The 72,089-nt window shown below is 43.5% G+C and overlaps 1 protein-coding gene across 2 annotated transcripts; it reads left to right on the top strand.

Annotated features, from left to right (window-relative positions):
• The first annotated feature begins 17,087 nt into the window (after window positions 1-17,087).
• LOC120018406 (galaxin-like) lies at window positions 17,088-70,248 on the top strand. 2 transcript variants are annotated; one of them, XM_038961586.1, is made up of 13 exons: window positions 17,106-17,165; window positions 17,262-17,294; window positions 18,399-18,456; window positions 41,716-41,858; window positions 42,074-42,208; window positions 42,524-42,756; window positions 51,118-51,149; window positions 51,581-51,696; window positions 57,455-57,555; window positions 58,311-58,540; window positions 68,688-69,016; window positions 69,109-69,165; window positions 69,397-70,248. In XM_038961586.1, the coding sequence occupies exons 1-13, from the start codon at window positions 17,126-17,128 to the stop codon at window positions 69,729-69,731; spliced, it is 1,842 nt and encodes a 613-aa protein (XP_038817514.1). In that variant the 5' UTR covers window positions 17,106-17,125; the 3' UTR covers window positions 69,732-70,248. The 2 variants fall into 2 exon arrangements, with proteins under 2 accessions (XP_038817515.1, XP_038817514.1); XM_038961587.1 differs by lacking the exon at window positions 41,716-41,858 and having other exon boundaries at window positions 17,088-17,165.
• The last annotated feature ends 1,841 nt before the right edge of the window (window positions 70,249-72,089 follow it).

The following is a 72,089-nucleotide window of genomic DNA, read 5'->3' as shown; positions in this document are numbered from 1 at the left end:
CAAAACGCAGTCCACTCTGTTTGTTACAGATTCTAGTTTTGGAAACAGAAAACGGAGATCAAATTGATCAGAAGATTAGCAGAATGACGCCCAAAATCCGTCTCACTCCGCCTTCTCCCACTGCCGGCCAGTGGGTTCCCTCTCATCACCATTTGGTAGTTAAGTGGAAACGCCAACCTGATGCTTCACTTCAATATCCGGCTCATTGTTCTATCTGTGAACGTACCTTTTGACCAATTTCAAAGATAATCTGCTAACTCTGAGTTGGTATTAAATACGAGTGACTTCCCTTAGCGAGCTGCGGACCCAAAAAAACGATATTGTTTTGCTCTACAGCATTGTACTCGGACTCTGCTTACAAGACCAAGCATGCTGGCTACCTAGCGAATGTGACAACACAAACAACTACAGCAGAGCAAACACAAACGGCCTAGCGCTACTGAGTGCAGCTATAGAACTCTACAGTACCATTCGTGGACAGGGACACGCTTTGTGCAGCCACATAGAAATACATGGTTTAAACCATGACAGAGAGGTGGGGGTGTTTGTTTCAATTGGAAGCTTTTATTTTCCTATTTACCACTGCATTTTACACAAATAGGAGAATGGTTAAATTAGTGTCATTTAGGGGAGCTAATCTCTTATTCAGGGGAGCTGAGCCCCCTCTGCCTCCCCCGTAATTCACACAACGCCACGATGGTGTAATGAGAAGAGCTTTAACTTGGTCAACGTAAGGGCTGGTTGTAAACTGATTCGCGCCAATTGGATGTATCCATTGCAGAACTAAACAAATATGAATGAGTTTATTCTTTTCTGTGGCATAAATCGTTTGCTGTATGTTATATTTGGTTATGAATATGCTGATTTCAGATATTATGACTAATGACTAATTGGTCAATATGTAAACCATTGCAGTAGTCTAGTCTATTAGCAGTGGCGGTTCTAGCTTGTATGGCTCCCGGGGCGAACCTTCAGCGTCATTCTGCACTAACTGTCATTTTTATTCAGACATTTGGAACAGCACAAATAAATAATCATAACATTTTAAAACAATATAAATATAAAAATATATACAAAAAATAAAAATCAGACTCATAAATATCAAAGAAGTTGTAGCAAAGACAAATCGAAACAAATTTGTGTTGATTTGGCACTCGAGCATCAATACATTACCCATCCCCCAACACTGTCAACCAAGAGTCAAGACTAAACCAATTCACCTTGGTGGTGTGCAGACTGGTTTTATATTATTCTTAACAATTTTGCACAAACCAGAAACAAATGAAACAATATGTCTGTGAAACTATATATTCACAGTTAATACTGAATGAATTGTGGTTTATTTGGTAGCATTTCGTAGTGTGACTGATTTTACTAATTGCATTAGTACTGTACAAAGTTAGAGGTGTGCTATTTGATAGACTCCCGCACTCCCCCTACCTCGGGCTTCCAGTGGGGAGGCCCGAGGTCAACCTACCCCCGCCACCCTGTGGCGAGACCTGAGGTCAACCTACCCCCGCCCCCCTCCCCATCTCGTACTTCTGAGTGGGACACCTTCCCAGGCAGTAGCCTGCCTAGCTCACAAACTAGAATCATGGCGCCCACTCTGACAAGGTTAATTGACCCACAGTCCCACACGGTGACATGATATCATTGACGTGACGTGCAAATGAGAGATAGAAAACCGATCGCGCAAATGTCACCATTCCAAATGTTTTGGTGCGGGCGCCCTGTGCCACCCCCGGCAAGATGCCTGGGCGGCTGCCCATGTCACCTTGACCTCAATCCGCCACTGTCTATTAGACTACTGTTATTGAGAGGAAACGATGAGAAAATGTAAAAGAAGAAATCAGTGTTGCCTATATGCAGATAAACCATGCCGGATATTTTGTAGCCAGTGTCCCTCCAGTTAGGAGATATCGTACAAGTCATGGTAGTCCGACATGTATGACATCCCCTCCGGGAAGCCTGCATCCGTGTTGCCCCATTTCTCTGTCTTTGGTGGTGCTCAAACCCATGTTCCTGTGACACAGGGTTTCCACTGTGGCATCAGCACACAAGCATCTACCCACCGGGTTTGGCAAGAACATGGGCAACAGTGGGCATCGTAGAGGTCTGCCATGGCACAGGCAGCTACACAGATGGATCAGCTGACTCAGGATCCAGTTCAGGCCCTGTTTATGATGACAAAGAGGGCATTGAAGAGGTTGTAGGTACAGTATACCCCCAGGAGCACGAGGAAGCAGTAGGTGGCACCTGGTAGGTGGCTAACTGCTTCCCCCCCACTGGGGGCTCTTCCCCTCCATTGGGGGCTCCTCCGTAGGACTCTTCCTGGCTGTTTACCAGGTCCCCCGAAGCCCACCGTACTGAAGGCCACAAAGCAGAATTACAGGGACTCGATGTAGCTCCAGCCCTCCATGGCTGAGTAGGGAGTGGAAGCACCACACGCCAACACCAGAGTAGCAGCAAAAAGTACGAGAGTGATGGAATACACAGAAGGCCTCCACCCCTCTTTCCCACCATCCTAGTCTCTTTCCTCGTCTCCAACTTCACCCTCTGTTATTATGTCAGGCCACTTTGATAAGACTTTGACTTAATCTCCGGAATCACACTATTCCAATCAGCCATGTAGAGGCAAACAAAAGATATGTGGTGCTCAAAACATGACATTTTCGTACATTACGCTTCGTACATCATACAGGAAGAAGCTGTGTGGTCCACTGGCAATGTGTCCAAGGAGTCGACCATCTCCCACAACAAGAGCCTGGAAGGAAACATATGAAAGATGCATGTCTCCGTTAGGGAACGCCTACTTTGTGAAGTTCTCCCCTAAATTGTTTCTGCCACGAGTTGTTTCCATTCCCATTCTGTTTTCTTTAATCGTTATAATACCACTCATGCACTATTTTTGGACCACTTCAGAATTCAGTCAGTTTCAAGTTATTTTTTTGTCGCCGGTGTCAACTGATTATTTTGATATACAACAATTTCATTGTGGTTTCTGAGGCTCCGCTAAAATATTGTTTTGAGGCAGGGGATCCGGTAACCGGGGTGCATATCCTATTGCTTTCTCCAATCACCTAAAATCAGTGATTACCTTACGGAAGAGAGGAGGGAAGGATGCGTTTTTGAACAAACCCCCTTGAGACACCATCACATCAGTTCCTTCCATTATAATCGCACAACATCATTGCCCGACCTCACTAATGCTCTTGTGGCTAACAGGAAGCAAGTCCCCACAGAAATGTTTCAACATCTAGTAGAAATCTTCCCAGAAGAGTGGAAGCTGTTATGGCAGCAAAGGGAGGACCAACTCCATATGAATGACCATGATTTTGGAATGAGATGTTCGACAAGCACGTGTCCACATACTCTTGGTCATGGAATGTATGCTGTGCTCAAAACATGTTATTATCTCTGTGTAGGTCATAAAGAGCATAAATCTGCTCAGCTGTGATGATCTCTCTGACATCGTCAGTGTGATTTACAATAGTATGTTTGGCTTTCTTTGAGACACTTTCGGTCAGAGCTTTGTACATCATACAGCAAGAGGTTATGTGGTTCACTTGAGGACGGTGTGGCTAACTGGGAAGGTATTCAATGAGCCAGACCATCTCCCACAGCAAGAGCCTGGATGGAAGCATATGAAAGATGCTTATCCTATTGCTTTCTTCAATCACCTACAGATCAGTGATTACCTTACGGAAGAGAGGGGGGAACAATGCATTTTTGAACAAACCCCCTTGAGACACCATCACATCAGTTCCTTCCATTATTTTCCGCATATTTTCAGGAACACTCAAATTATAAGACTATAATGTGTTTGGTAGAGTCGCGCAAAATATGTATGTTGTCCATGCCCAGTGAGGCTCTCCATGGTGCTGTTGAAGAGACATGGCGCTCCACCAACACTCCGTCAAAGCCATCTAACATAAATCATGTAGCCTATACGGTTAAAAGAGTATGTAGCCTCTGTAGTTTTTTCTGCAGCCTACAGGGCGACCAAATTTATGACAACATCATGAGCCAGGCACTTTTAGCATCATGCGTGTTTCTGATCAAATAGCCTAAATGGCGCAAATCCTGTCTTGGAGCTCAACGAACAATTCCTTCGACCTCATGGCTTGGTTTTTGCTCTGAGATGCACTGTCAAAAGTGGGACCTTATATAGACAAGTGTGTGCCTTTCCAAATCATGTCCAATTAATTGAATTTACCACAGGTGGACGCCAATCAAGTTGTAGAAACATCTCACGGATGATCAATGGAATCTGGATGCACCTGAGCTCAATTTCGAGTCTCATAGCAAAGGGTTTGAAATTATTTCTGTTTTTATTTGTAATACATTTTCAAACATTTCTAAAACCTGTTTTCGCTTTGTCACTATGGGGTGTTGTGTGTCGATTATTGAGGGAAAAAAATGTATTCAATGCATTTCAGAATAAGGCAGTAAGGTAAGAAAATGTTGAAAAAGTCAAGGGGTCTGAATACTTTTCCAATGCGCTGTTTCCCCACCCATCTACCCATAAGCCCCACCCTCCACACCAGTCACCTCCTCATCACTCCTGTCACTTTCACAGAGCTGCAGGAGCGTATCAAGAAACTGAAGATCAAGGCACCAGGGGAGGACACCAGCAAAAGTTCCTTGGGGTCACATTCCAAGAAAATATCCATGAATCCCTAAAGAGTGACTGGAGAACGAGGGAAGTAAGTGCCTGAACCACCTTAGGGTACTCTGCAGAAGAAAAGGAGGAGCCACGGCCGGGACAGTCATCAGATTGTGTCAGAGCTACATCCGGCCACTCTTTGAGTATGCCTTGGGAAACGTGGGGAGGTCTCACGTCAGAAAACTTCAGACCATTGCCATGAAGATGGTATACAAACTCCTCACGTAAACAAACACACACTGCATACATTAACTTTCAGATCTGAGAACTGAAGAGGAGAGGGATGGCTGTTCTGGGGCGCAGGTTTACCCTCAGGTTGGTGGACAATCCATCTCTGAAGCCCATGATTCAGGAGGGACAAGCTGACCCGCCAAGGTTTTTTAATCCAGCACCCCTCTCTCTGTGCTACCTAAATAGTGAGCATTTTTATCACTTCTAAACCACTTTCAAACCCATTTCAGAGTGGATATCTCATGCGTTTTATTGTGATTGTAGCCACTCTTATTCCTGCCGATATTTTAACACGTGGTTTTTAACCCCTAGACCTACTTTAAACCACTTTTAAACTCACCTGTCCAGGATGGTGGGTCCCTGCAATAGAAGCTGACATTTTAACAACCTAAACCACAGTTTTACTTCACTGCAAGTTGATTTTTTCTTTCATATAACTCTTATTAACGCTAGAGGCTGACATTATACACATTTTTACTATCCAAACCCATTTCAAACCACCTATGGACGCAGATACTCCCAGCTTTTAAGAACGTTTTACATTTGAAAAATAAAAATACATATAATCCTCTTTTTAAAATATCTATACTTACCTGCAGTGGCCTTTTAACCTCTCTGGGGTCGCGGGACGCTAGCGTCCCACTTGACAAGCACCCCCAACCCCCCCCCCACTGATTAGCATCGCTAGCATAGCGTCACAATTAAATAGTAGCATCTAAATATCATTAAATCACAAGTCCAAGACACCAAATGAAAGATACAGATCTTGTGAATAAAGCCACCATTTCAGATTTTTAAAATGTTTTACAGGGAAGACAAAATATGTAAATCTATTAGCTAACCACGTTAGCAAAAGACACCACTTTTCTAACTCCATCAGTTTCTTACTCCATCAGGTGCTATCACCAATTCGGCCAAATAAAGATATTGATAGCCACTAACCAAGAAAAAACCTCATCAGATGACAGTCTGATAACATATTTATTGTATAGGATAGGTTTTGTTAGAAAAATGTGCATATTTCAGGTAGAAATCATAGTTTACAATTGCACCCACCATCACAACTCGATTAGAATAAATACAGAGAGCAACGTGTATTACCTAATTACTAATCATAAAACATTTCTTAAAAATACACAGCTCACAGCAATGGAAAGACACAGATCTTGTGAATTCAGACAATATTTCAGATGTTCTAAGTGTTTTACAGCGAAAACACAATAAATCGTTATATTAGCATACCACATGTGCAAACGTTACCCGAGCATTGATTCAAGCCAAAGAGAGCGATAACGTAATCATCGCCAAAATATATTAATTTTTTCACGAACCTTCTCAGAATTCTTCCGATGACACTCCTGTAACATCATATTACAACATACATATAGAGTTTGTTCGAAAATGTGCATATTTAGCCACAAAAAACCGTGGTTATACAATGACAATACTAGCAAAACTAGCCTGAAAATGTCGGGCGCCATTTTGGACAGTGATCTGGCGTAATGAATAACTAATCGTAAACTTTACTAAAAAATATAGGGTGGACAGCAATCGAAAGACAAATTAGTTCTTAATGCAATCGCTGAATTACATTTCTAAAATTATCCTTACTGTGCAATACAGGGTTCGCCAAGCGAAGCTATACCAAAAAAAATGGCGGAATATGCGTTTAAAATTTTTCGACAGAACAACGATTTATCATCTTAAATATTTCTTATTTTGAGGTGATCTTCCATCAGAATCTTGGGCAATGTATCCTTTCTTGGGTCTAATCTTCTTTTGGTCGAAAGATGTCCTCTTGTCCGTCGAAATGCCCACTAACGTTCGACCGGGACCCCGAAACGTGCCCGGCGCTTCAAAGTGCATCACAAAGCAATGCCTCAAAATCGCACTAAACGGATATAAATTGCTATAAAACGGTTTAAATTAACTACCTTATGATGTTTTTAACACCTATAACGAGTAAAAACATGACCGGCGATATATTACTGGCTAAACAACAGCTTGGAAAGAGAGCAGGTCCGACGTCCATCGTGCGTCAGGCGCAGGGAGCAAAAGAACGGTACATCCGGTCTTTGGCCTTTTATACAGGCCCTGATTGCGCAATCGACTCCATTCAAATTGTCACCACTTACTGACATCTAGAGGAAGGCGTGGGCAGTGTTTGTATCCTCATAGCATTTACAGGACATTAAAACTGACCTGGGACCAGAGGCCAAGATTTCTGAAATCTCACTCCATATCAGGAAAAGTGCTGTAGAATGAGTTCTGTTCCACTCAGAGACATAATTCAAACGGCTATAGAAACTAGAGAGTGTTTTCTATCCAATAATAACAATAATATGCATATTGTACGAGCAAGAATTGAGTACTAGGCAGTTTAATCTGTAGAGCAAATTATGCTAATGCGAAACAGCACCCCCTATATCCCCAAATCATTCATAGGCCTACTTACCCAAAGTGGCCTTTTAACATGCATACCTACCTAATGACTTACCTGAATATTTACCTGAGATCCAGACCACAATGTAGACGGTATGTTGCTGCAGAAGACATGCGCATATGTGATAAGGTGCGTCTCGGTGAGAGGTGTAGGAGGCGCAGGAGAGCAGGGATTTCTGAGAAGCGTGTTTAATATATAATTATATATACATAGTCCACCAATACAAAATTGGCACAGACGAAAATCCAAAACTACGCTCTCGAAGGAACAGAAACTCGTGCAAACACACGGAGGAACAACCACAGTTCCGACACTACATACAAGTTCCTAAATAGTGAAAACAATACAGAAACTCGTGCCAAACGCACGGAGGAACAAACTCAGTTCCGAAAATAAACTAAACGTGCGTAATAACGAAAACAAGAAACATCAAAGATAATCGAGGGCAAAATACACACAAGCTTAATCCCGCACGAAATAAGGCAGGTAACAGGTGCCCTATATACACACAGAAATAAACGCAATTGAAACCAGGTGTGAAAAGGAACACAGACAAAACAACCAGAAAAGGAAAAAGGGATCGGTGGCGGCTAGTAAACCGGCGACGTCGAGCGCCGCATGAACAGGGAGAGGAGTTACCTTCGGTAGAAGTCATGACAGTACCCCCCTCCTGACGCGCGGCTCCCGCAGCGCGACAACGCCGGCCTCGAGGACGACCCGGAGGACGAGGCGCAGGGCGATCCGGATGGAGGCGGTGAAACTCCCTTAGCATAGGTGGATCCAGTACGTCCTCCACCGGCACCCAGCATCTCTCCTCCGGACCGTACCCCTCCCAGTCCACGAGGTACTGAAGACCCCCAACCCGACGCCTCAAGTCCAGTATGGACCGAACTGCATACGCCGGCGCCCCCCCGATGTCCAGGGGGGGCGGAGGGATCTCCCGCACCTCATCTTCTTGAAGCTGACCAGCCACCACCGGCCTGAGGAGAGACACATGAAACGAGGGGTTAATACGGTAATAAGGGGGGAGCTGTAACCGATAACACACCTCGTTTATTCTCCTCAGGACTTTGAATGGCCCCACAAACCGCGGACCCAGCTTCCGGCAGGGCAGGTGGAGGGGCAGGTTTCGGGTCGAGAGCCAGACCCGGTACACACCGGGGCCTCGCTGCGGTGGCGGTCGGCACTGGCCTTCTGCCGCCCTTCGGCCCGTTTAAGGTACCCGTGGGCGGCCTCACAGGTTTCCCTTGAGCGTCTCACCCAATCGTCCACCACAGGAGCCTCGGTCTGGCTCTGATGCCATGGTACCAGGACCGGCTGATAGCCCAACACACATTGGAAAGGCGACAGGTTCGTAGATGAGTGGCGGAGTGAGTTCTGGGCCATCTCTGCCCAGGGGATGTACTTCGCCCACTCCCCTGGCCGGTCCTGGCAATACGACCGCAGAAACCTACCCACATCCTGGTTCACTCTTTCCACCTGCCCATTACTCTCGGGGTGAAACCCAGAGGTAAGGCTGACCGAGACCCCCAAACGTTCCATGAACGCCTTCCACACCCTGGACGTGAACTGGGGACCCCGATCAGAAACAATATCCTCAGGCACCCCGTAGTGCCGGAAGACGTGAGTAAACAGGGCCTCCGCCGTCTGTAGGGCTGTAGGGAGACCGGGCAAAGGGAGGAGACGACAGGACTTAGAAAACCGATCCACAACGACCAGGATCGTGGTGTTGCCCTGTGATGGTGGCAGATCGGTCAAGAAGTCAACCGACAGGTGTGACCAAGGCCGCTGTGGAACGGGAAGGGGTTGTAACTTCCCTCTGGGCAGGTGCCTAGGAGCCTTGCACTGAGCGCACACTGAGCAGGAGGACACATAAACCCTCACGTCCTTGGCTAAAGTGGACCACCAGTACTTCCCACTAAGACATCGCACCGTCCTACCGATCCCCGGGTGACCAGAGGAGGGGGACGTGTGAGCCCACCAAATTAGCCTGTCTCTAACCTCCAGCGGAACGTACACCCGTCCCGCTGGACACTGTGGTGGAGTAGGCTCAACACGCGATGCTCGCTCAATGTCTGCGTCCACCTCCCACCTCACAGGTGCCACTAGACAAGAAGCCGGGAGGATGGGCGCAGGATCGATGGCCCGCTCCTCCGTATCATATAGTCGGGACAGTGCGTCTGCCTTAGTGTTCTGGGAGCCTGGTCTATAGGAGATGGTAAACCTAAATCGGGTGAAAAACATGGCCCACCTTGCCTGACGAGGGTTCATTCTCCTCGCTGCCCGAATGTACACTAGATTACGGTGGTCAGTCCAGATGAGAAAAGGGTGTTGGGCCCCCTCAAGCCAATGTCTCCACACCTTCAGGGCTCTGACAACAGCCAGCAGCTCCCGATCCCCCACGTCATAGTTTCGCTCCGCCGGGCTGAGCTTCCGAGAAAAGAAAGCACAGGGGCGGAGCTTCAGTGGCGTACCCGAGCGCTGGGAGAGCACGGCTCCAACCCCAGCCTCGGATGCGTCCACCTCCACTATGAATGCCAAAGAGGGGTCCGGATGCGCCAGCACGGGAGCCGAGGTAAAAAGAGCCTTCAGGCGACCAAAAGCCCTGTCCGCCTCAGCCGACCACCCCAGACGCGCCGGTCCCCCTTCAGCAGTGACGTAATGGGAGCAGCCACCTGCCCAAAACCCCGGATAAACCTCCGGTAGTAGTTGGCAAACCCTAAGAACCGCTGCACCTCCTTTACCGTGGTTGGAGTCGGCCAATTACGCATGGCTGCAATGCGGTCACACTCCATCACCAACCCCGATGTGGAAATGCAATACCCAAGGAAGGAGACGTCCTGTTGGAAGAACAAGCATTTCTCAGCCTTGACGTACAGGTCATGCTCCAACAGTCGCCCAAGTACCTTGCGCACCAGAGACACATGCGCGGCGCGTGTAGCGGAATAGACCAGAATATCATCGATGTAAACCACCACACCCTGACCGTGCAGGTCCCTGAGAATCTCGTCTACAAAAGATTGGAAGACTGCTGGAGCATTCTTCAACCCGTACGGCATGACGAGGTACTCATAATGGCCGGATGTGGTACTAAACGCTGTCTTCCACTCATCTCCCTTCCAGATACGCACCAAGTTATATGCACTCCTGAGATCCAGTTTTGTGAAAAACCTTGCTCCGTGAAATGACTCAATCGCCGTGGCAATGAGAGGTAGCGGGTAACTATACCCCACCGTGATGGAATTTAGACCTCTATAGTCAATGCACGGACGCAGACCTCCCTCCTTCTTCTTCACAAAAAAGAAACTCGAGGAGGCAGGTGAGATGGAGGGCCGAATGTACCCCTGCCCCAGAGATTCAGATATGTATGTCTCCATAGCCACCGTTTCCTCCTGGGACAGGGGATACACGTGACTCCTGGAAGTGCAGCGCCTACCAGGAGATTTATCGCACAATCCCCTCGTCAATGAGGTGGTAATTGGGTCGCCTTCTTTTTACAGAAGGCGATAGCCAAATCGGCATATTCTGAGGGAATGCGCACGGTGGAGACTTGGTCTGGACTTTCCACCGTTGTAGCACCGATGGAAATTCCTACACACCTGCCTGAGCACTCCTCCAACCACCCCTGTAGAGCCCTCTGTTGCCACGAAATCCTGGGGTTGTGACGGGCCAACCAGGGGATCCCCAACACCACCGGAAACGCAGGAGAATCAATGAGGAAGAGACTAATTCTCTCCTCATGACCCTCCTGCGTGACCATACCCAGTGGAGCCGTGGCCTCCCTGACTAGCCCTGACCCTAATGGTCGGCTATCTAAGGCGTGCACTGGGAAGGGTTTGTCAAGCTGAACAAGGGGGATCCCTAACCTGTGCGCTAAACCGCGGTCAATAAAATTCCCCGCCGCGCCTGAATCTACTAGCGCCTTATGCCGGGAAAGAGGGGAAAATTCAGGAAAAACAATCCATACATACATGTGACCAACAGGGGGCTCTGGGTGAGCCTGGTGCCGACTCACCTGAAGTGTCCGAGCAGTGCTCGGCCTGGCGTCTCGACTCCCTGGAGGACCCCCCCAGCACAGGTCAGCAGTGTGCCCTCTGCGACCACAGCTGGCACAGGAAAGGCCCCCTCCTCCGGTCGCCCTCGCTGCAGCACCTCCTAGCTCCATGGGTGTTGGAGTGGTGGAGCTGGGGGATGGAACTGACAGAGCCCGATCTGGACGTCCGCGGGTCGCCAGCAAGTTGTCCAACCGAATGGACATGTCGATCAACTGGTCCAAGGAGAGGGTGGTGTCTCTACAGGCCAGCTCCCTACGGACGTCCTCACGCAAAGTACACCTATAGTGATCGATCAAGGCCCTGTCGTTCCATCCCGCACCAGCGGCCAAGGTCCGGAACTCTAGAGCAAAGTCCTGAGCACTCCTCTTCTCCTGCCTCAGATGGAACAGCCGTTCACCCGCCGCTCGACCCTCAGGTGGGTGATCGAACACGGCCCGAAAGCGGCGGGTGAACTCTGGGTAGTGGTCCCTCGCCGAATCAGGATCGTTCCATACCGCGTTGGCCCACTCCAGGGCTTTACCTGAGAGACAGGAGACGAGGGCGTTCACGCTCTCACCTCCCGAAGGAGCCGGACGAACGGTCTCCAGGTATAGGTCCATCTGGAGTAAGAACCCCTGGCACCCGGCCGCCGTCCCATCGTACTCCCTCGGGAGGGCGAGTCGAATCCCACTGTGCTCAGGCAATGAAGGAGAGGGTAGTGGTACTGGTTGGGGTGTGGCTGATAAAGGTGTGGGAAGGCCACCTCTCTCCCATCTCTCCATCGTCGCCATCACCTGATCCATTGCGTTCCCCAGCCGGTGTAACACTGCCGTGTGGTGTTGAACTCGCTCCTCCACGGACCCTGGGAGTGAGTCTGCTCCTGCTGACTCCATATTTTTGGTGCGGGATTCTGTGATAAGGTGCGTCTCGGTGAGAGGTGTAGGAGTCAGGCGCAGGAGAGCAGGGATTTCTGAGAAGCGTGTTTAATATATAATTATATATACATAGTCCACCAATACAAAATTGGCACAGACGAAAATCCAAAACTACGCTCTCGAAGGAACAGAAACTCGTGCAAACACACGGAGGAACAACCACAGTTCCGACACTACATACAAGTGCCTAAATAGTGAAAACAATACAGAAACTCGTGCCAAACGCATGGAGGAACAAACTCAGTTCCGAAAATAAACTACACGTGCGTAATAACGAAAACAAGAAACATCAAAGATAATCGAGCGCAAAATACACACAAGCTTAATCCCGCACGAAATAAGGCAGGTAACAGGTGCCCTATATACACACAGAAATAAACGCAATTGAAACCAGGTGTGAAAAGGAACACAGACACAACAACCAGAAAAGGAAAAAGGGATCGTGGCGGCTAGTAAACCGGCGACGCCGAGCGTCGAGCGCCACCCGAACAGGGAGAGGAGTTACCTTCGGTAGAAGTCATGACAGCATAATCCTCTTTGCCTCTCCTGTTGAATGATGGAAACACCCCCAGTAATCTGAAGAACAAGTTTCCATCCCCTACTTTATATTTTTTATAAAGTCATTACACCTCCCCCAACCCCCTTGCCCTAAACCGGGTTTGTATCTTATTTCCAACCCTACCCCTTAACACTTTCCCCTAAACCGGGATTGTACCCTCTACCCAACCCCTCCTTCTCTATTTTATTTTATTATTTTCTTTACTTTACTTCTTTCTTTTTTTTAATTATCCATTAAAGTTTGTTTAAATCAAATCAAGTTGAGGAAGAAAAAATTATAATTCCACTACCCCCCGTTGTACCTTGCCAAACATGACCTCCACCAGACAGATACGTGGAGAAGAGGGATAGAAGAGGGCACGAAACTCCGAGTTGTACCTACCAATCCCAAAGTTCATATTTCTTTCTTGTGTTTATCTGTTCAGATTTTTGTTCACTGGATATACTGTATGGCAATATTCTTAAACGTGAGGCGCAAGAGGACAGTTGGCAATAGAAGACGTTATTGGTTACTAACTAACTTGGTTAGGTAAATGTTAGGTAAATGTCCTTAAGTCTTCTAAATAAAAGTGAGCGCTTCTAGCTAACTTTAACGACGTTCTCTTTTTATTGGTAGATGATTTTATTATTTTCCTGGCTTTTGAAATGGCACCGTTACTACGAGAGATGATGCTGTCATAGAGCATATGATCTGTAGAATGACTAGGCCTGTTAATCGAGCTAAAGAAGCATTTATGGCCTTTGTGATTTATTTTTGTTGGTATAGATTTGTTTTGATTGTTTTACTTTGCATATGCAATCATTAAGTTTTATTTAGATTTGACTCAACATTTTGGTTTTGTTTCTTTTATTTCTTCAGATTTGGTTTGGGGTTTTTCTTTGAGGTTTTCTGTTTAGATTGTAGAAGCTACAGACACCAGACTGCTAATATGATGATACTACAGTATGACACTACTCACCGCACTCCCATTGAGATATTACAGGAGGTTTGAATGGTCAACATAAGGTTTAGTTAGACTCCAAGATGGTCTGAAGGCCAAGAGGATGCAGTCTCCAGTATAAAACACCTCAGACGTTGGCCTTATTTTCATTCAAACTTGTGTGAAACATGAGGCAGAGGGGCTTTCAAGGTTTCAAAGATGGGAGACCTCCAGTTGAGGTACTGAAACAGTATTGTTTCATGTTAATAGGATCTAGGAGTTACTGATGAAACCCATAAGGAGTCTTCTAATACAGGTACTGCAGGAGGCAGTTTGCTACTTATGGACCTTCTTTCATCTGCCTTGCAGCCAACAAACACACAGTCACCCTGATAAACTGTGCCATTTTTTTTTTTTTTGAAATGTGCAATAACCTAAAAGCTTGGGTAAAAAAAAAAAGCTAAACCCAGGCATATTCAAGTGATGTTTTCAGACTTAAAATAAGAGGACTCTGTAATCGGGAAGAAGACTGGCAGTTGGTTTGACATCAAGCGAATATTCCTACATCTGTTTTTATCATATCTTGGTTGTGCACTTTTCATCACCAAGGCCTTTTCTTTGTAGGTTTGAGAATCTGTTGTGAGAGAAAATAACTGACTACAACAGCACCACAAGATCAGACAACTGGCTTTAGTTAGTTTCCTGCTGCAGCAGATCTAGGAACAGTTTACCCTTACACAGTCCTAACCTTCACCATAATGGGTGACACTTGTTTTAGAAAATTAGGGCCTTGTCTCCTGGACTTACAATAGAGATTCTCCATTGAGCATGATTTTATGTCCAGGGGTAGGCTTCATCTGGGTTCTGGGAACAGCCTAGAAACCAGACTGTATAATTATCTCTTTTAAAAGTATTGTGATCTCTGTCTTCAGATCTGTAAAGCCTTACTAGTTTCCACATGTGGACAAAAAATACCGCTCCTGTCACAGGGATATCCTCTATATAAGCCTCAAGTTAGTCACTATTGTTTTTAAGGAGAACATTGAAATATCTCACGGAACAGTCCTGATCAGAGTGCATGCAATAAAAGTGCATCTTAAATTTTTAAAAAAAAAATAGGCCTGTTAATCATAATGCTCATTGACTGGACATTCCAAATGACCATGGCAATTATGCATCACAATAGTAATATTCATTTTGCAATATGCAGCAATCCACTCACAGTACCTATTAACTGGCTGCTCTGATTATTGTCTGGGGGGCCCATGTGTAAAATATTCAACAGATGTTATGACACCCTGCTCTGTTTCACCCAACTCTTAAACTAATCCTCAAATCCCTTCAAATAATGCTGCCAAATAAACACAAGGCCTAAAACATAGGAAGGAAACGTGAGCTTGTAGAGAAACAAGAGAGGAGGAAATTAAGCCAACTTCCACACTTGGTTGTGTGGAAGTTGGCTTAATTACACTATCCCATCTGGTTTGCACTTAGTGGGACTATCATTTGTTTTTCAACAGGACAATGACCCAACACACCTCCAGGCTGTGTAAGGGCTATTTGACCAAGAAGGAGAGCGATGGAGTGACCTGGCCTCCACAATAACCCGACCTCAACCCAATTGAGATGGTTTGGGATGAGTTGGACCACAGAATGAAGGAATAGCAGCCAACAAGTGGTCAGCATATCTGGGAACTCCTTCAAGACGGTTGGAAAAGCATTCCAAGTGAAGCTGTATTACTTATAGAAAAATATAGAAAAACCAGGCACAAGAACTCTATTGAGTGGAGGCCACATCCAAGACTATTAATATCTAAGTCGCAAGATGTGAGTCTTTGATTAGCTCAATACAGCTTGATTTGGCTCATTTGGTTCGGCTCAGTAGTGTGAAAGTCCTTGAGTACAGGAAGCAACATACATTATTGGGTGTTTACGTAAGAACCTTATCTCTTTTAGATGATGCAATTTTATCTAAATGTGTTTTTGGCAAAAGGTCCAGGGTGGGTTGCATAGTAATTCCCCTAAAATCCTTTTCTCATCAACTGTGGACACGTTCCTACTTTATGAGTTGCATTGCTTGGGACAAACAGTAGTGCGGAATAATTATGAATGTGGTTCCATTTGGAAATTACCAACTTTAATTGTATGCTCAGGTCAGTGGAGGCTGGTGGGAGGAGCTATAGGAGGACGGGCTCATTGTAATGGCTGGATTTGAATAAATGGAACGGTATCGGTAGTGTGGAATGGTGGTGTACGCACAACCTGTGGTGGTTACTGAGTAGCCCCACAGATGAGTAAAGCTGAAATTGCCCTATTATTGACCTAGTCTCATTAATCAAAGAATAGCCCTCTCAGCCTCTGGTCCCCTGGTCCTCCTCACATTTTCCTGCCATTCTTCCTTTTTCCTTTTAAAATGTATACGCCGATGACGTGGATGTCGATTAAGGCAGCCCTCCACACCTCTCTGATTCAGAGGGGTGGGGTTAAATGCGGAAGACACATTTCAGTTGAATGCATTCAGTTGAACAACTGACTAGTATCCCTCTTTCCCTTACCCAGTTCCCCCTGACCCCTACTTCTCAGTCTCTAGTTTCTATGCTGCAATAATCTATGTGACGGGGGGCTAGGGTCAGTCTGTCCTTTCTGGTGTAATTATCCTGTCTTATCTGGTGTCCTGTGTGACAGTGTTGTAGTACTCGGAACCGGTCTCGAGACCACATATTGACTGTCTCAGTCTTGTCTTGGTGAAATTTTGTCTGTGAACCTGAGTCGTGTGAAGTCGTGGGGGGAGATGTTGCACGAGCACAAGAAAGTTTTAGTTTTGTCTGAGTTCAATCAGTAGCACACATCATCCCAATTTCTCATTGTGTGTGTGTGTGTGTGTGTGTGTGTGTGTGTGTGTGTGTGTGTGTGTGTGTGTGTGTGTGTGTGGTTTTGTGGTTTTCGTGGTGTGTAAATGATTTTAGAACTAGAAGACAATCTTTGTACCCTTTTGTACAGCTTTCATGAAAATATGAACAAAGGCGATGTTTCACTTTTTCTAATGTTGGGGTCACTCTTGGAAAAGTCATCAAATTTTAAGTTGAGAAAATATCATTTAGGGGGTTTTCTCTGCTGTTAAACATAGTGGCGGGTCATTTTTGACCCTTAAGACAACACAAGGGTTAACGCAATGATGTGTAATGATGGGCACCCTTGAGCGCCAGGGAGTGGGAGCGGCAGGCATGACAAGGGAGGGGGCGCGGGAGCAGGCGTGAAAAGGGAGGCAGAGCGGGAGCAGGCGTGACAAGGGAGGGGAGGGTACATATTAGTCTTTCATTGTAGAGTGAGAGTGCTTTATGGTAAGAGTCAACATGACCACTCCACTACTGATGTTTGGTATGTGACCATTCCTATCAATCTCTGCACATTCGCTAGAATTTGTCTGTACAATCTCTGGACTTTTCTTAACATTTGTTTGTTTCATTTGTGCAGTTCTTCTGGCTCTACCCTGCTACAGCGCACCTGGTAAGTGGAAAGCACTATCGTGTCCTGCGTCTGTTTGTATGAATAAAATGGGGCCAGCTGTTGAGAAGTGTAGGGCTGTGTGGGCTACTACTCTGCCTCCCAGGTTGATGCGTGTACGGTATGTCGTAATGTGGGCTCCTCTTCTTTTACAGTAAGCAATAGCAAAATCGATTGGGAATTATTTCTCTGTGGCTTGGACTTGAGAGTTTGTGCATCATGTACCTTACTTCCTTGATATGCCTGCTGAAAACAAATCTCAACCAGGAATGCATAGATTTTGGTTTAAAATCACAGAGTTCTGCCTGTTTATGGATATCTCTACAATCTAGATGATACATTTGTGAGATCAGTTGAATCATCATTACCGTAAACAGAATGGCCTTCTCGGGCATAGTGGCTGTGTGGTTTCATAGAGCTCTGTGATGTTTTACCACTAACTACTAAGCAAAGCCAGTTCAGGCAGGAAGGTCAGATGAAATCAAATTCTTCCAACCTCATTTTTGTGGTCTATTTAAGTTGACAATTTCTGCTCACACATTCTCTTCTCCTGCATGGCTGTTGCGATAGGCTTTTCTTGCTGCTTAATGTTGCTGCTGTAACATATCTGCCACCCCGCTATGCATTGTTTGTTTCCCACCAGCCCTGCCTCCATCTGTTTGGTTCTGCTTTTTTCCCATGTCAGATTTGGTATGTATCTCGCTCACTGCCTGACGTTGATCAATAAGGGTAATAATTGACTCATTGCTCGAACAATGAGCTCTCCTGAAGGAGTTTGACGCCAAGATCAAATGCACTGTAATCTATTTTGTAATACATGGTTAAAGGAATTGTGGGTTTAATTTCTGAATTGAAACAAGTAATGATTCAATTCTTAATTTGAAAAAAATTCTCAGCAACTGTCATTGACAATATTTTGCATAGGACATTTACATAGGACGTTTACATAGGACATTTACATAGGACGTTTACATAGGACATTTACATAGGACATTTACATAGGACATTTACATAGGACATTTTTCAGTTAGCGTTAGAGCTTCTCACAGAACACGTAGCCAGGACATTGTCTTAATGTGTGGATGTTCCTATTGTTCCATCTCACAGGGCAACTCAATCGTTATGGACTTCCAGTCTCTGCCCATAGTAGGGATTTCTATGTCAGGTGAGTATAGGGAGTATATAGTGAGTATATAATTCCCTCATCTGTGCTCTGTGTAGAAGTTGCCTAAAACGGACCTTAGATCAGTGTTAAGTGGGGTTATTTGTATTTTTGTTGAGCAAAACTTTGTGTGGTAGCTAGGCCTAGTACGTCTGGATGCCCCCTAAATGCATTTAAAACTGTTTTGAAAATGGGGGCTTGGTAACCCAAAAATAATACCAGGTGCTTGAAAAACATAGTGCAACGAACAGAGATGTCTGGACTTAGTCGAAAAAAACCTCCATAAATTACTAATGCTTGCCCCCATTGACTTGCGACTGTAGTATGGTGCTCCCATAGCAGGCATGGAGGTCTGTAGCCCCCCTAAATGCATTTATAACCGTTTTGAAAATGGGGGCTTGGTAACCTAAAAATAATACCAGGTGCCCGAAAAACATAGTGCAATGAACAGGACTTAGTCATTTTTTTTAACTTAGAAAAAAAACCTCCATAAATCACTAATGCCGGCTCCCATTGACTTGGGACCGTAGTGGGGTGCTCCCATAGCGGGTAGCATGGAGGTCTGGATGCCCTCTAAGTGCATTTAAAACCGCACTCAACTTAGCAGAAAAACTACGAAGCCAGCTATAGCCTATTGCCTGTTTTTGAGTCTTGTGGTAAACCATGGGGTGTGGGGTTGAGCGTGCAGAGATTAACACAGAGACAGGGAGGTTCTAGTCAGAAAACACGACTTTACTAGACAACAAAATAAACATAACAACAAAATAACTTAGGTTTGGCTCAGTCCTTCTTTTCAGATTCTGCTCCGTGTCTGTTTCTCGGTCTTCCCTCGCAGTGTGCCACGGTGCTCCCTTTATGTGGCGTGCACGGCTGGTTGGCACTCTCCCCTAATTAGCTCTACTTGGGGCCATCAGCGTCGGGGTGCCCAGCCCATGTACTCCCAGCAGAGGGAGCCAACGTCGCGGCACGTATCTCCCCTCTATCAGAAACCCTTGGGGTAGACCTCACGGGATACCCTTGGGGTAGACCGTCCCCCCCGTCCCCTCCACTGACCGGGAGGGAGGCGTGCTCAGGGCTAGGTTTGTGTCCCTCCTGGAGAAGGCATCCGCATTGTCTGTGGATGACAGAGCATCGCTGTAAGGACAGGAACCAGCGGGTCATTTGTGTCCTTACCTCTTGCCATCCACACAAGGGGGACATGGTCATTGATCAGGGTGAAGTTCCTCCCGAGGAGGTAATACTTGAGGGTGTCCAGTGCCCACATCACGGCGAGGCACTCCTCGACAATCGAGTACTTCTTCTCCCTAGGGAGGAGCTTCCTGCTGACATAGATGATGGGGTGCTCCTCGCCTTCCTGCTCTTGGGACAAGACGGCCCCTAACCCTGTGTCAGACGCGTCTGTCTGGACCAGGAGGTTTTTTGAGAAGTCCGGGGTGACGAGTACCGGGTGCAAACATAGCACGTCCTTCAGGGCCTGGAACGCCGCGTCTGTGTCCTCTGTCCATCGCGCTGTCTGGGGTAGGCGTGCCTTCGTTATGTCTGGGGAGGGGAGAAGCTATTGCGGCAAAGTTAGGTGCAAATTGACTGTAGTAGCCTGCTAACCCCAGGAACAACTTTTTTTTTTTTTTTTTTTTTTTTTTTTTTTTTTTTTTGGGGGGGTGGATCAGCTTAATATTGCGGAAAGAATGTTGCTTCCAATGTAATTGTCTGCATCATTTCCAATCCCCCATATTTTTTTGGGTAAATATATATATCCATTCACGTATGCATACATATACACATATATACATACACATACCTACATACTTTTTTAAAGAGTATACCTTTATTATTATTCCCCGCAAACCCTACCACCGATCCCCCAATTGGAGTAAACTGATAAACATTTCTGTTTTTACCTTCAATTTATACATCTTATACACATTTTACAGACACAGTCTACTTTATAATAGTTCTCTCTTGTTTGTTCTTAGTCCTTCCTCTATTTCTGTTGTCCATCCAGTTTGATTTCCACTTGTAACTGTGCTATTTCACAATAGCTCCGCACCTATACACATTTCACAGATCCCGTATGCCCTACATTGTTTATCTTGTTATTAGTCCCACCCTTCAGCTCCACTCAACCTTTCCCATCTATCTTCCAACATCATCCATTTCGGATTTTTATTTGCCATATATTTTTCAACTGTGCTGTGATGCTTCACAAAAGATTTGAATCTTCCTATTCTCATAGCTTCCACGGATTGTAAATTAAAAATAAACATTTTTGCTAAAATAATTATTATATTATTGATTGATTGACTATGGCTTTTCAAATCCCCCAGTATTGCTATCTGTAGCGTTAGTTCTACGCAAATGTTGCAATTCTTCAACCATTCCTGGACCTGTGACCAAAAACGAGCTACATGCGGACAATACCAAAATAAATGGTCTAATGACTCTGCCTCCTCACAGCAGAATCTACAGAGCTGGGAAGATTGTATCCCCCATATATATAACATTCTATTAGTTGCAAGAATTTTGTACAATAATTTAAATTGAAAAATTCGAAGTTTTGAATCCGGCGTTGTTTTGCGTATCAATTCATACACCATGTGCCATGGAATGGGTACATCGAAAATCTCTTCCCAACTATTTTGCAATTTATATGGCACAGCTGTAAGTTTTTTGGTCCTTAAATGAAATTGGTATATGTTTTTATTTATCACACTTTTCTTTAACCATTTATGTTCTTTAATATAAGGCCGACATACAAGTTCCTTACTTTTATCCCCTTCCACCTGCCTCTTCCATTTTTGTGGTAATGCTGCAATTAATTGGTTGTAATTTTGGGTAGAGCAGACATTTCCATATGTCTGTGTTAGCTGCATGTGTGACATTACTCCACCAGTCCTATTTATGATATCATTCACAAAAATTATACCTTTTTTAAACATTTCTTCGATAAATACAGTTTTTTTATCAATTACTATATTTGAATTTAACCACAAGATTTGTTGTACTATTTGTTCCGTCCTTTCAGGTGGATTAAACTGAAATTGCAACCAACTTTCTAAGGCTTGCTTAAAAAATAAAGATATTTTGGAGATTATTTCCTTTTCAAGCAACCGAAAGTGAGCAGGTGTAATCTGAATAAAGGGAAAAAGGCCCTTCTTGAACATAGGATGAGACATTCGTACCAATCTACTAGAGAACCAGTTTGGATTTAAGTATAACTTTTGTATGACTGATGCCTTTAGTGAGAGGTCTAATGCTTTAATATTTAATAATTTCTGCCCTCCGAATTCATATTCGTTATATAAATAGGCCCTTTTAATTTTATCTGGCTTGCCGTTCCAAATAAAATGGAATATTTTTGTTCATATAATTTAAAAAGCAGGTCACTAGGTGTAGGCAAAACCATAAGCAAATAGGTAAACTGTGATATGATTAAAGAGTTAATCAGGGTGATTTTCCCACAAATAGACAGGTATTTTCCTTTCCATGGTAGCAAGATCTTATCTATTTTTGCTAACTTTCTATAAAAATTTATTGGAGTGAGATCATTTCTTTCTTTTGGGATTTGTATACCGAGTATGTCCATATCACCGTCAGACCATTTAATTGGTAAACTACATGGCAATGTAAAATGTGTATTTTTTAGTGATCCAATACGTAATATGGTACATTTATCATAATTTGGTTTTAATCCAGAGAGGATAGCAAATGTATCTAGATCCTCTAAGAGGCCGTGGAGAGATTCTAGTTGTGGTTTTAAAAGAAAACATGAATCATCAGCGTACAATGACACCTTAGTTTTTAGGCCCTGGATTTCTAATCCCTTAATATTAATGTTTGATCTAATTTTAACAGCTAACATTTCGATGGCAATAATAAATAGATATGCCGATAGTGGACAACCTTGTTTTACTCCTCTAGATAGTTTAAAACTTTCTGAGATGTAGCCATTATTTACTATTTTACACCTAGGGTTACTATACATAATTTTTACCCATTTTATAAGAGATTCCCCAAAATTGAAATATTCTAGGCATTTATATATAAACTCCAGTCGTACTTTATCAAAAGCCTTTTCAAAATCAGCTATGAAAACCAGGCCTGGTGTCCCCGATATTTCATAGTGTTCTATTGTTTCCAGTACTTGCCTTATATTATCTCCAATGTATCGTCCATGTAAAAAACCTGTCTGATTAGGATGAATAATATCTGACAAAACTTTTTTTATTCTATGCGCCAAGCATTTTGCTAGGATTTTTGCATCACAACACTGAAGTGTAAGAGGTCTCCAATTTTTTAAATGGACTGGATCTTTATATATACCACTTCGGTCCTGTTTCAGTAATAATGATATCACACCTTCTTGTTGCGTGTCTGATAATCTATCATTTATATAGGAGTGGTTAAAACAAGCTAATAATGGTCCTTTGAGTATATCAAAAAAATGTTTGTATACTTCCACTGGTATGCCATCCAGTCCTGGAGTTTTCCCATCCTTAAAGGCCCCAGTTGCATCAAGTAGTTCCTCCTCTGTAATTAGGCCTTCACATGAGTCTTTCTGTACAGATGTTAATTTTACATTATTATTAGGGAAAAAATCCATACAATTAGTTTCAGTTAGTGGAGATGGAGGAGCCTGAAACGAAAATATATTCTTAAAGTACTTTACTTCCTCTTTCAAAATATCATTTGGTGAATCATGCGTGACTCCATCATTTGTAACAAGTTTTAATACGTTTTTTTTGGTAGCATTTCTATATTGAAGATTGAAAAAGAATTTGGTGCATTTTTCCCCATATTCCATCCAGTTCGCTTTATTTTTGTAATATATTACACTGGATCTTTCTTGAATAAGTTCCTCCATTTCTTTTTGTTTTTCCTCTAACTTATTCTGTGCCTCTATGGTACCGTTTTTATTGTTATCTAACTGTACTGTTAGTCCTTCAATTTCCTTTGTTAATATGGACTCTTTTGATCGAAATTGCTTTTGTTTTATAGATGAGTACTGAATTGCATGGCCTCTAAAGCCACACTTAAAAGTGTCCCATACAATATGGGGATCTGCTGTACCTATGTTATGTCTAAAAAAGTCAGTTATAAATTCTTCTGTCCTAGTTCTAAACAATTTATCATCTAGTAGGCTTTGATTAAATTTCCAATATCCTCGCCCACGTGGAAATTCTGTAAGAGTAATATATATGCCAATTATGTGATGGTCCGACCGCATTCTGTCCCCTATCAAACACTTTTTAACTTTTGGTGCCAGAGAGAATGATATAAGAAAGTAGTCAAGGCGACTAGCTTGATTAAGCCTCCGCCATGTATATCTCACTAGGTCAGGGTATTTAAGTCTCCATATATCCACTAATTCCAATATATCCATGACATTCCTGATTTCCTTAAGTGCCTGAGGGTGATAGTTTGTAGTGTGATTTCCTTTCCGGTCCATAGAGGTATTTAAGACCGTATTAAAATCTCCCACTATAATAATAGAGTCTAGTGTTGCTTGTAGAGTTGATACATTCTTATATATATTGTCAAAGAAGCTTGGATCATCATTATTCGGACCGTATAGGTTAATAAGCCATATATGTTTATTGTCCAATAACATATTTAAAATAATCCATCTACCTTGAGGATCTGTTTGGACAAGTTGCACATTTGGATCAAAGTTATTATTAATTAAAACCATCACCCCTTTTGAATTTCTTTGCCCATGGGAGAAATATATTTCGCCCCCCCAGTTCTTTTTCCACAAAACTTCATCTAAAACTGTCGAATGGGTTTCCTGTAAACAGTAGATATTATAATCCTTCTCTTTTAGCCAGGTAAATACTGATCGTCTTTTCTTATTATCTGCTAAGCCATTACAATTGTAACTGGCTATACTTATTTCACCACTTACCATAATGAGACACACCTTTCAATTATTTTTATCAAAATATATGTTTGTAAACGTCCTATTAAAAAGTAACATAATGATTGAGTGTCTATATAGTTGTACCATGACATTTGCATCTCCACTAAGCAAACCTCCAATTGGTCCCCACTATTCCACCCGCCAAAAGCCCCCATCTCGAGTTGGGTTGTCATCCCAATGACCGGCAGACCACCCCCGACCCCCCGCATCGCACAGCCCCGGACCGACTGGGATCCATCCTTCGAAAAGTGCACACAGCGCCATCCACCGAACCGAAGCAGATCCATTGCCAAATGCATTTCCATCGCCCTCACCTCTATTTTTATTACATATTGCTGTGAATCATCCTCTATAGTCCCTAACATCTTTTACTTCTTCCTTCGCAACAGTTGTGGGATACACACATACACCCACACACATTCAGCCCTTACCCCCAAACAACCATAAGCTCACCCTCTCAACAATTGCACCATCCCAGAGCCCAACTCAAGATGGATCATGATTTACAAATGTACTTGCAGTTGCAGCTGCATGAGAAGGCCTGCAAGACCGCGCAAAAAATGAGCATAAATGTAGAGATTTATTTACCATTGTCACATCCTAAATGATGGAGGTCAAATGTACACCTTCTTCCTGAAACACCCACAATACGGTCATCCATTTTGACCATGTTCCCAAGCATCTCCATGCAGTCCGACTTGATTTCGTGCCACCAGGGCCACAATAATATACCCCCTCTCTGAATGTCCGAGTGTGACCCCCTCCCCATGGGTTACTGCAGCTAGTGTTGCCAGCACTGCCACTGCCTGGGTGGGGGCACCCCACCGGAATCCCCACCGGCTAGGTACAAGGTCGTCAAGGTTCTCATTAGCAGCTTTGAGAATTTCCTTGTTTATTATGCTCTCCCTTTAGGGGGCTTTGGCTTTGCAGGACCAACCCTGCCAAGCAGGCTCAGAATCTTGAGGGGGCAGTGCTGCTCTTGGTCCCTGACCTCATTTTGGCTGCATACAGACCGCTTACAGCATGCACATAAAACAGTTAGGGACTTCTCCTTAGTATCTGGGCCATTCATGTGGGTGTCTAGGGTATAGGGCCATGGACCGTACCATTAAAATAGGATAATAAATAATTAGATATAATTTATTTTAAAAATGTAGTTCCCCATGATAGGACAATAAATAAATAAGACGTATAATTCATTATAAAAGTATATCCATCATCTGAACAACATTGAAAGCCCTCTCATACCCGGCCCACAGCAATACACTGGCTCTGGGATATGCAACTATTTCATTACTCACTCACTCAACTTTCCAAACATAACAAATAAAAATAAACACACACCACACCATCCACACATACTGTGCCTTCTGTTTACTTAGTTTTTATCTTCACTATGTAGAAATAGTGCTTGTGTTCAATTAGTTATATATGAAGATTTATAGAAAAGCTATATTTTGTATTGTATTGTTACAATCAATAACCGGGCTTGAATTGTGTTTATTTTCCTCATCTATGAGAACTTTGTAATTTTTAAAATAACCATGGAGTAGTCTTTGTGTCTCTGAACAACTGGTTATCAATATATAGTTTATCAACGACGAGAGCTACTCGTTTCGCTTTTAATCTATTTTCTTTGAAAATTGGATACAGAACTTTGCGCCGTTCTGCAATTTCTTTCGGAAACTGATCATTCATGCCAATTTTGGTCCCAGCAAGTCTTTTACCCAGGCTTTTAACCATTATTTTATCTTTAAATGAAGCAAATTTGGCAACGATTGGGCGTTCGTACCTCTGCCCTCTCTGTCCGAGGCGGTGTACACGTTCAAGTTGGATCTTATCGATAACTTCGCGTGGAATCTGAAGCGCTGCAAAAAGGAACTCTCTAACTACAGATTCAGGAACCTCTCCTTCTTTCTCTTGGATACCTGTAAGTACCAAATTCTCTCTCATGGATCTAGTTTGTATGTCTAGTAAGCATTCCTTCAGAACGGTGTTCTCCTTTTTAATTTCATTCATTTCGGTTTCAATTTTATTGACTGTCCCTTTTAGCGCGTGTGTTTCCTTCTCCAATGTCGCAGCTTTTTCATCACTCATCTCTAGGCTTGCCTTCAACTCTTTTATATCTTTACTAACTAATTCAAGTATACCCAGTTTGTCATTTATTGATTTTAACAGATCGGTTTCGACCTTTACCATTGCCGGTGGTGAGAATATTAAATCATCAGTGTCGGTTGAGGAGTCACGTTTTCGTTTTTGAATCGGTTCCCCTGTCTTACTCTCCGTCATGTTTGGGTGTTGCTTGTTTTCGTAATATTTGTCGATAAATGTCTCTAATCTTAGGATTTGTTTTGTGTTATTATCCAGATTGAAGGTTATCACCCACCAGATTATTTAGTGCTAATATTTTAGTCTAATTTAGCAGATATTTCGAATATTATGTTTTATCTTGAGGTGCTCTACATAACTTCGTTCAGTCCGCCATTACCTTAACGTTACCTTTACGTCCGCCGTCCTACGTCCTACGTCTACCCGCTCTAACCCCAGGAACAACTTAAACTGCCTCTTGGTTCGGGGGACCGGCCATTAACTAATTGCAGCGGGATATTTTTCTTGAGGCTTCACATTTACCTGCCAGATTTGATAGCCCGGGTACTCCACCTCGGAGTAGCCCAATGTTGTGTCTCTGACTATGATTAAATGATATGACATGCTATTTTATCAAATCGATTACCTAACGTGATTGAATTAAATCATGCAACAATTAAACCATTAATAACCTGGGGCACTATGGAAGCATTCATTTATATAGAGTGGTTATCTCCCGAATCCACTCTCTTAAAGATCTGAAAATCTTTAATATCAATAGCAGTCAATTATTAATCGTCACCTTATTCAGTCTCATTCTGATGGTTGTAAAGTACTTGGTTATCTGCACGGACCCTGGCTAACAAGTTGAGTCAGCAATACACAAATTGGCTTAATTATTTATTTACTAAATACCGAAATAATCACACAGAATTACATATATATATATACACAGGATAGATCATACATCGATTATTAATCATGTCATGAAAAGCCCCTAGTGGGCTAACCTGATATGACGGCTGGTTACACAAAGGAAGGGGGTTGGATTTGAATGAAAGAGCGAGAAGACTGAGGGACAAAGGGATTGGGTCTCTATCGGACCTTGAGAAGCTATTCTACCGTAAATATAGAATCGTATGCATTCTAATAACCGCCCATTCGGAAAAGGAAAATGCAAGATATATATTTACTCTGAGCTGCGCTTCGATAGATTGGTCGAACATGGAAGACTGGTTTAACCAGCAGAGATCACTATTGTCCTTTGAAGAATCTTTCTGGTCATAGTGTTGTAGAGCAGATACGTTAAAGTACCCTGTCATTCTTCAGAGATTGTCTGTCCTTTCCTAAGCGACGTATGTTTACAATTGCAGCTGATAACTCAACGTCAAGGAGGTATCACTTCTTCTTTAGTGAATAATCGTTCAGCTCGCACTGTATTCTGGCTGGTCTAGTCGAAATTCCCCATTCCAGCGTGGTGATTGTCACCTCCACGTTGAATTTTGCCCTTTTAAACGTTAGGACAGCAGTCCTAACATTTCTGGAACTAAATGTTAATTTTGTTAGGTTGAAGTTGAAATTATAGCCCTTTTAAACGTATGAACACCAGTCCTCACATCATCGGGAACTGAGGTTGACTTCCGTCAACGGGCTTTTGTACTGGGGGAGAGAAGGGCGTGTTTCATAGTTCTTAACCAATGTCTGTTCACTTGGGCGTGGCCACTGAGTGAGCATAAGTTTACTTATGAAAACAATTCTCTCATTTAGATGCAAAAATCACATTTCATCTTCTCACAAATAGTTTCATATTTAAACATTTAAATTGCACAACAATTCCATGTGAATCTGATAACTAGAATGTGTAGACATTCCAATATACAATTTATGTTATCATCAGATATAATGTCCAAGACAACAACTGATCTGACATCATATTCTTTAAGTACCAACAAACATTTTCAACTGGTTGAGAAAGGGAAATATTGCTCCATTTCCCAACCTTTTGATGGTAACATACTTTCTCTGTGGTAACACAGGGCTTTCCAAGAGTCCATTCTGTAGAGTGGAGAGAAAAGGGGGAAAGGTATTTATGGGGGGGTCATAAACCTCACCCAGCAGGGCAATGTCATGACACCAGCTTGCACTTGTGGGGGTTAGTGGTCAGCCCCGCATCCCTTAGCGCATCCACCACCGCCTGTAACCTACAGAGATGGGACTCCCAACTGTCACTGTGCATGATTACGTCATACAAATAAGCAGCAGGGTACTCACAGTGCGGGCGCAGGACATGGTCCATGAGTCTTGGAAAAGTTGCTGGGGCCCCGTGGAGCCCGAAAGGAAGAACCCGGTAGTAGTATAGCCCCACCGGGGTGCCAGTACCCCTTCGTCAGGTCCAGGGTGCTGACGTATCTTGCCTTCCCCAAGCGGTCGATAAGTTCGTCCACCCGGGGCATGGGGTAGGGGTCGAATTTACTGACCTCGTTCAGGCCCCGGAAGTCATTGCAGAAGCGGACGGTTCCGTCTGGTTTCGGTACCAGCACTATAGGGTTAGACTACTCACTGTGGGACTACTCCAGTACACCCATCTCTAGCATTGTTGTCACTTCCCGCTGGACCACCGCCCTCCAGGCTTCTGGTATCTGGTATGCCTGTTTACTCACTTTTTCTATGATGTTCCACGAGATCCGTGTGACCCGGCACCTCGGAGAACACGGCCTTGTAACTTTGACAGTGGGCGGGATCTGCTTTGGCCGGGTCTACTTTGAGCACAGCGCCTCTCGTGCATGCCACTTCTTCAGTAGGTTCACATGGTAAAGCTGGAGGGGTTTTCTCCACCCCGGTTGGCAAACCTTATATTTGACGTCGGCTACCCGCTTGACGATGTTGTAGGGCTCATGCCATGTAGCCAGGAATTTTCTCTCTGTTGTGGGGATCAGCACTAAGACCTTCTCACCCGGATGGAACTGTTGTGGTTGGGCCCCCCGGTTGTATACCCACTCCTGGGCAAGTTGCACCTGGGCCATGTGCTCCCTCACCACTGGCCAAGTTGCTGTCATCCTCTCCCTCATCTCCTCTGCGTGTTCCACCATGATGCGAAGGGGGATCGGTTGCTCCTCCCAGATCTCCTTGACTAGGTCCAGCAGTCCGCAGGGCTGACGGCCATACAGGAGCTCAAAGGGCGAGAACCCAGTGGATGCTTGGGGTACCTCGTGCACTGAGAACATCAGGTGGGGCAGCAGCTGGTCCCAGTTTCTCCCGTCTCTCTTGATGACCTTCTTCAGCATCTGCTTTATTGAAGCATTCGACTAGCCCGTCAGTTTGGGGATAGTACACACTGGTCCTCACCTGTTTGATTCGTAACAGATTGCAGAAATCTTTCATTACACGAGACATGAATGCAGTGCCCTGGTCTGTCAGGAGATCCCGTGGAATACCCACCTGGCTGAATAAATAGAAGAGCTCCCGTGCGATACCTTTTGCTGCTGCCGTGTGTAACAGGATTGCCTCTGGATACCGAGTGGCGTAATCCATGATTACCAGGATGTATTGGTGTCCCCTCGCGGTCTTCACCAACCGACCCACCAGATCCATCGCCACCCGCTCAAACGGCACCCCTATAATGGGCAAGGGAACCACAGGGTTTCTATAATGTGCCTTCGGAGCTCTGATCTGGCAGGTACGGCAGTAGTCCTCCATGGTGCACTTGACTCCGGGCCAGTGGAAACGATTCCCGATCCGCTCCCTGGGTTTCTCCATCCCCAGGTGTGCCCCAAGCAGGTGGGTGTGGGCGAGCTGCAAGACAGTCCTAACATACCGGGTGGGTATGAGTAACAAGTCTTTTATCTCCTCATTGTGCTTTACTGCTTGATACAATAAATTATGCTTGATGGCAAAGTGGGGGTAGTGCCACTTAATTACCCCAGGTAATAGCACAACATCCACCGCGATCACCTGGCCCCTCGCGTTCTGGAAGTTGGGGTCTTCTAACCGGGCCGTCCCGAACTGGCCTGTGAGGAATCCCATGTTGGGCGGTCCGTCTGGTGCCTCCACCTCCATAAAGGGGAGCCTGAAGTCCTCCTCGGACGATGGCTTGCTTCCCTGCACAGGGTCATCTCCCTCCTCCTGGTCCGACTCGGGCCCAGTGGCCACCTCTGGTGGCGGGGCATCCTTTTTCCTCTCCTTCCTACATCACACGTGAATCTCCCCGGGTCCCTCCTCCACAGTGCCTGGAAAAGAAGGCAATCTCTACCCAGGAGAATGGGCACGGGCAGGTTAGGAACAGCCCCCACGCACATCTGGCACTCCCCCGTTGGAGTGGTTATCCACACCGGCATGGTTGGGTACCTCTTCGTGTTACTGTGTACACAGGAGAATGTCACCTCCTCATCCCCCGGTTTGTCTTTCCCCTCTTGTGTAAGCCACTGGGGTTGGGCCAGGGTACCATGCTGCCGGAAGTCCAGCAGAGCGCTGTTGTCGACGACATCGATTCGTACTGGAACACAACAAGACCGGAATATTGATTAGACCTAGAAGTTTAGTATAGACACTTTTTCATAACATTTTAGTTTAAGTAGGTCTAACGTGATGATATTCTAAAAACATAAAGTGCATATTTTTCTCTACTGACCATATAATAAAAACATTGCAACTCTCCATGTCGCTGAATCAGTGGGAGCCCTGAGCTTGTATCCAGGCAACAAGACTAGGGGTCTAGGGGTGATGGGAGACAGTGACACCCGAAGAGTGTTCCTTATGTCCAGTCTACTCCGCAATTTCGTAAATTTTTACCGTTATATGTTAGAAAATCCCGCTTCGCAGAGATAGGATGTTGGAAATGGAAGCAACGTTTTCAGTGCTTTTGTGACTGTCTCAGGATATTCAGCCTTGATTTTAATCCAGAAGGTCGGCAGAGATTAAGTAATGTCAAACATACTTTTAAGGCCACCGTCATTTGCAACCTCAAGGAGTTGATTTCCTTCCTGCACAGACATGGACGATTCACCTGGGACATTCACAAATGGGTCACTGATCCATTCCCTCGCACTTTGTGGGTCTTTGGCGGTTGGGAAGTAATGCTCGTACTCCGTTGACAGCGAAGCTATGTGATCGCACAACAGCTGGGAGAAAGACGTCCCAGTCTCAGTCTCTCCCAACAACACCGCTAATGTTTGGAACATGTGAAATATGCCCCTGTCCACTCGCTGTCCCCACAGTTCCAGTTTGGCTTTGAATGCAGCCACTTTATCTGCCAACTTAAAGACAGTTGTCATTCTCCCCCTGAAGTGACAGATTGAGTTTGTTGAGCAGGTTGAATATGTTGCACAGGTAAGCGAATTTTGCGACCCATTCCTCATCATTGAAATGTGCTGCCAGTGATAACTTTTTTTCTGAAAGAAATCTCTGCGGCGGCTCTCGTAACTCAAACACTCTGGCAAGCGATCTCCCCCTGGATAGCCATCTGACTTCTGTGTATAAGAGAAGGCGTTTGTGCATTTCCTCACAAAGTTGCCCAAACAGACGCGAGTTAAGAGTGTGTGCTTTGATGTGATTGATAACTTTAATAACGTAATTTAATATGACGTTAAATTCAGGTGACATTTTTCGGCTAGCCAGCATTTCTCTGTGAATGACAGTGCGTAGACTCACAATCAGGCGCAACCTCTTTAACCTGGGTAGTGAAACCAGACAGCCGTCCAGTCATGGCAGCAGCACCATCCGTGCATACGCCAACACAGAATGACCAATCAAATTTGCCTGACATGTAATCATCCAAAAACTTGAATAGTTCTGTGGCCGTTGTGTTAGTCTGCAGGGACAACCTATCCTCACGCACATCGTCCTGAAATATATATTGCACATAACAAGCAGTATTGCCTTGTTGTCGATGTCGGTAGATTCGTCGACCTGGATTGCATACCACGGTGACTCGTTAAGCCTCTCTAACAATTGTGCCTCAACGTCCTTCACTATTTCATCAATTCGCCTAGTGACGGTCGTAGCTGAAAGAGGAACCTGTGCTATCTTTTTAGCTGCAGCATCTCCTAAGAGTTCACGGCAAATGTCCTTAGCAGCAGGTAGAATCAACTCCTCGCCAATAGTGAAAGGCTTCTTGGCCTTAGCAACGCGGCTAGCCACTAAGTATGAGGCTCTCAGTGCAGCCACGTTTGTTGATGCGGTGTCTTTCAAGACTTGCTTCTGTCCTTCTTGTTCCCGTTTTCTTCGCTCAAAGAATTCAACAGGTTGTCTTTAAGTGCAGGGTGCTTGGATTCGATGTGCCGAAGCAGTTTTGAGGGCTTCATTTCCTCGTTAGATAGCCTCCACATAATACGCACAGGGGGCTTAGAGCATGTGAGTCACCTGTCGCAATAAAGCCATATTTTAGGTAGGACGTCATATTTCCTATTGAATGAGGCTTTCTTTTTTTGCAGTCTCGGGCTCTGCTGTCTCTGCATTATCAACATCGTCATTGGGCCTTTAAGCTCCCTTACCCCTTCCGAAGAAGCTCTCCAGCGACGTTTGATTGTTTTTATTCATGTCAGCTAACGTAGCTAGCTCACGCAGACCGTGATGAATTCACGGGGCAGACATTACTCAAGTTCAGAATCTGTAAACTGTTGTGGGCGTGATAGAGATATTAGAGTGATGAAAACAGAACCAACAGACTGCACCAAGTTCAATGTATTTACTGCACAAATAGCCTACAATTGTGTGTAATTATTATTTGTATTTTTTAAATATTTTTTTCTAAATAAAATTATTTTCCTTTCCGTGCGGCCCAGTAGCAAATGTGCCCGGTGGTTGGGGAACGCTGCTATAGCATACCGAATTTTACGGAAGAGTAGGGCCAAGTGAAGATGGAAAAAAATAAGCAGTGATGGTTGGTGGTACTTGGATTATAGTTTTTTTTTCACAGTTAGTAGGGGAGTTGGGGGGGGGTTCTAAACTGACATATGGAATTATTTTAAGATGGTCATACCATGGATTATTTAGCTATTTGATTTGGAATTTGATGACACCTTTAGGTATAAAAAATGATTTGATAAAATTTGAATTTGGCCTTTACTACTATAGCCCCTAGAAACGCATTGAATAACACATTCATAAATGGCAATAAAGACAGTCACAAAATATATAATAAGAAACAAGGTTTTGAAATGTCTGTCCTATTTTTAGATATAAGAAAGCTCAGGAAATATATAATCGTTTTTTTACACTCTTTTTTCGGTAGGCACAAAACTACCTTTAAAACTTCGTATGAGTCCCATGACACAACTAAGAGTCTCCCCTTTCGATAGAGTGGTCAAAATAGTTTCTAGCAGTGCGCAACTTTCACTGGGAATGGGGGGGACATGCTGAGGCAGTTGCAGTGCGTTCTGTGTGGTGCATACATTGGATTTATCTAACATTTGTGTCAAACTGTATGTGTCCATGGCTTGACAGAAAGGGTAGCAGAAGGTGAATGTTGAACTTTTGTGGCACACATATCCAGATGATGCTGCATAACATTTTGCGCGACAACACTGTAGCTGTGATCTAGACATAATTTAGGAATGACTCATGGTTTGACTGCTCTAGCTCAGTGGCAGAGCTAGAGCGGTGTTTGTCAAACCATGAGTCATTTCATTCTCAAAATGCTTACATCTCGAAATTTAGTTTCGAGTATATTCTCTAAATATTGCGACTTTATTCTTGAAATATTGCAACTTTATTCTCGAAATATTGCCACTTTTCTCTCGAAATAGACCGTGCAAAAAATAATAATCCAAGTACCACCACCCATCTCCTTTATTATTATGTTTGATCTTTTCTTGGCCCTAATACTCTTCCCTATGGTAAAAGGTCGACGTTTGGACGTCTCAATCAAAATATACTCGTTGTCAAGTGACTATAGAAATCTAAACATTCTGTTTTTAGAGACACAATGTTCCAAAAGCCTATGATTAAGGTGACCACAGTCAGTCTGTTTCTGGCTTCTCACCACCACCATCATCATCAGTGGTGTGAAGTACTTAGGTAAAAATACTTTAAATTACTACTTAGGTAGGTTTTTGAGATATCTGTATTTTACTTTACCATTTATATTTTTGACAACTTTTACTTTTACTCCACTACATTCCTAAAGAAAATAATGTACGTTTTACTCCCCAAATTTTCCCTGACACCGAAAAGTACTCGATTTTACTTTACCATTTATATTTTTGACAACTTTTACTTTTACTCCACTACATTCCTAAAGAAAATAATGTACGTTTTACTCCCCAAATTTTCCCTGACACCCAAAAGTACTCGATACATTTTGAATGCTTAGCAGGACAGGAAAAGGGTCCAATTCATACTCTTATCAAGAGAACATCCCTGGTCATCCATAATGCCTCTGATCTGGCGGCTCACTAAACATAAATGCTTTGTTTGTAAATTATGTCAGTGTTGGAGTGTGTCCCTGGCAATCCGTAAAAAATGTTTTAATAAATAATTGTGCAGTCTGGGTGGTTTAATATTTATGGCGGCAAGTAGCCTAGTGGTTAGAGCGTTGGACCAGTAACTGAAAGGTTGCTGGATTGAATCCCCGAGCTGACAAGGTAACATGTCACGTTCCTGACCTATTTCTGTTAGTTTGTTGTATGTGTTAGTTGGTCAGGACGTGAGTTTGGGTGGGCATTCTATGTTTTCTGTTTCTATGTTGGTTAAGGGTTGCCTGGTATGGCTCTCAATTAGAGGCAGGTGTTTGGCGTTTCCTCTAATTGAGAGTCATATTTAGGTAGGTTGTTTCACAGTGTTCGTTGTGGGTGGTTGTCTCCTGTGTCAGTGTTTGTCGCACCATACGGGACTGTTCGGTTTGTTTGTACATCGTTCCTTTTGTGTAGTCTATTTTCCCTGTTCGTGCGTTCTTCGTGTTATATGTAAGTTCGTATAGTTCAGGTCTGTCTACGTTTTCGTTTCGTTATTTTGTTAATTATTCTAGTGTTTTCGTTTCGTGTTTATTCCGTCTTGTTTAATTAAAATATGTCATTTCACAACGCTGCGCCTTGGTTCAATCACTACTCCTCCTCTTCGTATGAAGAGGAGGAGGAACACCGTTACAGAACCACCCACCATATAACCAGAACCAAGCAGCGGTGTAACGGGAGGAACGGACAGCGCACGAAGCAGGATTTATGGTCTTGGGAGGAGATCATGGAAGGAAAAGGACCATGGGCTAAAGTGGAGGTGAATCGCCGCCCATGGGAACAGCTGGAGGCAGCTCGGAGAGCGGAGGAAACTGGAGAGAGGAACCGGCATGATGAGGGGACGCGTCTGGCACGGAAGCCCGAAAAGCCCGTGAGTACTACCCAAACATTTCTTGGGGGGGGGCTAAGAGGTAGTGGGCCAAGGGCAGGTAGGAGACCTGCGCCCACTTACCAGGCTAACCGTGGAGAGCGGGAGTACGGGCAGACACCGTGTTACGCAGTAGAGCGCACGGTGTCTCCTGTACGTGTTCATAGCCCGGTGCGGGTTATTCCACCTCCCCGCACTGGTAGGGCTAGATTGGGCATTGAGCCAAATGTCATGAAGCCGGCCCTACATATCTGGCCACCAGTACGTCTCCTCGGGCCGGCTTACATGGCACCAGCCTTACGCATGGTGTCCCCGGTTCGCCTACATAGCCCGGTGCGGGTTATTCCACCTCCCCGCACTGGTCGGGCGACGGGGAGCATTCAACCAGGTAAGGTTGGGCAGGCTCAATGCTCAAGGGAGCCAGTACGCCTGCACGGTCCGGTATTTCCGGCGCTACCTCCCCGCCCCAGCCCAGTACCACCAGTGCCTACACTACGCACCAGGCTTCCAGTGCGTCTCCAGAGCCCTGTTCCTCCTCCACGCACTCTCCCTATGGTGCGTGTCTCCAGCCCAGTGCCTCCAGTTCCGGCACCACGCACTAAGCCACCTGTGCGTCTCCAGAGCCCTGTACACACTGTTCCTTCTCCCCGTACTCGTCCTGATGTGCGTGCACTCAGCCCGGTGCCCCCAGTGCCGGTACCACGCACCAGGCAAATAGTACGCTTTGAGAGTCCAGTGTGCCCTGTCCCTGCTCCCCGCACTAGGCTTGAAGTGCGTGTCTCCAGTCCGGTGCCTCCAGTTCCAGCACCACGCACCAGGCCTACAGTGCGTCTCAGCCGGCCAGAGTCTGCCGTCTGCCCAACGGCGCCTGAACTGTCCGTCTGCCAAGCGCCGCATGAACTGCTCGTCTGTATTGAGCCTTCAAAGCCGCCCGTCTGCCATGAGCCTGCAAAGCCGCCCGTCTGCCATGAGCCTACAGAGCCTTCCGCCAGACTGGAGCCGCTAGAGCCTTCCGCCAGACAGGAGCCGCTAGAGCCTTCCACCAGACAGGAGCAGCCAAAGCCTTCCGCTAGACAGGATCAGTCTGAGCCATCCGTCTCCTCAGCGCCATCTGAGCCATCCGTCTCCTCAGCGCCGTCTGAGCCATCCGTCTCCCCAGCGCCGTCTGAGCCATCCGTCTCCCCAGCGCCGTCTGAGCCATCCGTCTCCCCAGCGCCGTCTGAGCCATCCGTCTGTCCCGAGCCATTAGAGCCGCCCGTCTGTCCCGAGCCGTCAGAGCCATTCGTCAGTCAGGATCTGCCAGAGCCGCCAACCAGACAGGATCTGCCAGAGCCGCCAACCAGACAGGATCTGCCAGAGCCGCCAACCAGACAGGATCTGCCAGAGCCGCCAACCAGACAGGATCTGCCAGAGCCGCCAGCCAGCCATGAGCGTCCAGAGCCGCCAGCCAGCCATGAGCGTCCAGAGCCGCCAGCCAGCCATGAGCGTCCAGAGCCGCCAGCCAGCCATGAGCGTCCAGAGCCGTCAGCCAGCCATGAGCGTCCAGAGCCGTCAGCCAGCCATGAGCGTCCAGAGCCGTCAGCCAGTCATGAGCTGCCCCTCAGCCCAGAGCGGCCATTAATCCAGAACTGCCCCTCAGTCCAGAGCTGTCTCTCTGTCCGGAGCTGCCTTTCAGTCCGGAGTTGCCCCTCTATCCTGAGCTACCTCTCTATCCTGAGCTACCTCTCTATCTACCTCTCTATTCTCACCTACCTCTATGTCCTGAGCTACCTTGTCCCGGAGCTGTCCCTTTATTTTGTGTTGCCTATATTAGGTGGGTGGAGGAGAGGGGTGGTCATTCTGAGGGGGATTAGCAAGTTGGGATTGACTATGGTGGGGTGGGGACCTCGTCCTGAGCCTGAGCCACCACCGTGGTCAGATGCCCACCCAGACCCTCCCCTAAACTTTGTGCTGGTGCGCCCGGAGTTCGCACCTTAAGGGGGGGGTTATGTCACGTTCCTGACCTATTTCTGTTAGTTTGTTGTATGTGTTAGTTGGTCAGGACGTGAGTTTGGGTGGGCATTCTATGTTTTCTGTTTCTATGTTGGTTAAGGGTTGCCTGGTATGGCTCTCAATTAGAGGCAGGTGTTTGGCGTTTCCTCTAATTGAGAGTCATATTTAGGTAGGTTGTTTCACAGTGTTCGTTGTGGGTGGTTGTCTCCTGTGTCAGTGTTTGTCGCACCATACGGGACTGTTCGGTTTGTTTGTACATCGTTCCTTTTGTGTAGTCTATTTTCCCTGTTCGTGCGTTCTTCGTGTTATATGTAAGTTCGTATAGTTCAGGTCTGTCTACGTTTTCGTTTCGTTATTTTGTTAATTATTCTAGTGTTTTCGTTTCGTGTTTATTCCGTCTTGTTTAATTAAAATATGTCATTTCACAACGCTGCGCCTTGGTTCAATCACTACTCCTCCTCTTCGTATGAAGAGGAGGAGGAACACCGTTACATAACATCTGTCGTTCTGCCCCTGAACAAGGCAGTTAACCCACTGTTCCCTGGTAGGCCGTCATTGTAAATAATAATTTATTCTTAACTGAATTGCCTAGTTAAATAAAGTTTCAGTTCAAGAAATATAAGGAATGTGGAATTATTTATACTTTTAATTTTGATACTAAAGTATATTTTAGCAAATACATTTACTTTTTATACTTAAGTATATTTAAAACCAAATACTTTTAGACTTTTACTCAAGTAGTATTTTACTGGGTGACTTTCACTTTTACTTGAGTCATTTTCTATTAAGGTATCTTTACTTTTAAGTATGACAGTTGGATAGCTTTCCCACCACTGCTCATCACCATCCTTAGGCTATTCACATCATTCAAATTCAATCAAGTCACATGCACAATTCGATCGCCCAACATTCATTTATTTTGAATTTGTTTACCTTTATTTAACTAGGCAAGTAAGTTAAGAACAAATTTGTATTTACAATGACGGCCTACCCCGGCCAAACCCTCCCCTAACCAGGACAACGCTGGGCTAATTGTGCGCCGCCCTATGGGACTCCCGATCACGGCCGGTTGTGATACAGCCCGGGATCAAACCAGGGTCTGTAGTGATGCCTCTAGCACTGAGATGCAGTGCCTTAGACCGCTGCGTCACTCGGGAGCATTCACTGACATCAGTAAGGAGAGACACATTGCATCTAACAACAATAGATCTTGGACTGTAATTTAATATTTATTTGTCATGACATTTCATAAACTGATTGACACCAGATCATTTTATTTTAAGACCCCTTGGTGACTCATTTGTTGCCATTCTAAATGTCCTGAATAATGGAGAGAAAAATACCGTTGGTTTGGACTAGGTGTCCAATTCGACGCACAGAAACAAAAGAAAACATCCAGCAGCCGTTAAGCGCACCATCAGAATATTGTCCCGCTGATGGCCCATCAGGTTTCGATGGGCTCCTTATTGTTTTCAGATTGAATAGAATTAAGCTTCCAGAACATTCACAGCTAAACTGTTCAATCAGCACACAGTCTGGACACGTTCCTACCTGTGCAGCTCATCACATTTCTGTTTCTAATTTTCATATCGAAAAAATTCAGCCAACTGATACAGACTTTCCATATTGGTGGCGATCACTAATAATACTTCTCCAATCTATGGATAGATATTCAGTATGTTCGGGCCAATAAACTGCTGTGCAGAAAATATCCTAAAATGAAAATGAATGAATCTGCACAGCGCCTTGCTATTCAACATATGCGGTTTGACTCTATTTTTCAAAGAAAAAATATTATTGTAGGACTAATTTTATTATATTTCTACTTAGCAAATTTTAAATAAAATGAATTATTAAAAGGTTGAAATAACTTGTCTTGCGATTTCTTTGTTTGTCATCTAAACTGTCAAAAATGTAGTGTTATATAACAAGTTGTTTGAATTACACAAACAAAATAAGTCCAGGGAAGTAATAATAGCCATAAAAATGTGCTTAATTTACTGATAATGTGATTCAAACATGACTTGATGAAACACAAATATTAGTAAACCCAAAATGTTAGTGTTACACAAACAGGAATGTTTAACATTTTTTATGTATTTGATTATTTTCCATTTTAAGCCATTTTGTTGAGCACAATGCTCAATTCACCAGCAGTAACTCGAGAGGAACTACAAATATTTCAGTGTGCTGTATTTGCCGACATCTGTAAGGGTAGTGATGGTGTGAATGCGTGGTCTCATCATTGAATGTCAATTTGACTGACTCTTTTGACATCCGTTCATCATGATCCATTACACCTCATGGCACAACAAGCTGCTTAATACTAATATAGAAATATACTTTTTTTTCTTCAAACATGCATACAGCACTGTGTAAAATAATCACAGAGTAAAACATTTGGAATTTCCCAGAATCGGAGCCACGTGGTAAGTTGTTGCAAGAGTTTACAATTATTAAGTAGAGCGAAATATTATTACAATTGAGTAAATTATATCACTTAAAAAACTATTTAAATTATTTGGAAAATGAAATTAACGAACCATTGAAAGTCCTTGCACAGATTTTTATTAAGTACAGTACCAGTCAAAAGTTTGGACACACCTACTCAATCAGGGGTTTTTCTTTATTTTTCACTGTTTTCTACATTGTAGAATAATAGTGAAGACATCAAAACTATGAAAAAACACATGGAATCATGTAGTAATCAAAAAAGTGTTAAACAAATCAAAATATATTTTATAGTTAGTAGGCTACTTTGAAGAATCTCAAATATAAAATATATTTTGATTTGTTTAACACTTTTTTGGTGACTACATGATTCCATGTGTTATTTAATAGTTTAGATATCTTCACTATTATTATACAATGTAGAAAATAATAAAAATAAAGAAAAACCCTGGAATGAGTAGGTGTCCAAACTTTTGACTGGTACTGTATATGTCTTTTGTATTTTTGAGTCAATTTCAATTCAAGATTTTTCAAGTGATCTGCCCAACCCTGTTTTATTTATTCTGTCAACATGGTAAAAAACTAGACATTGCCTTGGTCTAGATATAGTAAGTCTATATAGGCTGGTTTAAAGAGTTTCACAGCCAGCCGTTCTGCACACGCTAAAATCACACTGTTTCTAATTCTATAGCCATGTTACATAGTGTTTTTTGAAATGAAACGATCACGTCAGCCTTTAACCATCCAAATATTTTATACAAAATTCTGCCGATATTAACTAATTTATTTTAGGACATAGAGTGAACCAATTTCTGTAGGATATAGGCCCACATACAATATTCTGTTCTTACGTAGGAATGAATGAAGCTCATGCTTCCTGTGACTTGTTCAATCGCATGCAGCTCAGATTTATTTTGTAAAGAAGAGTTATCAAGCAGTGATAAAATATTAACATGGCCTATAATCCAAAAATTACAGCCTTCCCGACTTTCTCCGTGAGCCGCCTACAGGGGAGTTCGCTCCTGCTGCAGCCGTCCCTGTACAATATAACGCGTTGCGGAAGTGCTTTGGTTTAGGGTCAACTTCATCCTACTACCTTTTTTTAATTAAGATGTGTCATCATGATCTGACTCTGTATATGTGAGGATTGCATTTCCTCTCTATGTCTCTGTCTAGTTACTCTTAGAAAAAACGGTTCCAAAGGGGTAATTTGGCTGCTCCCATAGTATGTCCATTTGAAGAACCCTTTTTGGTTCCAGGCAGAACTATTTTTGGTTCCTGGTATAACCCCTTTGGGTTTGATGTAGAACCCTCTGTGGAAAGGGTTCTACATGGAATTCAAAGTTTCTACCTGGAACCAAAAATGGTCCTTCAAATGGTTCTCTTATATGGGCACAGCCAAAGAACCGCTTAAGGTTCTAGATACACTCTTTCAAAAAACGGTGCTATGTGCTGCACATAATGCCTTATAGACATGAAGATGAGCCTCTGCCTTGCAGGTCTCCCAGAGATCACCTATGCGACAGTGGGAAATTTGACATTCTAGGGTTCACCTGCTGTGAAGGAGTATTGCGTCAGGGGGCTGGGCAGTCCTGCTGTGGAAACAAGTCCTTCAACCTCACCCAGGCTTCATGTTGTGGTGGTGAGATAGACAGAGTCATGTCTCCTAGCAGTATCCCACTGCATCTGTTCACTCTAACGGTTAAACTTGGAAGGTGCTGAGAAAATAATGTTTTCACAGTTATCAGGTTAGAGTCTAACCTGATAACTGTGAAAACATTATTTTCTCAGCACCTTCCAAGTTTTGTTTTGATATGCTTGATATGTGTTTATCTGTGATTCAACCATTTCTTGCAGGTCAGCTGACTCTGCATGTGAGCCAGCTGGTGTCAGATTGCTGTGGTTCTAGGGCCTATGACCCACTCAACCAGCTATGCTGTGACTTACAGATCCTAATCAGGACCCAACCCCATTCCAAGTGTTGTGGAAAAGGTAAGCGAGATCAGGTCTATTCACATCTATTGACGTATTTGCTGTCATCATCGATTATGTAGTTGTGTTTTTTTCTATTCTTCCCAAAAGCATAAAAAGAGGTGGTGTTGTTTTACTGTTTTGACCATAGAGGTCTGTCTACTCCGAAAGCTGTTTGTGAGATGTTTCCCAATTCTCTCATACTAAGTCTTTGTGATAGCCTAATTTCCCACCTGCACCTCATGGCTCTTTTGTTCACTCACTAACTTTCACAATGTCAACACTTGACCTGAGCGCTTGAAAGCACTTGATCAATCGTTATCACCTGTTCCACAGAGCTTTACAATGAAGACCACCAGCTTTGCTGTGGAACTGTCCTTCAAGGAAGGAAGGTCCTGACCAAAATGTCTGGTCACCACCGGTGCTGTGGAGACCACCAGTTTGACCAGCAAAGCCACTGCTGCTGCCACATCAATGAACCATCAAACCAAGTCAACCCTAAGCCTCTCAATGCAAGCTGCTGTGCCATCCAGGAAGTGCCACATCCTCCCCCAGCGCAAACTGGTCAGGTACAAAAACGTATTTGTGCGATATGCACTGAACCTTCTGAACAAATAAGAACATTAGGGGCATCAAAAAAAAAAACGGTTTTCTTCTGTGGAAGGAGAGGACCAAAGCGCAGCGTGATTAGTGTTCATCATGTTAAATAAAAGACAAAAAACTGAACACTTCCAAAATACAAAAAAACAGCAAACGTGAAAACCGAAACAGTTCTATCTGGTGCAGACACACAAAGACTGAAGACAACCACCCACAAAACCCAACAGAAAACAGGCTACCTAAATATGCTTCCCAATCAGGGACAACGATTGACAGCTGCCTCTGATTGAGAACCATATCAGGCCAAACACAGAAATACAACACAGAAACACAAAACATAGATTACCCACCCAACTCACGCCCTGACCACACTAAAACAAAGAAAATACAAAAGAACTATGGTCAGAACGTGACAGGTGTAGTAAAATGCTTGTGATCCTAGCTCCAACAGCGAGGTAGAATCAAAGAATTCACAACAATACACACAAATCTAAAAGTAAAAGAATGGAATTAAGCAATGTCTGAGTGGCATTGAATAAAATACAGTAGAATACAGTATACACCTATGAAATGAGTAAAGCAGTATGTAAACATTATTAAAGTGACTAGTGTTCCATTTAAAGTGACCAGTGATTCCATGTCTATGTACATAGGGGAAGCAGCCTCTAAGGTGCTGGGTTGAGTAACCGGGTGGTAGCTGGCAAGTGATGGCTATTTAACAGTCTGATGGCCTTGAGATAGAAGCTGTTTTTCAGTCTCTCGGTCCCAGCTTTGTTGCACCTGTACTGAGCTCGCCTTCTGGATGATAGCGGGGTGAACAGGCTGTGGCTCGGGTAGGGGATGGCCTTGGTGATCTGTTGTGTATTGATATTCTAGTTTTGTCCCTTTAGGCCACCTGTAACCCTCCCTTACTTACCTACGTTAAAATGCTTGGAACGTTCTTCATGTGAAACGCATTAAACAATGCCCACGTTAATTTCTACTCCCGTCTCATGTCCTGACCTTATATTAGTTATATAAGTAATACAGTAATACAGTAATACAACAAAACTGGTGACGAGGAAGAAACGTTCTCACGTTTGTGCTCATTATCTTCGGCAGAAAGTCTGAGTTAAATTCTTAATTTTTTTTTGCTGTAGAAAGACGCAAACAAAACGTGGAGCTAGCCAGTCAAGTGATGCTAGCTAGCTTTTGATGTCACAGCAACGAGACCCTCGAGGGATAGGAAGAGTTCCCTGTGGGAGAAAGTGAAGTCAGCGTGAGTTAAAATAAATTTTAAAAAAGGGTCTGGGAGTGAAGGACCGTCTGAAAAGTGTGAGAAAGAAAAATAAACCGAAAATGTCTCCATTGGTTGGAAATATAGGAACATTTGATGAATCTGGGGAATAATGGAGTTCTTACACAGAACGTTTTGAATACTTTCTGTTGGCAAATGGAATTAAAGCAGAAGTCGTTGTGCCAACATTTTTGACTGTTATGAGAGGAAAAACATTCAATCTACTGCGCAGCCTAGTGTCATGACGTTGGCCTGGGGGTAGGTTTATAACAGTCATAAATACCTCTCCCCCCTTTTTCCTCTCTCTACCCTACTGATGTGACATTTGAAAATCCCTTGATTAACATAGAGATTCTGGGAACATCAGAAGGTGGGGGGAAATTAACCATATTTTGGTAATCCGAACCATATTTTGGTACTTAATGAATATGATGTCAGTTCGGTTGTCATCTGAGACATTCTCATCAATGACAGGATGACATAAACTCTACAGTGGAAAGTCTGCACATTGTAGTTATCGGATTCACATGGAATTGTTGTTCAATTTAAATGTTTGAATATAAAATTATTGGTGAAAAGATTAAATGTAATTTTAGCCTCCAAATGAGAGATTTGGGTTTTCATAAGGTTCTGCTCAATCAGTGGCCCGCCCCTGTGAAGAGACATGGGTTATAAAACTATGAAAACACACCTTTCTCCCTCCACTATATAAAGCCTTGACGAAAATGTAACCTCCTGTTCTGGGTACATTAGGATGACGATCCGATGTCAGAATGGTTCAGATAATAACTACAGAACGAAGCCAACCTCAGCGTGAGCTTTGGTTGCGAATGGTTTGAACTTTGAACTCTTATTCACTACAGAAGTGATACCTCCTAGCCGTTGAGTTAGCAACAGCAGCTGCAAACGTGGGCTAGGAAAGAACAGACAGAGTATCCCGTCTACAACACAACGACGTTACTACAACGTATCCAATTTACCAGCAGAGACATTCTTCAAAGGACTCTGTTGGGCAACACGGCCTTCCATCTACCACCAACCTACCGAAACGCAGCTCAGAGTAAATATTTATTGCATTTTCCTTTTCCAAATGGGCGGTAATTTAGAATGCATAAGATAGTGTATTTACGATAGCATGGCTTCTCCCTTTGTTCCTCAAGTCTTCCTGCTCTTTCACTCAAACCCAGCCCCCTTTTCTTTTGTGTAACCAGCTGTCATATCTGTTCCGTACGCGAGGTACGTTTTCCTTTATGACATAATTTGTAAGCAAGGAACGATTCATTCTGTGTATATGTAATTCTGTGTGATTAGTTAGGTATTTAGTAAATAAATAATTGATCACAATTTTGTATTGCTTGTTAACTTGCTTGTTAACCAGGGTTGGTGAAGATAAGCAAGAATTTACAACTTTCAGATGAGACTGAAATAAGGTGACGATTAATATTGACTGCTATTGATGTAAAATATTACTAGGTCTTTAAGAGTTTATTCGGAAGATAACTGCTCTATAAATATTATTTCGTGGTGCCACGACTTTCTAGTTAATTACATTTACATGATTAGCTCAATCAGGTAATATTAATTACAGAGAAAGGATTTTATAGAATAGCATGTCATATCACTTAATCCGGCATAGCCAAAGACATAACACTAGTAACGCCTGAAAAACCTGGTGATAAATCCTATGATGAAATTGTGGCTACCTTAAAAGGACATTATTCTCCCAAACCACTGATAATCGCAGAGAAATTCAGGTTTCATAAGAGAAATCAAGAGGGGGAATCAATCTCACAGTTTTGGGCTGTATTGAAACAGTTATCTGAACACTGTGAATTTGGGAGATCAATGAGTGACACTATACGTGATAGGTTAGTGTGTGGCATACGCAGCGAGGCGATTCAGAAACACCTTTTGACTGAGAGTAACTTAACATTGCAGAGAGCAATAGAAGTGAGTATGTCAATGGAAATGGCAAATAAAGACGCACAACAGCTAAGTGCATCGACCCAAGTGCATAAGGTGTCTACGGAGTTAAAAAGCAAGGCAGGAGGTGGCAAGCCATGCTATCGCTGTGGGAACCCAGGTCACCAAGCAGAGGAGTGTTGGTGCAAGACTTAGACTGCAGAAGTTGTGAAAAAAAGGGTCACATCGAACGTGCATGTAAAAACAAAAAGAGACAATCATAACAAAAGTACTGAACAAAGGAAAAGCGACTTCAGGGAGTACAAAAAGAAAGTGCATACAATGGAGCACACACAGGATGAACAAAGTGATACCCTGTCTGAAGGGGAAGAATCTTTGCATGTTTTGTCCATTTCAGACAATGGATACGGATACTGGGTGACACCGCTACTGGATGGAAACGCAGTACGGATGCAAGTGGACACTGGAGCAGCCATATATTTGCTGTCTGAGGCTGTATACAAGGAGAAACTACATCCCCTCACACTACAGCCCACAAAGATGAAGCTGAAAACATACACCGGTGAGATTGTTCCAGTGAGAGGAAGCGTGATTGTTACAGTGGAGCTCAACAAACAGAAGGTAAAGCTACCACTCTACATTGTGAAAGGCAACCATCGAGAGCATCCTGACTGGTTGCATCATTGCCTGGTATGGCAACTGCTCGGCCTCGGACCGCAAGACTCTGTAGATGGTCCAAGCTTCCAGCCATCCAGAACCGCTATACCAGGCGGTGTCAGGAAGGCCCGAAAATTTGTCAAAGACTCCAGCCACCCTACTCATAGACTGTTCTCTCTGCTACTGCACGGCAAGCGTAACCGGCGCGCCAAGTCTAGGTCCAAGAGCCTGCTAAATAGCTTCTACCCCCAAGCCATAAGATTCCTGAACAGCTAATCAAATGGCTACCCAGACTATCTGCACACCCCCCCCCCCCCCCCCCCCCCCGCGGAACGCTGCTGCTACTCTCTGTTATTATCTATGCATAGTTACTTTAATAACTTTACCTACATGTACAGTACTTATTACCTCAATCACCTCAACATCAGTGCCCCCGCAAATTGACATTGACTCTGTACCAGTACCCCCTGTATATAGCCCCGCTATTGTTATTTACCGCTGCTCTTTAACTATTTGTTATTCTTATCTCTTACTTTTAAAATATATATTCTTAAAACTGCATTGTTGGTTAAGGGCTTTTAAATAAGCATTTGACTGTAAGGTCTACACCTGTTGTATTTGACGCATGTGACAAATAACATTTGATTTGTCTGTGTTGCCACACAGACCTCTAACTCAATCATCACGTTTGCAGACGAAACAACAGTAGTAGGCCTGATTACTAACAATGACGAGACAGCCCACAGGGAGGAGGTGAGGGCCCTGGGAGAGTGGTGCCAGGAAAATAATCTCTCCCTCAACGTCAACAAAATTAAGGAGCTGATCGTGGACGTCATGGAGAGTATGCCCCTATTCACATCAACGAGACCGCAGTGGAGAATGTGAAAAGCTTCAAGTTCCTCGGTGTACACATCATTGACAATCTGAAATGGTCCACCCACACAGACAGTGTTAAAGTTTTTCCTTATGAGTCATCAAAGGTAAAGGGGATGTTGTGTAAAACCTTTTGAGGATCTGAGGACCATTTCAGAATAGGTTTTGTCGTGCCCTCTTCACAACTGTCTTGGTGTGCTTGGACCATGTTAGTTTGTTGGTGATGTGGACGCCAAGGAACCAACTTGAAGCTCTCAACCTGCTCCACTACAGCCCAGTCGACGAGAATGGGGACATGCTAGGTCCTCCTTTTCCTGTAGTCCACAATCATCTCCTTTGTCTTGATCACGTTGAGTGAGAGGTTGTTGACCTTGCACCACATGGTCAGGTCTCTGACCTCCTCCTTATAGGCTGTCTCATTGTTGTCGGTGATCAGGCCTGCCACTGTTGTGTCATCAGCAAACTTAATGATGGTGTTGGAGTCGTGCCTAGTCGTGCAGTCATGAGTGAACAGGAAGTACAGGAGGGAGCTGAGCACACACCCCTGAGGGGCCCCCGTGTTGATGATCAGCGTGGCAGATGTCTTGTTACCTATCCTTACCACCTGGGGGCGGCCCATCAGGAAGTCCAGGATCCAGTTGCAGAGGGAGGTGTTTAGTCCCAGGGTCCTTAGCTTAGTGTTGAGCTTTGCGTGCACTATGGTGTTGAACGCTGAGCTGTAGTCAATGAATAGCATTCTCACATACAGTAGGTGTTCCTTTTGTCCAGGTGTGAAAGGGCAGTGTGGAGTGCAATAAAGATTGCATCATCTGTGGATCTGTTTGTGCGGTATGCAAATTGGAGTAGGTCTAGGGTTTCTGGGATAATGGTGTTGATGTGAGCCATGACCAGCCTTTCTTAATGTCGGCGTTCAGTCACGACTCAGTGAAACATAAGATATTACAGTTTTTATTGTCCCGTTGGTAGGATATACATGCTTTCAGCTCGTCCCATTTTTTCCCCCAGCGATTGAACATCAGCTTGCAGGATGAAAGGCAAGGGCAGATTAGCCACTCTTTGCCTGTTCCTCCCAAGGCACCCTGATCTTTTTCCACGAAATCTCTGTTTCCTTCTCCAGTGAATCACGGGGATCTGGGCCTGGTCAGGTGTCTGTAGTAGTATATCCCTCCCACCCAACTCTTTGAAGAAGAACTCTTTGTCCAGCTTGAGGTGGGCAATCGCAGTTCTGATGTCCAGAAACTCTTTTCGGTCATAAGAGACGGTAGCAGCAACATTATGTACAAAACAAGTTATGAACAAAGCATATAAAAAATAGCATGGTTGGTTAAGAGCCAAGACGGCAGCCCTCTCCTCCGGCGCCATCATATGTGTCATGGGTGAACTGAGAGTGCAGAAGGGGGCTGAGCATGCACCCTTGTGGGGCCCCTGTGTTGAGGATCAGCATAGTGGAGGTGTTGTTTCCTACCTTCACCACCTAGAGGCTGCCCGTCAGAAAGTCCAGTACCTAGTTGCAAAGGGTGGGGTTCAGACCCAGGGCCCCGAGCTTAATGCAGAGCTTGGAGGGTACTATGGTGATGAAGGCTGAGCTTTAGTCAATGAACAATATTCTTACATAGGTATTCCTCTTGTCCAGATGGGAAAGGGCAGTGTGCAGTGCAATGGTGATTGCATCATTTGTGACTCTATTGGGGAAGTATGCAAATTGAAGTGGGTCTAGGGTGTCAGGTAAGGTGGAGGTGATATGATCCATAACTAGCCTCTCAAAGCACTTAATGATAACAGAAGTGAGTGCTACGGGGCAATAGTAATTTAGTTCAGTTACCTTTGCTTTCTTGGGTACAGGAGCAATGGTGAACATCTTGACGCAAGTGGGGACAGCAGACTGGGATCGGGAGAGATTGAATATGTCCGTAAACACTCCAGCCAGCTGGTCTGCGCATGCTCTGAGGACACGGCTAGGGATACCGTCTGGGCCGGCAGCCTTGCGAGAGTTAACACACTTAAATGTGTTACTCACGTCGGCCATGAAGAACGAGAGCCCACAGTCCTTGGAAGTGGACCACGTTGGTGGCACTGTGTTATCCTCAAAGTGGGCAATGAAGGTGTTTAGCTTGTTCAGAAGCTAGACGTAGGTGTCCGCAACGTGCCTAGTTTTCCCTTTGTAATCCGTGATTGTCTGTAGACGCTGTCACATACGTCTTGTGTCTGAGCCGTTGAATTGCCAATAATAAATGTGGCCTCAGGATATGTGGTTTCCACTTTGCACAAAGTTCATTGAGGGCTGTTATGGTATCGACTCGAGGGGGAATATACATGGCTGTGACTATAACCGAAGCGAATGCTCTTGGGAGGTAATATGATGGACATTTGATTGGGAGATATTCTAGGTTGGGAGAACAAAAGGACTTAAGTTCCTGTACGGTATCACAAGCACACCATGATTAGTTAATCATGAACATAAACAACCACCTTTCTTCTTCGAGGAGAGGTCTTTATTTCTATCTGCGCGATGTATTGAGAACCCAGCTGGCTTTATGGACGGGGATAGTATATCTGGAGTGAGCCATGATTCCGTGAAACAGAGTTTGTTACAGTCCCTGATGTCTCTCTGGAAGGAGATCCTCGCCCTGAGCTCGTCTACTTTATTGTCCAGAGACTAAACAGTAGTGAGTAAAATACTCGGAAGCGGTGGCTGGTCGCATGCCTCCTGAGTCGGACTAGAAGTCCACTCTGAATATCTCTTCTCCGCTGGTGGCGTCTTGGAGCAGCCACTGGGATAAGTTCATTGCCCTGGGGTGTACGAACAAAGGATCCAATTCGGGAAAGTCATATTTCTGGTCATGATGTTGGAGAGTTACCGCCGCTCTGATTTCCAAAAGTTATTTCCGGCTGTATGTAATAACACAAAAACGTTCTGGGTTAATAATGTAAGAAATAACACACAAAACAATTTAACACTGCAAAGTTGCTTAGGAGCTAGAAGCAGAGTTGCCATGTCTGTCGGCGCCATCTTCACTCTACATTTGGACTCACTCATTAGTGAACATGCGATAGTGAACTAAAGTGAAATGTAACCAAGTGTGCAATATAAAATGGAGGTTATAGGGAATATTCAGGTATTTTGGATATTAAGGGGATGTGTAATATTGAGTATATGGGGGGGGGGGGGGGGGGGGGGGGGGGTTATGTAATGTGGAAAGGTGTTAAAAGTCCTTAAAGGGGCAATCAGCAGTTGCTACATCCATTTTTGGACATATAAATGAATAATATGTACCCATTGATTCTTTCTATGAATTAGAGAGTGATTACATTTCTCCAGCCCCGTCCCTCATCTGGGGAGGGTGGGGAGGCTGCTTTTTTGATGTTATGTCTAGCCTATGCCATGCCTCTCTTTTTTTGTGAACCTTTTCCTACCACAATGCCTTTTCTTGTACATGAAGCAAATATCTGTGAAAAACTGAACATTAAGAAATATCTCATCTGAAAGGACAATGTTTAATGTTAGTAAAAGGAAACCTACTGGTTTTGTATGGTTGTAATGAAACTTCACATTATGATAGTTTGTCATCTTTGTGTGTATTTTGTTCTTTCTATTTTTCAGCACATGGGAATTGCTCAGAATTCTCCAAACTGGTAAGGTTGCCTTTGGCCTTCAACCATATACTGAACCTCATGTTTCACTCTCTTTATTCAATGTTCAATTCAACCATTTCATTTACATTCAGGTTTTAAAATAATCATTGTTGATGTCCTTTTGAGGTTTAGGCTCTTGGCCTTAGCCCGAGACATTGGAATGGTCTGCCAACAAGCACATTGATATTATGATAACCTCAAGTGGTCCTTTAACTGTAAACCTTTGTCTGAGAGTGGTGGAATAATTAAAAACATGCTTATGGATTATTTTTAAAATAAATAAAAGAGTAACTGAGCTTGTGCATTTGTGTACATATAATTATGTTTATGTTTATGGTTTGTTTGTGTGTGTCTTTATGTACAAGTTTATTATGCATCTAATTGTGTGTGTGTCTGTGTGTTTGTGTGTGTGTCTGTTTCTCCACATGCAGTATGCCTGGGAAGAAGCCTTGTGGTCTAGGTGCCTGCTTTAACCCAACAACAGAACGTTGCTGTGTGAACCCTACATCTCTCCAGGGACAAAGTTACTCACATGACCATACTCCAGGTAAGACAGCACAAGGTTTACTACTTATCTGCAGTGTGTTTGTGTGTGTGTGTGTGTGTGTGTGCGTTTGTGAGTGTGTGTGCATGTTTCCACTATAATAAACAGTGGAAAATATTTTCCCTATCTTTCGGACTCGGGGTGCATCTTTGCGAGTCTGAGAGCAGTGCCAGTCTTAGCATGTAAATCTTGGTGGGGGAAAAAAAAAACAAGTGGGATGCATGCCAGCAAAGCCACTACACAACACAACACTAAACAATACATTAATTGCACTATAACGGTGACAAATGGTGCCCACAAACGGCTTACATAAAGCTGTCCCAACAGCAGCCTCAACATATAACCACTGCTACACCTGGCTATCAGCGGAGCCTTGTCTGGCAGCGATATGATTTAGTCTCATTTACTGCCTTTTAAAAAAACATAGCTGATATGGCTGACTTGCTTAAACAAATGTGGTTTCTAATGACAATTGAGATCCACAAACTATGGCATAAGGGGACGACAAGAGGATAAGAGGCAATCCATAATTTCGATTAAGACATTAATGAGCGAGCTAGGACAGACGTAGTCAATATAACAATTTGTTAAGCACTTTTGAAATGTACAGTGACAGAATTCAGAACATGGGCCATTCTTACAGTGTTTTCCCTGTACACCAAGTCAGAACCGTAGGATAAATAAAGGGAGCATATAAGCAGACAATGAAAGCTCTTACAATATTCGATGATTACATTTCTCTAAAACAGGTTACTCTCACTTTTGGAAAGGGGGTTGGTTGGGCCTTTTTGCTTCATGCTTGTAAGGCTCTGATTGTCCAAAAGGGGTCCCCACCCATCTTCTACTGTTGTTCTCCTCTGCAGTCATCCGGTATCCGGTGACTTGTCGGGTAGTCCTGAACAGAACTACAAGTTTATTCTCCTTCAATTCGCTCTGAAAGATGCTTCTTTGAAGGTAGGCTAGCCAGCCGTGTCGATGGTTCCCAGTGGGGTGATGAGAGTAGCGTACCACGGGGGTTTGAGAAGAGTAGTAGACTGGTTCCACTTCAATTCGCTTTCTAGATACTTTACTCCAGACAGCTAATCAGCCGTACCAGTGATTGTCCAGGAGGTGACTTTATCGTCCCTACCTCGTGTTGAGATTAAAGGTTTTTAATCCACTTTAAACGTGAGCTGCAGCTCAACGTCTCTCTGGTCTAGTATGTTCATTTCTTAACCAATAATTTATACAGTTTGCAGGAAAGGGGCGGTTCTGGCAGGCTGACATGCTCTCTGACCTCACTCAAGGGGGCGGTGACTACTTACTGTGCACAGTTATAGAAAAATGTCTCACATCCCTCCCTCTCTTAACAAAAACACTTTCATAATTTTTCAGATTTCATACACAACGCATCGGATGGACCTCACACATATAGTGTGTATACTTTTCACCCTATATGGGTGAGAGAGGGTCTGGTTGAAGTTATTTAGTGCAAAGCTGATCTGACCTATTTGGATCCTCACAGGACAGTCATGACATTGTGCAGTCAATTTTCCTGCCAGTTCTTGATAATGGTGTCACCATTTATCAAAATTCAGCAGCCGCTACTCTTATACCATTGGATGCCATCTACCATAGCGTCCTTCGCTTTATTACAGGTGACAGTTTTAATATTCATCACTGCGTCCTGTATCAGAAGATCGGCTGGACCTCCACTAAAGTCGCGTTGATCACTTCATTACTCCTTTCATGTTTACAAAGCTCTGCTCCACAAGCTTCCATCATACATCACTTCCCTGTAGAAATATAAAAATATGAGATACCAAACCTGTTTGCAGGGCTGGTTAACTCTTGAGGTCTCGCTTGTCTCGACAAAGTTTGGTAAATCCACCTTTAGTTTTAACGCACCACAGTTATGCAATACCTTACAAAACAAAGTACACCCGATTCCCTTGTGCCGATAGGGCAGTTTAAAACTCTGTTGTAAATTAGTTTACTGAAGTGTGCAATTGTTTCAATTTACTATTATAACTTGTTGTATTAACCTGGTGTCATGTATTCATAGCTGTCTTGTAGTTTTTATCTTCTGTGTTGATGGAATTGTTGTCCCCAGTGCACCATTGCAAATGAGACGCTGGTCTCAATTGGGCTCCCCAGAATAAATGAAAGTACATCAAAAAAAATTAAAGAATGGTCGTTACCGCGATGGGTACTACCAACGCATCAGCGCCATTCAGGTACAGAGTTAATAGGAGGAGTTTACTGGGCTACTAAGGTCACATATAACCAGTGATGGGAAAAGTACCCATACTTGAGTAAAAGTAAAGATACCTTAATAGAAAATGACTCAAGTAAAAGTGAAAATCACCCAGTAAAATACTTCTTGAGTAAAAGTCTAAAAGTATTTGGTTTTAAATATACTTAAGTATCAAAATTAAATGTAATTGCTAAAATATACTAAACTATCAAAAGTAAAAGTACAAATCACTTCAAAGTCCTTATATTAAGCAAACCAGATGATGCCATTTTCTTGTTTTTTATTTACGGAAAGCATGGGGCACACTTCAACACTCAGGCATAATTTACAAACGAAGCATGTGTATTTAGTGAGTCCGCCAGATCAGAGGCAGTAGGGATGACCAGGGATGTTCTCTTGTTAAGAGAGTGAATTGGACCATTTTCCTGTCCTGCTAAGCAATCAAAATGTAACAAGTACTTTTGGGTGTCAGGGAAAATGTATGGAGTAAAAAGTACATTATTATCTTTAGCAATGTAGTGAAGTAAAAGTTGTCCAAAATATGAATAGTAAAGTACAGTACATATACCACCAAAAACAACTTAAGTAGTAGTTTAAAGTATTTTAACTTAACCCTTGTGTTTTCTTAAGGTTAAAAAATGACCCGCCACTATGTTTAACAGCAGAGAAAACCTCCTAAATGATATTTTCTCAACTTGAAATTTTATGACTTTTCCAAGAGTGACCCCAACATTAGAAAAAGTGAAACATCGCCTTTGCTCATATTTCCATGAAATTTGTACACCATCCGGGTACAAAGATCGTCTTAGGGTAATTTTTGACCCTGCAGTTATAACCAAATAAACAACATTTCAGACCAAATAAACAACATTTCAGACCAAATAAACAACATTTCAGACAAAATAAACATTTATTGAAAGCATTGTTTACTAATGGGTTATGCAGTTAGAGGCTATAAAGGTGTTGCAGATGACAGTACCCAGTTCTCTCTTTGCTGAAGCCATGAGTACACGTTTCAGTGCCCAACAGGTCGTAGATCAGATTTTTTTCAGATGTCCAGGAGGAACAAGAGAACAGTGATTTAGAAGAGGAGGAGGTATCTGAAGAAGACGATGGGGAAGAAGAAGAAATCCCCCAAGCTGAAAGAGAGACATTTTTTGTCAAAGAACAGCAAAATAACATGGTCCATGTCACCCTATGACAACCAGGGCAGGATGGCAGCACAAAATGTCATAAGGATGAACCCAGTGCCCACAAGACATGCAGTTGCCCATGCCCAGGACATCGCCTCAACATTCTACATGTTCATCACACGAGCCATTGAAAAAATTATCCTGGAGATGACAAATTTGGAGGGTTTCCGTAAATATGGAACTGGAAAAGGATGGATGAGATTGACCTGCGTGCCTACATAGGGCTGCTAATCTTAGCGTGTGTCTATAGATCCCGAGGCGAGGCTACATGTAGTCTCTGGGATGCAGATAGTGGAAGGGCGATTTTCCGTGCCTCGATGCCACTGAAAGTCTTTCACACTTTCTCAAGAATGCTACGATTTGATAACCGTGAGTCAAGACCTGCAAGAAGTGTGAGAGACTCACACTCGCGACCATAAGAGATGTCTGGGAGAAGTGGGTGGAGCGTCTGCCATACCTCTATAACCCTGGGCCTGAAGTAACAGTGGAGGAGCAACTGGTTCTATTCAGAGGTACATTTTTATTTTCATCTGTAATGTAATTGATTTTCACAGTTCATTTTATTATGTATTTCTGTAATATCATTGATTCTTGTGATTGTTTTCTGTGACACTGATACTAATTACTGATAGTAACCTCTTTTGTCAAAAGGTCGCTGTCCTTTCTGGCAGTATATGCCCAGCAAGCCAGCAAAGTATGGCATCAAGATATGGGTGCCCTGTGATGCACAATCCAGCTATGCTTGGAAGATGCAAGTCTACACAAGGAAGCCGACCAGTGGAGACCCGGAGAAGAACCAGGGGATGCGGGTTGTGCTTGATGTGACAGATGGACTGAGGGGGCACAATGTCACATGTGACTATATCTTCACCTCTTAACTCAGCCAGCAAGATCCTGAAGAGGAAGATCACCATGGTTGGCACAATTAGAAAGAACAAGCCTGAGCTCCCCCCTGCACTCCTTGCAACAAGGGGGAGAGAGGCCTTCTCATAAAAGTTTGCCTTCACCCCCACCACCACTCTAGTTTCTTACCTCCCAAAGAGGAACAAGAATGTGGTCCTCCTGAGCACACTGCACAAAACGGCTGAGATCAGTGCTCGTGAGGACAGGAAGCCAGCCATCATCCTGGACTACAATCACAACAAAGGAGGCGTGGACAACCTGGACAAGGTGATTGGAAATTACATCTGCAGTACGATGACAGCCCGCTGGCTCCTGGTCATCTTCCATAACATCATTGATCTATCCTCATACAATGCCTTCGTGATATGGAACAAGATCAACCCTACCTGGATGCCTGATAAGCGGAACACGAGGAGGATGTTCCTGGAGCAGCTGGGAAAGGTACTTGTAACCCCACACATTCAAAGAAGGGAGCACCTCCCCCGCACAGCAGCCTCTGCAGCGCTTGTGAAAGCTGTTCAGGGGGCTGAATCCTGTCCTGATCCACCTGAGTCTGCAGCTGGGGCAGGCAAGAGGAGGAAGCTGTAAAACAAATACTATGTGCTGCACATGTGAGAAATACATCTGTAAAGTCCATGCACACACACTTGCATACTGTCCTACATGTGCTAATTAGAGTTGATTGATTTATGTTCTTCACGTTTTTGTTTTGTATCTATTATCTTATTTTATTCTTATTTATTCTTATTCTTGTTTATACACCTTGTGGGTGGGGGCAATGGTTCAAAAAATGGGAGAAGACTAGTATTTTGTAGTTGAATTCCTCATTGTACAGTATATAAGAATATATCACTATGTTGCCAAAAAGGTTCAAGACTGTTATTGTTTCCCTTCAATAAAATGCATTCAAAACTACTTTCTGCACATTTCTGCTACTTTCTTAGGCTGTACAAGTGCTATGTCTTGCTAAAAAAATAAATGTTTACACCTATGCAGTAACTTTAGAAATAATAATAATAAACCTCTACTTTAGTAAAGAAAACAATTATGACAGGTGTGTTAGATTTGGGGTTTAAAATTAAATTAAGCTGCCTTATTTTTGGGGTTTAGTGAAAGCGGGTCATTTTTTACCCTTAGGACAAGGGGAGTAGACAGAATGTTAAGACTACACAAGGTTAAGTACTTTACACCACTGCATATAACAACCAGAACCTCTTTCATGTAGCCCTCTTGAGCAACAGTACATTGTTTCGCAACGTCCTGGCAGCTGCTGGAAACAATGTAGGCGAAATTGATTGTGTTGGGTAATTACAAATTAGTTAATGATTTTCCTTTCTTGAACATCACGGTCCTCCCTCCTTCCCATCTCTCTAACCAGGTCACTACCATCACTATCACTGTCCTTCCTCCTTCCCATCTCTCTAACCAGGTCACTACCATAGTGCTAGCTGTGGCTCTCAGGTTTACAATCCAGACATCAACATCTGCTGTTCCGAGAAGCTGTCCAATAGGGTGCTTGGAAAAAACCTGGTAAGTCCATTAGCCCACAGACCTAAGGCCTACAGCTAAAGCTTAGTTCACTGAGCCTCCTCCACTACATTAGGTTCAGTTCTCCTCATGTCAGTCAAATTCAAGTAAAACAGCTTAATCATCCATCTACCTGTTGAGTTGTTGTTGGTCAAGGCATAAAGGCAATGCTGTAAAGTACTGGGATGTCAAGTATCTGTCTAAAATGGTCAAAATATCTAAAAGTGGCAATGTAAGACAAGGCTGACACTATAAGTTTTCAACAGACCAATTTAAGTCCACTCAGAATGTTTAGACAGGGCCCCATTGGGAAGTGGGTGTCCCATACTCATTGCCAATGTTCTAGAGTGCTGTCTATCAAGGAGAAAATATGCCCTATGATTTGCCAGTAAAAATTACTATTTAAAGTGGTGTTTGCTTTACTTGGGCTATATGCGGTACTAGGTCAGTTTTGACAGCACATTTAGTTCTGTAAGCCCCACCCTGCAACCAGTTAAGAGTAGAGTAGCTCCTCTTTTGTGTGAGAGTGTGTCAGACGACAGATAACTAGAGGTCTCTTTTCTAACACTTGGCACTCTGTTGGTAGAGGATGTGTGCACAGGTCCCCTGGTACGAAAGTTAGACTCTCTTTTATAGCATGTGAACTTTTGTGATTGTGTTTGAATTTTGGGTATGCGCATGCTACGGTGTGTCTGCATGTCTGTTATTCATGTTGTGTGTGTTGTTACCCTGCTGACCGGTGTGTGTCTCTCTCCCAGTGCTGCGGTACAACTCCGTATGGTTTAGAGGACCGAGGGGTGCTGTGCTGTAACCAGACCTTGCACCTTGCGGTGGAGGATGGGTACCAGTGCTCTCCAGGTGGCCACTTGTATCGGCCATCCCGTGACATGGTGTGTGGCTCACGCGTTCTTGTCATCGATCCAGGCAAACACTGCTGTGGAGAGGAGACATACGACCCTCAGTATGACATCTGCTGCAACGGACACAAGTGAGTTGCTCTATAGGGTGGAAACTGTAGGCAGTTTATCCCAAAGATGTGGGGTTATCACTGTCTGCAAGCACAGTTCAGAGTGCCTGAGGGCTAATGATTAGATCACTTCATATTCAGCAGAATGTATCCAGCCTCCCTGTCTAAGTGTTTTTATTTATATTAAACTAGGCAAGTCAGTTAAGAACAAATTCTTATTTACAATGACGGCTGGCCCTGGCCAAACCTGGACGACGCTGGGCCAATTGTGCGCCGCTCTATGGGACTCCCAATCACGGCCGTTTGTGATTCAGCCTGGAATCGAACCAGGGTCTGTAGTGACGCTTCTAGCACTGAGATGCAGTGCCTTAGACCGCTGCGCCACTCGGGAGCCCAAATTGTTGATGCAATGTCTTGAAAGTGTGTGTGTGTGTGTGTGTGTGTGTGTGTGTGTGTGTGTGTGTGTGTGTGTGTGTGTGTGTGTGTGTGTGTGTGTGTGTGTGTGTGTGTGTGTGTGTGTGTGTACTATAACTAACTGTGGAAAGTATTTTCCCACCCACTGTCTGAGACTGGGTGTGCATCTTTGTATGTTTATATCTGAGAGACATTGATGGATGCAAATCTGATAAAATAACATACCCACATTCCCAGTCCCACTACCTCAGATGTTGGAGAATTCTTCATGGAATGCACCATGTCATACAAACTACTGCCCCCCAGACATATTTCAACAGGGTGTCTACCGCAGAAGCCAAAGATCTAAGAGTATCCTCCCTCTCTTTCTTTCCTTCACTTCCCTTTTCCAGTCAGTGGCATTCAGACAGATAGACAGCCAGACTGGAGAGGTGGTATGTTTGCTTTTGGGTTTCCACACAGTGAGTAGTTGTTTTTGTCTAATTCGTCCTGTTGTTTGGCTTGTGCTTGACCCCTTGTATGACTCTAGGAGGAAACTAGTTGACTCCTGTTTGGCATTTGAGGAATGTTACTAATGTTTGTTCCAAGTAAATGTTGTTCATTATTGACTGAAGTGTGTTTATTTGGAATACAGAAAAATTGACCATGTCTGAGGGCATACCTGACACAGATGGGAAGGACTTTTAAAAAAACACTTATGAATCTACTTATGTTTTGACTCTGGATTGCGGCTTCACACGCTGATCTAAAGTCTATAGAAACGTGGTCGAACACACCATTAACAACCAATGCTCCAATGTTAAAGGCTCTAACCCTGTCAATCAAACTGTGGGTCACGACCTGTAGCGCGGTTCCCATGAAGTTGCATGGCAGTCTGAATTTATACAGATGCCATTACTCAATACTTTGGCCATGAATCAAGAGAGAAGTCTGTGATAATAGTGCAGTTGTGAGTGACGCACTTCAATCTATTTTCCTTTTGACTCTGTGGCTGAATCCGGTGGCGGTAGGTGCCGTTTATGATCAGAGTGGACGATTTTTTTTATTTTTATGAGCATGGCCTTATTTCTGGTGGTGTAAAGAACTTAAGTAAAAATACTTGAAAGTACTAATTAAGTAGTTTTTTTTGAGTGTATGTACTTTACTTTACTATTTATATTTTTGACAACTTTTACTTTTACTTCACTACATTCCTAAAATGATGTACTTTTTACTCCATTCGTTTTCCCTGGCACCCAAAAGTATTTGATACATTTTGAATGCTTAGCAGGACAGGAAAATGGTTCAATTCACACACTCTAGAGAACATCCCTGGTCATCCCTACTGCCTCTTATCTGGCGGACTCACTAAACACAAATGCTTCATTCGTAAATAATGTCTGAGTGTTGGAGTGTGCAACTAGCTATCCGTAAATTAAAAAAAACAAGACAATTGTGCCATCTGGTTTGCTTAATGTAAGGAATTTTAAATGATTTATACTTGTACTTTTACCTTTTACCTTTTACCTTTACCTTTACCTTTACCTTTACTTAAGTACATTTTAGCAATTACATTTACTTTTAATACTTAAGTATGTTTAAAACCAAATACTTTTAGACTTTTACTCAAGTAGTATTTTACTGGGTGACTTTCACTTTTACTTGAGACATTCTCTATTAAGGTATATTTACTTTTACTCAAGTATGACAATTGGGTACTTTTTCCACCACTGATTATTTCTATGACAGCATATTGGATGACTATCATTCATATTCCATTCACCCTGCTCAATGTAACATCGATAGGTTTAGGCTACTACATGATTCTCAAATTTGCCCTATACCCATCATGAGGATGCTGAAACCTAACCTACAAATGAAAGTTTATAATGTAGCACAAGTCGAGAGACAAATTGGAGTAATCAGGGTGACAGACGGTGACAATTCAATACCGCCTTGCACTCTCTTGCCTCCATCAAGATGATCTGGGGTGTAATCATTAGTACAAACAGTTGCAAAACATTCCATTTAAATGTGGAAACTGAATTGTATCATTCAAGTTATGAGTGTCCTGAAGTTGATGGGTTTATCGATCCCCTCGCCTCTCTTGAAGTCACCTTTTGAGTTTCAGGTATCATAGTAAGATTCTGTATTGTCTTTAACCCTTTGACACATACAAACACACTCCTGTGATCATTATACAGTGGACCCTGTAGCTTACGCTCAAACCGGTGTGATTTGAACTCTTATTTAAAACATCCAGTTATGATTGACGCAACAGTCAGCGTTTAAGCTACACTGTTTTTTTCACCTAAATATTTTGCACAGTCTTTACAACGTCATGTCCTCAACGTGACCAGTTTATTTTTGGATGCAATTTTCAGACATTCATAGAAGTAGCTACAGCATAACAAAATTCTCATCCAAACCGGAAAATGTAGATTACATTAGTCATAGCTCTGAGGAAGAGTGATCTAACATAAGCGGTCATATTTTGCTAACTCTCGGCTGATAAAAAGCGTAATATGAATAAGCTGATAGCAATTACTATTTACAATTTATCACATCACGGGTGAGCTCACCATTGATCTAAATATACTTTCTATATATACAAAAGCATGTGGGTACACCTTTGAATGAATAGAGTTGGCTCTTTCAGTCACACACTTTGCTGACTGGTGTATAAACTCGAGCACACAGCCATTCAAACTCCATAGACAAACATTGGCAGTAGAATGGCCTTACTGAAGAGCTCAGTGACCTTTAACGTGGCACTGTCATAGGATGCCACATTTCCAACAAGTCAGTTTTGTCAAATTTCTGCGCTGCTAGAGTGGAAACATCTAGGAGCAACAACGGCTCAGCCGCGAAGTGGTAGGCCACACAATCTCACAGAATGGGACTGCCGAATGTTGAAGCGCGTAGCGCGTAAAAATCACCTGCCCTAGGTTGCAACACTCACTATATTGAGTTCCAAAGTGCCTCTGGAAGCAACGTCAGCACAAGAACTGTTCGTCAGGAGCTTCATGAAATGGGTTTCCATGGCCTAACAGCCACACACAAGCCTAAGATCACCACACGCAATGCCAAGTGTCGGCTGGAGTGGTGTAAAGCTTACCGCCATTGGACTCTGGAGCAGTGGAAACAGGTTCTCTGGAATGATGAATCACACTTCACTATCTGTCAGTCTGATGGATGAATCTGGGTTTGGCGGATGCCAGGAGAACGCTACCTGCCCCAATGCATAGTGGCAACTGTAACGTTTGGTGGAGGAGGAATAATGGTCTGGGTCTGTTTTTCATGGTTTGGGCTAGGCTCCTTAGTTCCAGTAAAGGGATATCTTAACGCTACAGAATGCCCTGTGCACAAAGCGAGGTCCATACAGAAATGGTTTGTCGAGATCGGTGTGGAAGAACTTGACTGGCCTGCACAGAGCCCTGACCTCAACCCCATCGAACACCTTTGGAATGAATTGGAACGCCGACTGCGAGCCAGGCCTAATCGCCCAACATCAGTGCCCGACCTCATTAAAACCTCTTGAGCCTATGGGGGGTGCTATTTCGATCTTGGAAAAATTGGTCTCCAAATTAAACTGCCTCGTACTCAATTCTTGCTCGTACAATATGCATATTATTATTACTATTGGATAGAAAACAATCTCTAGTTTCTAAAACCGTTTGAATTATGTCTGTGGGTGAACCAGAACTCTTTCTGCAGCGAAATCCATGACAGGAACTGCGAAGGTCTGAAAATTAGGCTCTGTTCTCAGATCAGTTTAAAGCTCTGTATGTATCCTATGGGTCGACATGAACTGCACCCGCCTTCCCCTGGATGTCAGTAACCAATGAGAAGTGGAATGGAGTGTCTACGTAATTCTCAGAGTTTATAAAAGGCCAAGGAACGAGGGGACCTCTCTTTTCAACGCTCGCCATTACGCAAAGCAGGACCTCAGGATGGCATTTTGAAACGCTCAGTTATCGACCTTAGATATATCCGTCTGTAATTTAATTCGATATAGGTGTTAGAAACATCATAACGAAGTTATTTTAAACCGAGTTATATCAGTTTATGCGAGTATATTGCTATTTTCGGAATTTCCTTAGTATTGAGTTTGAGGATTTGGGCATGCTGTGGCCACATAGCTACTGTTAGCTGCTACTTCCGAAGTTGAACACGACGTTTTACAACCAAGCAACAATTATTTTGGACAAAGGACCACTTGGCCAAGATTCTGATGGAAGCTCGTCCAAAAGTAAGAGCTATTTATGATGTTATTCCGTATTTATGTGGAAAAATGTAAACGGATTTGTCCGCCATTATTGCGGCACTAGTCTGGCTGTAACGCACACTGTATGTCTAGTAACGTTAATTTTAAAAATCTAACTCAGCGGTTGCATTAATAACTAATGCATCTTTCATTTCATGTCCAACCTGTATTTTTTAGTCAAGTTTATGAATAGTTTTCGATAAGATTAGGTGCCTTTCCAAAATGGCGCCGGACAGATTGCTTGATTTTTTGCCCACTAATCACGTTGTGTAACCACGAATTGTGCGGCTAAATATGCACATTTTCGAACAAACTATATGCATTGTGTAATATGATGTTACAGGACTGTCATCTGAAGAATTCTGAGAAGGTTAGTGAAAAAATCAATAGCGTTTGGTGGTTTATAACGTTATTGCTATTTTTGGCTTGAATCAATGCTACTGTGTGACTGACTATTGTAGTAAGCTAAGATAACGCTATATTGTGTTTTCGCTGTAAAACACTTAGAAAATCTGAAATATTGGCTATATTCACAAGATCTGTGTCTTTCATCTGCTGTACGCTGTGTATTTTTAAGAAATGTTTTATGATGAGTAATTAGCTAATACACGATGGTCTCTGTAGTTATTCTAGTCGCTTTGGGGAGAGTTGGGATGGTGGCTGCAAAGGTAAACTATGATTTATACCTGAAATATGCACATTTTTCTAACAAAACATATGCTATACAATAAATATGTTATCAGACTGTCATCTGATGAGGTTGTTTCTTGGTTAGTGGCTATTTATATCTTTATTTGGACGAATTTGTGATAGCTACTGATGCAGTAAGAAAATGGTGGAGTAAAAAAAAAGTTGTCTTTTGCTAACGTGGTTAGCTAATAGATTTACATATTTTGTCTTCCCTGTAAAACATTTTAAAAATCAGAAATGATGGCTTTATTCACAAGATCTGTATCTTTCATTTGGTGTCTTGGACTTGTGATTTAATGATATTTAGATGCTACTATTTACTTGTGACGCTATGCTAGCTATGCTAGTCAGCTTTTTTACTGGTGGGGGTGGTGGGGGGTGCTCCCGGACCCGGGTTTGGGAGGAACTAGAAGTTAATGCTCTTGTGGTTGAATGGAAGCAAGTCCCCGCAGCAAAGTTCCAACATCTAGTGGAAAGCTTTCCCAGAAGAGTGAAGGCTGTTAAAGCAGCAAAGATGGGACCAACTCCATATTAATGCTAATGATTTTGGAATGAGATGTTAGACGAGCAGGTGTCCACATACTTTTGGTAATGTAGTGCATGTGTCCATTACAATCTATACAAGAATTGGAATGCATGACTTGTCACCAGTACTTGAAAACGTGAATAAAACAGTAAAAACTACAGTAGAATTGACAACACAATATACAGAAACTATCATGATAACGTAATAAGGCACTTACTTTTGATAGGAACGCACACATGTCCAAAGTTATTATTAGTAAGGAAAACAACAATGAAGGCAATGCGGGCGCTAGCCGGAAAATGTGCCAGGTGGGAAATGTTAGTGCAAGTTCTGTTCTGACTGGAGTTGTGCAAATGTCTGCATACTTGATCTGGGGAAGTGCTTGGGCTCTGTGAAAAGGTTGTGGGATGCAGTAAGTTTTTTAAGGAAGGAGTGGTCAGTTTACAGATTGAGCCTGTGCAGTATATGCAGAGTTTTATTCTATCTTTCCAGTTTTGTAGTATAATTTTTTTGTGAAGGGAAGGTAATATAAAGTTTCTTTGTTGATGGGTATTTTTAATGGCCAATTCACCAAGGAGGGAGAGGGCATGGGAGACAAGAATGCTGAGGCCAAGGGTCTCAGACAGCTTGCTCATGACCCCTGACCAGAATGATTGTATAGGTGTGCAGGCCCGAAAGGCATGGGATTGACTGTGTGATTGGGGCAGGGCTTACACTTATTGGTTTCTGAGACCCCCATGAGATGTAATTTACAATTAGTGATATGTGAACAGCAAAGAATTTCGTACTGTATGAGTTGGGTTCTCGAATTGCCAGTCATAGAAAATGTATTTTTACAGATTGTTTGAGAAAGCTTACATTTTTGAAAAAGCGAGGATAGCTGATTTTTGTAATGATTGATATAAATGTTATTTTTTCCTGCTTCTCTTAATTGAAGATATTGAAAATGGTATTTGTTTGGAATGTTATATACACTGAACAAAGATACAAACGCAACATGCAACAATTTATATGAGTTTACTGAGTTACAGCTCCTATGAGGAAATCAGTCCATTGAAATAAATTCATTAGGCCATAATCTATGGATGTCTGGGAATATAGATATGCATTAGTTGGTCACTGATACCTTTAAAAAAGCAGGGGTGTGGATCAGAAAACCAGTCAGTATTTGGTGTGACCACCATTTGCCTCATGTATCGCGGCACGTCTCTTTCATATAGAGTTGATCAGGCTGTTGATTGTGGCCTCTGGAATGTTTTCCCACTCCTCTTCAAATCGCTTTGCGAAGTTGCCGGGAACTGGAACACGCTGTCGTACACGTTGATCCAGAGCATCCCAAACATGCTCAATGGGTGACATGTCTAGTAAGTATGCAGGTGTTGGAAGAACTGGGACATTTTCAGCTTCCAAGAATTGTGTACAGATCCTTGTGACATGGGGCTGTGCATATGCTGAAACATGAGGGGATGGCGGCAGATGAATGGCACAACAATGGGCCTCAGGATCTCGTCACAGTATCTCTGTGCATTCAAACTGCCATCAATAAAGTGCAATTATGGGCCTCCCGAGTGGCGCAGTGGTCTATACGTGCCACTAGAGATTCTGGGTTCGAGTCCAGGCTCTGTCCCAGCCGACTGCGACATGGAAACCAATGGGGCGGCGCACAATTGGCCGCTCGCCCAATTGGCATGCAAACAGCATGCTCCCTCAATAATTGAGACACCTGTGGCATTGTGGTGTGACAAAACTGAACATTTTAGGGTGGCCTTTTATTGTCCCCATGCTGTTTAATTAGCTTGTTGATATGCCCCACCTGTCAGGTGGATGGATTATCTTGGCAAAGGAGAAATACTCACTACCAGGGATGTAAATTAATTTGTGCACAACATTTTAAAGACATTTCTGGGATCTTTTATTTCGGCTCAGGAAATGTGGGACCAACACTTTACATGTTGCATATATATTCTTGTTCAGTATAGTTTGTATAGGTCGTGAACAAGCTGTCTCCAGGTGTTACTCCTCTTTGTTTCCAAATGGGGAATAAAAATGCTTTTTTTATTGATTTGGAACATGGGGTTATGCCAGATTGGAGTAAGGGGTATGAACAGCATCCACCTCCAGGTGTCACTTATTTCCCCCAGTGTATTTATCCCTGTGTTTCCTGTCTCTCTGTGCCAGTTTGTCTTGTATGCTTTCAAGTCAACCAGCTTGTTTTTCCCGTGCTCCCTGTTTTCTATTCTCTTTTTCTAGTCTTCCTGGTTTTGACCCTTGCCTGGTTTTGACCCACCTGCCTGACCCTTTTGCCTGCCCTGACATCGAGCCTGTCTGCCACTCTTTAACTCTTGGACTCAGAATCTGGTTTTGACCTTTTGCTTGTCCACGACCGTTCTCTTGCCTACTCCTTTTGGATTATAAATAAACTACAAAGACTCTAACCATCTGCCTCCTGTTTCTACATCTGGGTCTTGCCTTGTGCCCTTATATTGGCAGCGATTACAGCCTCAAGTCTTCTTCGGTATGACACTACAAGCTTGGCACATCTGATTTGGGGAGTTTCTCCCATTCTTCTCTGCAGATCCTCTCAAGCTCTGTCAGGTTGGATGGGGAGCGTCGCTGCACATCTATTTTCAGGTCTCTCCAGAGATGTTCAATCGGGTTCAAGTCTGGGCTCTGGCTGGGCCACTCAAGGATATTCAGAGACTTGTCCCGAAGCCACTCCTACGTTGTCCTGGCTGTGTGCTTTGGGTCGTTTTCCTATTGGAAGGTATACCAACAGGATAAAGTAAACCTCTCTGGAGCAGGTTTTCATCAATGATCTCTCTGTACTTTGCACCGTTCATCTTTCCCTCGATCCTGACTAGTCTCCCAGTCCCTGCCGCTGAAAAATATCCCCACAGCATGATGCTGCCGCCACCATGCTTCACCGTAGGGATGGTGCCAGGTGCTTGGCATTCAGGTCAAAGAGTTCTTAGTTTCATCAGACCAGAGAATCTTGTTTCTCATGGTCAGAGTCCTTTAGGTTCCTTTTGGCAAACTCCAAGCAGGCTTTCATATGCTTTTTACTGAGGAGTGGCTTCCGTCTGGCCACTCTAGCATAAAAACCTGATTGGTGGAGTGCTGCATAGATGGTTGTCCTTCAGGAAGGTTCTCCCATCTCCACAGAGGAACTCTGGAGGTCTGTCAGAGCGACCATCGGGTTCTTGGTCACCTCCCTGACCAAGGACCTTCTCCTCTGATTGCTCAGTTTGGCCGGGCGGCCAGCTCTAGGAAGAGTCTTGGGGGTTCTAATCTTCTTCCATTTAAGAAGGATGGAGGCCACTGTGTTCTTGAGGACCTTCAATGCTGCAGACATTTTTTGGCACCCTTCCCCAGATCTGTGCGTCGACTCAATCCTGTCTCGGAGCTCTCCGTACAATTCCTTCGATGTCATGGCTTGGTTTTTGCTCTGTTATGCACTGTCAACTCTGGGACCTTATGTAGACAAGAGTGTGCTTTTCCAAATCATGTCCAATCAATTGAATTTAGCACAGGTGGACTCCAATCAAGTTGTAGAAACATATCAAGGATGATCAATGGAAACTGGATGCACCTGAGCTTAATTTTGAGTCTCATAGCAAAGGGTCTGAATACTTATGTAAATAAGGTATTTCTGTTGTTGATTTTGGATACATTTGCAAACATTTCTAAAAACCTGTTTTTGCTTTGTCATTATGAGGATGTTTTTTTATATACAATTTAGAATAACGCTTTAACGTAACATAATGTGGAAAAGGGAAAGGGGTCTGAACACTTTCCGAATGCATTGTAAATGGTTGAAAGCACAGTAATAACACATGTAGATGACAACTAAACAGAAAATTGAACATGTGGTGGGCCGGGCGCAGTGCACGCTGACACAGTCGCCAGGTGTACGGTGTTTCCTCCGACACGTTGCTGTGGCTGGCTTCCGGGTTATGTGGGCATTGTGTCAATAAGCAATGCGGCTTCATTGGGTTGTGTTTTCGGAGGACGCACAGCTCTCGACCTTCGCCTCTCCTGAGTCCGTACGGGAGTTGCAGCGATGAGACAAGACTGTAACTACCGATTGGATACCACGAAATTGAGAAGAATAAGGGGTGAAAAAAAAGACAAAAAAAATTCTATAGAATGGATCAAATCCATAACATTTTTAATGATCAGTGCATATGGTGTTCACCCAACATGACAGCACAATAGCATTAAAGAAAGGCACCAAATTATGAGAGATGATGTTCTCTTGGATTTGGGAAGTAAAATATTTTTTCTCTTCAAAGACACCACAGGTTGAAAAATGTTTCCTGCTGCGGTGGGAAGGCCTACGACCCCAGCAGTGGCCAGATGAAGTGCTGTGCAGGGACTCTGTACAACCTGCAGGTTCAGGACAAGCTCTCAGAGGAGGCCCAGTGCTGTGGGAGTGTTCTGATGGAGGCTGGCTCCACCCAGACCTGCTGCTCTGCCCCTGGGCTAGACCTGCTCTACCCTACCCAGCCAGGGTTCACCTGCTGTGGGCACCGCTATCCCAATGCCTCCCTGTGGTCTTGCTGCGCCGGGGTCCTGCATCCAAGGCCTGAACCACACAACACCACCAAGAACGTGATTCCAGGTCAGTGGGATATGTGATATGAATCTTCTGATGTGTCCCTGCCTGGAGTCTGTCTCTGTCCATTTGATTAAACTGTTGTTCATTATCCTCAGGACCCAGGCTTCTACCACTGGAGGATTTGAAGACTGAAGTCCTGTGTTACAATGAAGGTAAGGCCTCCAGTTTGAAGCACAGAATGAAAGGAAACATTACTTTAATCTTTAGCAAAAACAGTGGGACCACTAGAATCTTCTTTGACTCTTGGATGTACAGTGGCTTCACAACGCTAATCTTGTGTGTGTGTGTGTGTGTGTGTGTGTGTGTGTGTGTGTGTGTGTGTGTGTGTGTGTGTGTGTGTGTGTGTGTGTGTGTGTGTGTGTGTGTGTGTGTGTGTGTCCCAGTTCTGCTGGGGACAGTGGAGAGTGTGTCCGTGAAGATGAATAAGCGGTCCATCGTGATGGTGAACGCCATGTACGTGATGGTGAACGCCATGTACATGCTGGCCTCGCGTGCCAATGTCAGCGCCCTGCCTTCCCCTCACTACGTCACATTACCCGACCACTGCAGCTCCCCTGAACTGGTGCCGGGCAACACTTACATCTGGGTGAAAATACCTTCCTCAGATCACATAAGTTTCATCTCTGATCTCAGCGATAATTCCTCCCCTCTCTATTCCATCTTTTCCAGGTGCAGAACCCTTTTTCTTGCCCGGAGTAAAGCCCTACATAATGTTTGAAAACTTTACAGTGTTTGTTTGCAAGTAACATTGATTGTTAACATTGTTAACAACATTGTTAACAATCAACGGCGTAATAAAAAGCTCATCTTGGGTTCTGATGGGGTTCGACAGTTGAACTAAGATCATGAGGCACAAGTTATATTCTTCCAGAGTCAATTGGTATATATCATTCATTTAAAAGTTTAAAAAAATTGCTGTTGCTATCACAGATTGCCCCTTTAAGCTATCAGTAGACATTTAAGACATGTTTGTGAAGTGATTGTATCACATTGTGCAAGGACAGGAAAAAAAGCCTATTTTAACCGTAGGCGTATGACTTCACCATGCATCACTTCAGGTGGTTTTGTGTGGGGTGGTTGCCTTTATCCCATCCACATATATGTACCCCATTATCTGACACTGGATCATAGGATCACATTTTTGTTTTATTATTTCACTGCCATACTGTGTTTGATCTTGTCTATCCAACTTGTCTCAAGAGGACCACAATGGAAATAAGTCCCAGACTTTATTATATGTTATCCTCCATGATTTTATTCATGTCCATGTATGGCTTTTAAGTTTTATGTGTGCTTGTTTTTTAAAATGGTCGAATTAATAAACTAAACTAAACTAAAGAATGTTGTTTAAGATTAAAGGATCAATGGGAATTGGAAGGTTGTTACATGCTCGCCCACTCCTACAACTTGCCTCTGAGACTTGAATGAAGCAATGCATTAACATCCTAGGGCACTGAGTCTTTGGCTGCGTTTATGAGCAAAGTCAAATTATGAATAAAATATTGTAAAACTGATATATACTGAACAAAAATATAAACGCAACATGTAAAGTGTTGGTCCCATGCTTCATGAGCTGAAATAAAAGATCCCAGAAATGTTTCCATATGCACAAAAAGCTTATTTCTCTCTAATGTTGTGCACAACTTTTGTTTGTTTAATTTCTCCTTTGCCAAGATAATCAATCCACCTGACAAGTGTGGCACATCAAGAAGCTGATTATGCAGTATGATTGTTACACAGGTACACCTTGTGCTGGGGACAATAAAAGGACACTCTAAAATGTGCAGTTTTGTCAGCGCGCAATTGGCATGGTGACTGCAGAAATGTCCATCAGAGATGTTGCCAGATGATTTAATGTTCATTTCTCTACCATAAGCTGCCTCCAGCGTCATTTTAGAGAATTTGGCAGTACGTCCAACCGGCCTGACAACCGCAAACCATGTGTATGGCGTCGTTTGGGCGAACGGTTTGCTGATGTCAAGGTAGTGAACAGAGTGCCCCATGGTGACGGTGGGGTTATGGTATGGGCAGGCACAAGCTACGGACAACAAACAAAATTGCATTTTATCAACGGCAATTTGAATGCACAGAGATACCGTGACAAGATCCTTAGGCCCATTGTCGTGCCATTCATCCGCTGCCATCACCTCATGTTTCAGCATGATAATGCACGGCCCTATGTCGCAAGGATCTGTACACAATTTCTGGAAGCTGAAAATGTCCCAGTTCTTCCATGGCCTGCATACTCACCAGACATGTCACCCATTGAGCATGTTTGGGATGCTCTGGATCAATGTGTATTACAGCATGTTCCAGTTCAAGCCAATATCCAGCAACTTCACACAACCACTGAAGAGGAGTGGGACAACATTCCACAGGTCACAATCAACGGCCTGATCAACTCTATACGAAGGAGATGTGTAGCGCTGCATGATGTAAATGGTGGTCACATCAGATACTGACTGGTTTTCTGATCCACGCCCCTACTTTTTTTTAAAGGTATCTTTGACAAACAGGTGTATATCTTTATCCCCAGTCATATGAAATCCATAGATTAGGGCATAATTACATTATTTCAATTGATTGGTTTCCTTATATGAACTGTAACTCAGTAAATCTTTGAAATTGTTGCATGTTGCATTTCTGTTTTTATTCAGTATACTCTATATACATTTTACTTACAGGTGGTCTCAGGAATCAAACCTGCTATCTTGGCATAGCAAGCGCCATGCTCTACCAATTTAGCTACAAAGGACCACTCTTGGTAAAAATGAAAGCGAATGCTTATTATGGAGTTGATAACCATCAGATGACATAATAGAAAGAAGATTACTTTGCCTGAACAAGCACCCTTTTTAGCCACAAGCCATGCTTTTCCTCAGGGTACTCCTTCACACACAGAAGTCAAAAAGGCATCTGTGTTTTTGAGCCTTTTATCTGAAATTGGCATGTTTTTTTTTACAAAGCACACTTGTCAGAGAGGACAGAGGAACATCTATCAACAGGTTGTACTGCTGACAACATTTGAACAGAAGGGAATAATGTGCTGCACTTTGAGAAACACTCTGTAGTACAA

The sequence above is a fragment of the Salvelinus namaycush genome, chromosome 23 (genome assembly GCF_016432855.1).
Source record: "Salvelinus namaycush isolate Seneca chromosome 23, SaNama_1.0, whole genome shotgun sequence".
NCBI lineage: Eukaryota > Metazoa > Chordata > Actinopteri > Salmoniformes > Salmonidae > Salvelinus > Salvelinus namaycush.
The sequence above is the reverse complement of the archived record's forward strand: the minus strand, read 5'-3'. Positions and strand labels throughout refer to the sequence as shown.

Bases quoted from the DNA above. Each gene is read 5' to 3' on its own strand.
- LOC120018406 (XM_038961586.1), top strand. From the start codon at position 17,126: ATGGTAAGAGTCAACATGACCACTCCACTACTGATGTTTG. The intron at 42,757-51,117 runs GTACAAAAACGT...TCTATTTTTCAG, and splicing joins CCCCAGCGCAAACTGGTCAG to CACATGGGAATTGCTCAGAA. The intron at 57,556-58,310 runs GTAAGTCCATTA...TCTCTCTCCCAG, and splicing joins GGGTGCTTGGAAAAAACCTG to TGCTGCGGTACAACTCCGTA.